This window comes from Gossypium raimondii, chromosome 8, assembly GCF_025698545.1.
Source record: "Gossypium raimondii isolate GPD5lz chromosome 8, ASM2569854v1, whole genome shotgun sequence".
Lineage (NCBI taxonomy): Eukaryota > Viridiplantae > Streptophyta > Magnoliopsida > Malvales > Malvaceae > Gossypium > Gossypium raimondii.
This window is the reverse complement of record NC_068572.1, coordinates 62,160,940-62,231,438: the sequence shown is the minus strand read 5'-3', so window position 1 is coordinate 62,231,438 and position 70,499 is coordinate 62,160,940. Positions and strand designations below refer to the sequence as shown.

Sequence of the window (70,499 nt, the reverse complement as noted above, 5' to 3'; positions counted from 1 at the left end):
CTGTTTTACTTAATTTTCAATTTTACTTTTAAAAGTTATGTGGTGATGTCTTACTTTTCTTTAAAATTGTCATTTTAAATTATGTCACATAAGATTTGACTTGTCATTTAACGATTAAATAATAACTTTAACAATGGAAGGACTTGATTGATATAACATCAATAATTTAGGGATGTTATTAGAATACATTGAAGCTTAGGAACTAATTTAAAATGAGGATTATAGTTTGAGGATGTTTAGTGTAATTAACTCATTATAATCTATATTGATCGATTTAATGAATTAATCGACCAATGTTAAGTGATTCGATTAGATCAAATAAAATTTAAATTAATTAGTAAGTCAATAGTTATTACTAGATTAAATCAATTTTGGTGAAAGTATCATCGATGCCCTGTATTAAGAATTAAATTACATATTGCTCATTTTACTCAAAAATGAGCAAATTAGTCCTTATACATTAGACCAAAGAGAAAATGGTCTTTTATGTTAAGATTTTCATTAATTGCTACTATTAAAAACTGATGTGGTTAACGAAATAACTAGATAGTCACATACAATGACTTGTTTTTAACAATAAAAATTGATAAAATTGTTAATAGAATGACCAATTTGCTCCTTAATCTAATGTACAATGACTAATTTACCTATTTTTTGAGTAGAGGAGCCGAAATACAATCTAAACCTTATTATAAGGGCTTTCATGATACTTTTACCATCGATTTTTGATTTTTTAACAGAAGGAAAGAAAGGGATAACCGATTTGGATGCTTAATTTGGGCCAGCAAATCAAATCCAGCAATGAACAAGACCAAGGCCGAATGGAAAATGGATACTTCTCTTGGGTTTTGAATAAATTTATTTGTTTATTTTTTTTCATTCTTCGTACTTGTTTTCAGCCCAGATTTTCATTCTGAATACCAGAATTCAGTTTAGATTTTCTATTTTAATAATAATAATAAATCATCGTCGACTACCGAATTCAGTTTTTTAGCGAATGATCATCTCAATTTTTTCATCAATGAGCAAACCAGAAAACGGGAAAACAAAGGAAAACAGTTTTTTAGCGAATGTTCGACATTTTTCATTATATTAGAAGCCTTTGAACTTAGCTGCTGAATAAATAATCTATAAGATCTGCGTCATCCTACTGATTCGATCTTATATTTTCTTCCACAATTGTGTGTTTTTTTTTTTTTAAAGTTAGATCCGATATGGATTTCATGAAGGCATTCGATCAAACTGTTCGCGAAATGTAAGCTCTAAAACTCATCTGTTTCCAAAATTTTTGAATCAGAATTTGGTTGATTACTGTTTTATCTTCAATGATCACTTGATTTATTCATTTAATTTTCAGAAAGAGAGAGGTGAATCTGAAAGTATTGAAGGTTCCAGAGATCGAACAGAAGGTGAGACTGAATTGCAATTTGAATTTTTTTTTTCTTGAATTCTTATTTACTAGTTATTAGATTCGTTGAATTTGGTGTACAAGGTAGAGTTCTCTATAGATTTTGCAGAATTTGAGTGTGAACCAGAAATGTTCGTAAGGAAATTACAATGTGTTTAGTTATAGAAACATATTCATCTACGAATATAAAGTTTATGAGATGATCGAAAGCTCGTGTTGAAGCTGCATATTGCTTGCTAGCATACGTGATTTTGAACGTGCTGAGAGATATCATACATAAATCTTTACTTGATATTTTGGATCTTCCAATTCAGTTGCGATCAACTTAGTGTTGCAAAATGAATCTGCCAACTTTGCTTTAATTATGGAAATGGTTATTGTACGATGTCGCAGGAGATCCAAAATTATTTGTGATTTTACTTCTGCTGTTGCTTGCGATAGTTATGATAAAAATGTGTTGCAGTATGTGTTTCTTGTAATAAGGTAGGCTATACATTTCAACTTCATGTAAAGTTTCGAAAGATAACTATGAGTTGTGGAGTGGTAGTTGTTCAACTCATCTTTTAATCATTAAGATTAATCTGGTTACATAATTTTCATGGAAAATGTATATGTAGGTATTGGATGCAACAGATAATGAACCATGGGGTCCTCATGGCGCTGCATTGGCGGAAATAGCGCAGGCCACAAAGAAATTGTAGTTATCAACTTTTGCACATATTTCCCTTTCATTCTGTTTTGTCTCTTGCTGTATTGCTAATTGAATAGGCTATCATATCTTGCAGCTCTGATTGTCAAATGGTTATGAATGTTCTTTGGTCAAGACTTGGTGAGACTGGAAAAGATTGGCGTTACGTCTACAAGGTATGCATATCGTTACGCGGTATAATTATAAATTTGATATGTATTTCCAAAGCTTATGCACCTTTTTTTTTCATGCATTCAACAACTAATACTACTATCAGGCATTGTCTGTTATTGAGTATTTGATTTCTAATGGATCTGAGCGTGCAGTCGATGACATAATAGGACGTACTTTCCGGATCGCTGTAAGGCCTGAACCCTTATATTTTCTTAGTCTTGTCATTGCATGCTTTTATGGGAGTAAAGTTGAATATTCCCTACTTGTTTTGCATTTCAGTCCCTCATGAGTTTTGAGTATGTTGAGCCAAGTGGGAAAGATATGGGAATCAATGTCCGGAAGAAAGCAGAAACTATAGTGGGTCTCTTGCATAATAAAGAAAGAATACAAGAAGCTAGAAATAAAGCTGCTGCCAACCGTGACAAGTAAGTTTATTTTCAGGAAGTGAAATGGCTATAACACTGAAACATCCCCTAAACTGTTTCTCTGTTTTTAAATAAACCCTTATTTGTTTTATATTAAGGGTTTGTTTAGGTGTAAATTAAAGGTTTGTTGCTTATTTGGGTAAAATCAAAAGGATAAAGGCTTATTCAGGGGCTTATCTAGATAAAACTGTAAAGTGCAATATTATATGAAATTGTATGCTTACTTATAGGTTTTTATTGATTAAACTGTGCATCTATTATTGTTTCTAGGTACATTGGCTTGTCATCTACTGGTGTAACCTTTAAGTCTAGCGCATCCTCATTTAGTGGTGGAGGCTACCAAGGTGGGGGGGATAGGTGCGGAGGCTCAAGTGGTAGAAGAGAAAGTGACAGCTATAAGCCGAGGGATAGATATGGAGAACAAAAGTTTGATAAAGATACCTACGTGAAGCCACGCCGAGGGAGTACTGCAAGTGAGAGCCAAGCAAATTCCACAAACGAGTCTAGACGTCATGGCAGGTTTATGTTTTACATTGTTGATTGTTAACTCCAGGGTTATTATACACTGCATGCCATGTTTGGTTCTAGGAATCATATCACCATTGTGAACCCATTTATTCTATATGGTGATTCGTGTTTCACCATGCATAACAACTTGATTATGGAAGTTCAAGCTCTATTACTATTAACATGTTTCAAGATCTATTACTATAACATGTTTCAACACACTCACACACACACACACACACTTGGTAATGTTGTTTTGCAGCAAGGATCCAAAAAATACCTACGTGAAGCCACGCCGAGGGAGTACTACAAGTGAGAGCCAAGCAAATTCCACAAAGGAGCCTAGACGTCATGGCAGGTTTATGTTTTACATTGTTGATTGTCAAATCCAGGGTTGTCATACACTGCATGCCATGTTTGGTTCTAGGAATCATATCACCATTGTGGATCCATTTATTCTATATGGTGATTCGTGTTTCACCATGCATAATAACTTGATTATGGAAGTTCAAGCTCTATTACTATAACATGTTTAAACACACTCACACACACACACATTTGGTAATATTGTTTTTCAGCAAGGATCCAAAAAATAAATTATCTGCGAAGTTGAGTGATGATGATAAATACAGTCAAAGCACAAGTGCCCCTACAAATAATTTTGAAGCCGACGATGATGATTTTGATGATTTCGATCCCAGGGGAACTTCTAGGTCTAGTAAGGATATTTTTGTTTGTTTGTTTAGTATATATCTTTGGAGGTTTTTGATAGGCTGTGTTTTACCAATGCATTGTTGATTATTCCTTTGGCAGATCCAGCGACAGGAGATTCTAATCAAGTGGATCTATTTGGGCAAAGTTTAATGGATGACCTCTTCAATGGACCAGCATCTGCTCCTATGGAACACTCTGTTACGAGTACTGAATCAACAGAAGTTGATCTATTTGCTGATGCAACTTTTGTCTTAGCACCAAACAAAGCAGTAATTGAAGCAAGTCCTCAAGCACAGGTCGGACCCATGTTTCATCTTAATGCACATATATATAAACATATGGATATGTGTATGTGTACTGGAAAAAAACACCATTGCTTTTATTTCAGCATGTAGAATGATGACCTACAATCTGATTTTCTCGTATGTGCAGAAACAGGTTGATCTATTTGCTTCCCAGCCTGCCATCGTTCCTGCTGTCTCTCCAACTGTCGACCTCTTTGCCGCCACTGATCCAGTTGTCCAACCAGACATCATGGTACCAAAACCCGACCCAACAAATGCTAGCATTATCGATCCATTCGCTACTGTTCCACTGAGCAATTTTCATAGTTCATCTGACATTTTTGGTTCATTCACTCATCATTCCAATTCACCTTGGAAAGAACCAACACAAACTCCGATTAACGACGTAAACCTCAACAACAACATGAACACAAAACCCTCACAAGACATTAAACCACCTCAAAAGAAGGATGCTACTTTTCAGGTGAAGTCCGGAATTTGGGCCGATTCATTGAGCCGTGGAATAATCGATCTTAATATATCTGCTCGTAAGTATCCCCTCATTATATAAACCCCTTCTGTACATATAAGTGGTAAAAGTATCATGAAGCTCTAATTAGGAATTGGATTACATTTTATTCCTCTATTAAAAAAAAAAGATAAATTAGTCTTTACAGTTTAGATCAAAAAGCAAATTGATCATGCTAAAGATTTCATCACATTTTACTCTTAAAAATTGATCCCTATATATCAGCATGAGGCACGCCACGTGTTACTATTTGGATACTCCATTAGTTACATCAGTTTTTAACAATACTAATGGATAAAATTTTAACATAAAGATTAATTTACTCTTTGATTTAATGTATATAAACTAATTTGCCCATTTTTTTAGTAAGAGGGTAAAATGTAATCTAAAACCCAATATAAGGACTTCCATGGTACTGAAAACTAGTTTCATTTGGCCACCTCTACTCAAAAAATTGACCAATTAGTTACTGTATGCTAGATTAAAAAGAAAATTAGTCATTTAGTTAAAAATTTCATTTATTTCTATTATTAAAAACTGATCTATATATGTCAACATGAGGTACACGTGGCATGCTATATTTCACTGTTTGGTTATTTTACCCATCATGCCGGTTTTTAAAAGTAAAAATGGATGAAATTTTCAACAGAAAAGACCAATTTATTTTTTGAACTAATGTATAGATAATAATTTACTTATTTTTTTTAGTGAAAAACGAAAAATGCAACATTACACCTACTTTTTTTTTTTTACCACATATTAGCATCTTTTAACTATTCGGCTATCATATCAGAACCTTGCACAGTCAAGAAGGTTTCACTGGCAGACGTTGGCATACTTGGCGAATTAAGCGACGTAGATAAACGAGACAAAGGACCTCCAACTTCATTACATATGGGGAGAGCAATGGGCACCGGCTCTGGGTTCGGCAAAACCGGCTTCACATCAGCAACTGCCGAAGACGATATATTCAGTAGGTTTAAGAAGTAAATTCCTTTTTACTCTCACCTTTTTATTATCCTACCTATTGATAAATTAGTTTCAATCATAAATTCAGATTTATATTTAACAATCATAAAATGGACATACATTCTTGATACCCAAAAAATGAAAGTCCTGAATTATTAACAAAGATCTCAAATTTTGGGCTGTGATTGTATTGAAGTTTTTGGTGAATTTTAGTCCATTTATTATAATTTGATTCTTTACTTTTGGAAATGTATACTTTCAATCTCAAGATTTTTTCCTTGAATTCTATTAAATTATGATTTAACTTTTTAAAACATGTGATGATGCCACATATATATTATAAAATTTTAAAAGTCTACTTAATTATATAAGAGAATGTCAATGTGTATATGTGTTAAGTTATTACATGTTTTAAAAATCACCTTAAATCATTTGTCAAAATTAACTGGTCCAACCATTAATTTTGATTCAACAATAGTTAAATGAAAAAAGGAATAAATCCCAAAACTATACACGAACTATGATTTAATGTGAAATTGTATATATGGATTTTGATTTTGTATAATTTTATACATGAAATTTTAATTTGATTCAATTCTTATAAATTATTAACACAATTATTGATATAACATTATTTTATGTTTATATATTGTATACATAAATAATTATATTTACCCAATTAATAATAAATTGATGTATTTATTTATTTAAATATATATGATTGAATCAAAATTAAAGTTTCAAATATACATTTCAACCACAATTAGAGTTTCACGGTATGATTGCATCAAATTAAAGTTCATGAATACAATTGCATATTAAATTAAAGTTAATGTATAATATTAAGATTTATCTCATAAAAAAATTTTAAAAAAATTCTTAAACAAGTTCATACAGTTTTTTTGGAACGTATTTATCTAGTTTAAGGGTTTCTTTTTCCGGTTCTCTCCTTTGTTTTGATTCCATGACATTGGTCCCATCAGTTTTTGGTTGAACCAATTAATCTGATTTGGCTTTCACAATATTGCAAAATACGTTGAAAATGTATTATACAAGGACTTTAAATAGAATTTGACCTCTTTTTTAATGTAACAACAAACAATTTTATCCTATCATAATTAAAAAAGAACAACGCTGCCAAGCAAAACCTTTCCACCACATTGGATTTTATTCTAATATAAACGATAAAAAAATATTTAGAGGACTCTAAGGACAATTATAATTCTGACCAGGTCCTCCAAAGTAAAAAATTGGTAATTTTCCATATCCTTCTTGATAATTTAAAGCAGTGTAGCAATACTGTTCATCAGCCCAAGTGCCTACCCACTGTGGATACTTGAGTTGCATTGAGAAATCAACAATGGCAATATTCAGTATGGAACATGCATTCCCTTTTAGACCAGTAGCAAATTTGCCACTTCCCATACCAGTCTTTGTGTGTGGCTTTTTCTTCACATTTGAGCTATAAACTTGTCCACCCCATTCAACCATTGTTGAACTATGATTCAAGTAAAACATTAGGGTTGATGCTGGCCAATACCCAACTGGTATATCTTTCCCAATTTTTAGCCACCAATTGGCTGTGTTCGGATCCTGCAAATAAAACCACTCAGATTAGTTGTTCTCGTTAAAGTGATGGGCATAGATTTTTAATCACTAGATTGATATCACGATTACTTGTTGTGATGATATGTGTTTTTTTTTCTGTCCTAACTATGAACAATTACAAAATAGCCACTAAATTATTTAATTTTACTCATCCAACTATCTTGAATTTTTATGTATTTCCGTTTTTACAACCAACCATTGCTGGGTGACCTCTACCATGGTTTACCCTTTTCTTTTTTACTTTTATTCACTCATAAACTCATGTATATATGATTCTTTTACTATTATTTATTCATACAATCAAGACTATGTGAAAATTCAATAACTATATTCAACCAATAATAAGTTTATAGTTAAATACTTAAAGTTGTTTCTAGAAAAAAAAAACCACATCATAAGTTTAATAACCACAACTAATAATATCGTCAATTTAATCTCGATTTATTAGAGGGACTAAAATCATAAATAAACAAAAGAAAGAAAAGCTGAGAATAAGGGTTTTAATGTTACCATATAAATGCCAACTCTGAGATAATATTGTTTTCCAAACTCAGTAGAGACAGGCCCAATGGATCCACCAAGTACATGTTGGGAACTTGTTTGAACAAAGCCACTGCAAGTCATGTCAAAGCAACCTGTTGTCTTGTATGAATCTTTCTGTAAATAAAAAACACAAATTATTTTAATGATTGAATTAATTGCAAATTTTTACTCTTTAAAAACTTTTTTATGTACTTACAGTCCAATGTACAAATAATCTGGTCCTTTTGTCACCATATAATTGTGGGTTTACCTGATAAAAATATTGAAAAGTTATTAAAGAAACCGAAAGGGAAAAAAATGTCGGGTCGGCTTGCTTTCAGATTGAATCAATCTGAATCAGGGTTGATAAGGGCAGATACAAGGGACAGACAGGGCCTTAACCCCCACAAAATTAAAATAAATTCAATCCTAACCTCTTCTAAATTAATATAGAAATAATTACACTTTACCCCTTAAATTATAATTCAATTTTGTCACCTCTTAAAATATCGGCTAATATGAATTTTAGAATTTATGAGTCATTTTAGTCCAAGACAATTTCAGTTGAGATCATCTCAGATTTAGGTTAATGTCGGATCATTATGAATTCAGATATTTTAAGTGAACCATTTCGGATTCAAATTAGATAAATTTAAGTTGTTAACTTTTTATTATCAAATAGAGTTAGGTTTAAATTAAAACTTGCCGTCCATCCCGATTCTATGCTTTCAAAATTATCGCCAGGGCCAGCTTTAAGCCATATTTGAGCTGTAGTGTATTCATCTTGAGCTTCAACATTCGGATTCCAAATATTGAAGATTCCTTTAGCTCCTATGTAATTGTATCCAAGTGTAACAAGAGTTGCTGCCTGTTCAAAAAAATAAATAAAAAACCATCAATTCAATTAGATCCGTCAATTTTTACTTAAATCTGTCAACAAAATTCAGTCAATTCGAATACAAATTAATTAGAGATGAGTCTTAAATCCGAATAACTAGAACGAGAAACAACAAAAAAAACCCAAAGTTAGACCTTAAATTAATTCCAAATATGCTTACGGATCGATTAACAATAATAGGTAGTGCAACAGCGGTGGTATTAATAGATGGAAGTTGGCCATCTCTATGTTCAATTGTTGTGCTTGAATTCAAGACAGCTTCATGAGGTTTTCTTCCGAACTGTTGGACAGATTTCGCTCTCAATAAATCCTCTCTTCGAATCCTTCGAATGGGGACGGTTCCTTCCGGACAACTTCCACTTCTTTGCCACGTTTGAAACACTGCTAGCTCTGCAGGCTCGTTTTTGGAGCTCAATTTCTCGTCTTTCAAATCGAAACTGGGTTTCATCTACAATGTTGAATAGCATTACATCTACAGCAACAACAATAAAAAAAGAAGTAATGATAGAAAGTTTTACCTGGACAACATGATTCTTTAACGCAGGGTGATCAAAAGCAGGCTGTTTGTAGATATCGACGCAATCGATGATATCCCCATCTTCACTCTGCCATAGTCATTTTCAATGCTCAAAAGAAACACCCATCGACCTTGTGCGTAATTACCTCGGTTTTAGTAAATACTTTTACCTGTATGGTCTTCACTGCAGGCTTGTTAAGCTGCTTTAATTTCTCTTCAACATCTTTAAAATTCGCATTTCCATTGACTCTATTACACAAATATGACAAAACCAGAGTCAAGAAAACCCTAAAAATAAAATTTGCCATTTCTTTTACTCCCTAAAAGAATGAAGAACGAATGAACCAAATATAACATGAAAAAAGAAGCCGTTACAATCTTAAAGATTTATGACCATATATGATGCTTTGGAAACTAAAGATTATTTCCTTTATTACTTATTATTTTTATAAAAAAATAATTCCCAAAAATATAAAATACCAACACTGTCTAACAATCCCTTTATTATCATTAAAAATCATATACGTTTCTATGCTCTTTAGCTTTAACCAGTTACATTTTTCGTATTAAAATGTCTTTCTTTTTTCAAAAGATTAAGGGTGAGCTTGGATGGGCGGTGCGTTTATCTTCGGTTAGTGTAAAAACAGAGGCGGCGGTAAAATTAGATACTGTAACAATACTTTAGCGTGAGACAAAAAGTAAGCTAAACGCACCGTACCGCACCCAATCGCCCATCCAAACCCACCCTAAATCGTGATTTTCTCATTGAATTTTAATTATTACATAATTTTATTTAATTTTTTTATTAATATTGAATTTATTTATTTCGTTTTTTAGAATAAACTTTAATTAATTGGTTATTTTAGCTATCTTATCCTTCACTAATTACTAATTAAATTTGAATATTTATTTTTATTTATTTCTTTATTAGAATTGAAATCCTTATCAAAATAAACTTTCCTTAACCGATTTTTTTCATTAAAAACAAATATTAATTACTTTTCATCATTCATCAGTTTCCTTTTATTTTAAAAATTTAAATCAAATACCCTTAATGAAGTTATTATGGTAATATATCTGTCGTTTTTATATATACAATAAATCCTATTACACACGTATACATATGCCATATGCGAAATTAAAACAAAAATATTTTAACTTGTGGGTAAAAGAAAATTGAAATAGGTAAATACATCATAATGAAATCATCGTTTTCTATAGCACATCAAAAGAGATCAAGTTAGTAAAAATAAAATTCGATATTAGAATTCTATTTTTAAAATCAACTATTGAATTGACTTGTAACACCAGTGTAATCAATGATATTATTTATATACACAAATTTAGTGAGAGAAAACATGATATATTAAAAGTTAATTTTTTAAAGTTTACTCAAGAATTATTATTATTAGCGTAGTGGTAAAGAATTTGTTTATAAATATATTAAACATGAGTTCAATTATTAGACATGTTAATTTTAGTTATTTTATTTAACAATTATATAAAAGTATGGAAAACAAAATGCCATCAAAATAATAATAATAGTCATTTAATAAAAATGTATATTAGTCATTTTCTAATCTAGTTGGTAGACGATTAACCCGTGGCGCCAATCCAATCATGAGTTTTATTAATAGTATAGATTCTAAGTATTTCCTTGGAACAAATGCATATATTTATCGTAAAAATACCATGGAAACCCTTGTACTAAGAGTACAATGTAAAGTACCTCCAACTTCATTTTATATGGGGAGAGCAATGAGCAACGAGACAAAGGCCAATATTTTCCTTGAATTCTATCAATTTATTTGGTGTGACTTAATTTTTAAAAAAATATGTGATGGTGCTAAATATGTTGAAAATGCATTATACAAGGACTTTAAATAGAATTTGACCTTTTTTTTAATGTAAAAACAAACACTTTTATTCTATCGAACAACGATGCCAAGGAAACCTTTCCACCACATTGGATTTTATTCTAATATAAACGATAAAAAAAATATATTTAGAGGACTCTAAGGACAATTATAATTCTGACCAGGTCCTCCAAAGTAAAAAATTGGTAATGTTCCATACCCTTCTTGGTAATTCAAAGCAGTGTAGCAATACTGTTCATCAGCCCAAGTGCCTACCCACTGTGGATACTTGAGTTGCATTGAGAAATCAACAATGGCAATATTATCCATGTAACATGCATTCCCTCTTAGACCAGAAGCAAATTGGCCACTTCCCATGCCGGTCTTTGTGTGTGGCTTTTTCTTCACATTTGAGCTATAAACTTGTCCACCCCATTCAACCAGTGTTGAACTATGATTCAAGTAAAATAGTAGTGTTGATGCTGGCCAATACCCAACTGGTATATCTTTCCCAATTTTTAGCCACCAATTGGCTGTGTTTGGATCCTGCAAATCAAACCACTCCATTACACGTTAAAATTGATGATGTGGATTCTTTTTACTGATATTCGATCATACATGCAACATTAAATAAAATTTCAATCAACTAGGCTAAACTGATAATAAATATTTTACATCTCATCGCATTGTTACTTTAACAACAACAATGACAAATTTTGTCATCAATTTAGACCCATGAATAATGTTGTAATAGGAAATGGTCCAAATTATATAAATTGAAAATTTAATCCCTTTACTTCTCGTTTATTTTATAATGTTATTGTAGGTCCAATTTGATAAAACTATTAGTTGTTGCTATTAAAATGATTTTTACTATTATTCAATCATTAAAGAACATCTGAAAATCCTATAAAAAGGGTTCAATCAATATTAAATTCACACAAAACCGACACCATAATTTTAACAATTAATGATGTGATGTCATCAATTTAATCTCGATTTTCTAGAGGGACTAAAGTCACAATTAAAGCAAAGAAGTAGCTGAGGAAAAAGGGTTAATGTTACCATATAAATGCCAACAGTGAGATCATATTGTTGACCAAACTCAGTAGAGACAGGCTCAATGGATCCACCAAGTAAATATTGGGAACTTGTTTGAACAAAGCCACTGCAAGTCATGTCAAAGCAACCTGTTGTCTTGTATGAATCTTTCTGTAAATAAAAAACACAACTTTTTTAATGATTTAACTAATTGCACATTTTTGCTCTTTAAAATCTTTTTTATGTACTTACAGTCCAATGTGCAAATAATCTGGTCCTTTTGTCACCATATAATTGTGGGTTTACCTGAGAACAATATTGAAAAGTTATTAAAGAAACTGAAAGGAAAAAAAAAAGTCGGGTCGGGTTGCTTTCAGATTGAATCAATCTGAATCAGGGCTAATTTGGATTTTAATTGGAATCATTTTAGATTTAAGTCAATTTGAAGTTCGGACCTTTTGGATTTGATATTTTAAGTCAAGTTATTTTGAGTTCGAATTATTATAATTATTGACTTTTTATTATCAAATCGAGTTAAATCAAATTTTTGGGGTTGAGTCGACTTACTGTCCATCCAGATTCTATGCTTTCAAAATTATCACCAGGGCCAGCTTTAAGCCAGATTTGAGCTGTAGTGTATTCATCTTGAGCTTCAACATTTGGAGTCCAGACATTGATATCCGCTTTAGCTCCTATGTAATTGTATCCAACTGTAACAAGAGTTGCTGCCTGTTTCAGAAAGAAAAAAAAAATCCCACCCATTCGATTAGATCCGTCAATTTTAATTGATACTCGTCAACAAACTAAGTCAACTCAAACACAAAATCGATTTAACTATGAAAAGTCAATAAGCTAAACTTACATTGTTCGGAACCCAAGACAATCTAAACTCGAAAAGAGTGAAACTCAAAAATATTCAAATAATTAATTTGAAATGAGTCTCAAACCCGAATTAAAATGACACGAAATATGCTTACGGATCGATTAACAATAACAGGCATTGCGAGTGCGGTGGTATTAATTGATGGAAGTTGGCCATCTTTATGTTCAACTGTTGTATTTGATTTCAAGACAACTTCATGAGGTTTTCTTCCGAATTGTTGGACGGATTTCGCTCTCAGTAAATCCCCTCTTCGAATCCTTCGAATTGGAACGGTTCCTTCCGGACAACTTCCGCTTTTTTGCCATGTTTGAAAGATTGCTAGCTTTGTGGACTCGTTTTTCGAGCTCAATCTCTCCTCTTTCAAATCAAAACTAGGTTTCATCTGTAATGTTTGAATAGCATCCATGTCCGCAATCATGATCAAAGAAGAAAGTAATAATAGAAAATTTTACCTGGATAATGTGATTTTTTAACGCATGGTGATCGAAAGCAGGCTGTTTGTAGATATCGACGCAATCGATAATATCTCCATCTTCACTCTGCCATAACCATTTTCAACGCTCAAAATAAACACTCATTTCAATCTTGTTCGTATTCATATAATTATATCGTGTCTAATATTTTCTCGGTTTTAGTAAATATTTTTACCTGTATGGTCTTCACTGCAGGCTTGTTAAGCTGCTTTAATTTCTCGTCAATTTCTTTAAAATTAGCTTTTCCATTGACTCTATTACACAAATATGACAAAACCAGAGTCAATAAAACCCTAAAAATAAAATTTGCCATTTTCTAAAACAAATTATTAAAAATGAAGAACGATTGAAACAAATATAACATGAAAAATATTACTGTTACAATCTTAAAGATTTATGCCAAAATCTGTGATGTTTTGGAAACTAAAGATTATTTCCTTTATTACTTGTTATTACTATATGTATGTAAAACTAAAGATATATGACTAGTCGTCTTCCACATGGTTTTTAATTATAGCCACATCATCATGAGATACACGTAACTGGTTGCTTCGTCAGTCACGTACGTTACCGCTTAACAGTAGAAAATGATAGAATTTTTAATAAAAAGATTAATTTGACTCCTAATACATGGCCTTTGTAGTACAATAAACCCTTTCAATAACAGTCACTCGCTAAAACAACCAAGTTTCTAGCAGAACTGATTTTTTATGTTTTATTTGAACTCTCTATATCATATTCTCACTTATAACAGCAACAACCATAGTTATGAAGTATGTTCTTTATTAAATTAATTTTCTATAACAACCGATTGTATAAAATTTGAAATAAAATTATAGTTGTTTCATATAAGAAAACCTATTAATTATAATTTATTAAATAAAACTTATTTTAATCAGTATATTATTTCAATAAAATGTTCAAACTTCACGTGAAAAATTTTATTAATCAATTTTATTAAATGAAAATAATCTTCAACGAGTGGAATTAAATAAATCAATTCAATAAACTATTAAGTTTTTTGTTCTACTATGAATTATTTGAAATGACATAAACTTATAACATGATTACTTGAATTTAACAACTCATGATAAATTAATTTATTTATTTTGATAACTCATGCTAATTAATTAAATTTTAGATTTATGAACTCCATAATTAATTATGTGAAAGATGCAAAATAAAAGATGCATAAAAGTAATAACACATGCGCTCGCTATATATATTTTAATTTTATTGATTTGATTTTGACTTAACATAATTTTTACTTTCTTTATTTAATAAAAATTCATTATATTAATTCGATAGTAGATTTACAACAATTATTTCTCAATAACAAGATGGTATTATAGGTGTACAACAACTGCCTCTCTATAATAAGTTAAATCTTGGTAGACAATAGAGCTTTTATAAAGAGAGTTAATTATACTTTCACCTACGCAAACCATGATTTTATTGTATTATAATATAAATCATGGACACAAGCCAAAACAAAAACAAAAACTATATATTTAGAGGACTCTATGGACAATTATAATTCTGACCAGGTCCCCCAAAGTAAAAAGTTGGTGAACTTTCGGATCCATCTTGGTGATTTAAAGCAGTGTAGCAATAATTCTCTTCAGCCAAAGTGGTCACCGCAGGTGGGTACTGAAGTTGCGTTGAGAAATCTACAATGCCAATATTCTCCATGTAACATGCATTCCCTTTTAGACTAGAAGCAAATTTGCCACTCCCCATGGCGGTCTTGGTGTGTGGCGATTTCCGCACATTTGGGCTATAAACTTGTCCACCCCATTCAACCATTGTTGCACTATTCTTCAAGACATTTAGTGTTGATGCTGGCCAATATCCAATTGTTATACCATTCCCAAATATTAGCCACCAATTGTTTGTGTTTTCATCCTACAAACCAAACAATTCAAAATAAAATCGACGTACAACAAAGAAAATACATTGGTTTATTGGTTAAGGTTGGGGCCTTGAGTCAATGAGACTTGGTAAAAGTACTATAGAGGCTTTTATACTAAGAAGAAGAAGGTAAATATCAATCCTTGTATGTTATATAAAAAAACAAACTAGTTCTTTCATTAAAAGTTTCATCCATTTTTATTGTTAAAACCTAGTCCCTATATGTTAGCATAAGGTACATGTGACATACCATATGTAATTGTTTAGTTGTTTCGTCAAACATTCTAGTTTTTAACCGTAGAAATGGATGAATTTTTTAACAAAAATGGTTAGTTTGCTCTTTGATCTAACGTACATGGACTAATTTACCCCTTTTTTTGAGTAAAGAGAGCAAAATGCAATCTCTCTCTATTTTTTTTTAACTTCTATAATATCATGGTAGGTCCAAATTGTGTTCTCAATTTAGACCTAAGAATAATATCCGAAAAGTATAAAGACTTTGAACATATTTTAACCTAAATTTATATATCAGCATAATGTTAAGGCATCATCAATTTAATAGCAACTAATTGTCAATTTAGACCTAGGAATAATTTGATAAAAGTAAAGGACCAAATTATATCAAAATAAAAATTTATCCCTTTAGTTTTTCAACTTCTATAATGTTATAGTAGATTCGAACTGATAACTTGATTTTCTTTCATTGTTATTTTGGTCATATAGTCAAGACTATATGAAAATTCATTCGTTCAACTATATTCAATTAAAAATAAATTTACATCATTACTCTAATAACGACAATTTAATCTCAATTTACTAGAGGGGCTAAAATTAAAACTAGACCAAAGAAAAAGCTGAGAGAAAAAAGAGAGGTTAATCTTACCATATAAATGCCAATGGTGATATAGTACTGTTGACCTAACTCCATGGATATAGGCGAAATGGCTGCACCAAGGGCAATTTTAGAGCTTGTTTGAATGAAGCCACTGCATTGGAGGTCAAAACAACCTGTTGTCTTGTAAGAATCTTTCTGCAAGTATGTTGGATAATGTGTGATCATCAATGTGTACATTAACCATATAATTCCTTCCAACAAGATAAAACACATCATTTTTAATGATTTAATTAATTGCAAACTCTTATGATTAGCCCGATGGTCAAAGGATATTCATCCATAATACTTGCATGATATGTGTCAACACTAACTCTATAATTATACAACACAGAGAAAAAATTAATTGTAAAAACTTTCATGTACTTACAGTCCAATGTGCAAATAATCTGGTCTTTTTGTCACCATATAATTGTGGGTTTACCTGAGAAAAAATATTGAAAAGTTAATAAGAAAAACAAAAAAAACAACAAACAAAAAAAAAAGAACAGTGTTGAGTGAGGTTGCTTTTCAATTCAATCGATCCGAATTAGGTTTAGTTCAATTCAATTTCAGTTTGGGTTAATTTCGAGTTCAAGTATTTTGAATTTGATTTTTCAAGTCAAATCATTATCAGTTTAGATAATTTCTATATTAATCATTTCGAAATTAGATTGTTTTGTATTCGGATTAAACTAATTTAGCTTGTCAAACATTTAATTATCGAGTTTAGATTAAAACTTACTGTCCATCCGGATTCTATGCTTTCAAAATTATCATTAGGGCCAGCTTTAAGCCAGACTTGAGCAGTAGTGAAATCTTCAGATTCAACATTTGGATTCCAAACATTGATATCCGCTTTAGCTCCTGTGTAATTGGCTCCAACTGTAGCAAGAATTGCTGCCTGTTTAAAAAACAAAAAACCCCACCAATTCAATTACATCAATCAATTTTGACTTGAATTTGTGAACAAAATGCGGTCAACTCAAACACAACATCAATTTAAATGGATTTAAAACCAAGGAAAGTCAAGGAATCAAAGTTAAATTATTCGGAATCTAAAATAATTCATTCAAATAATTAATCAAAAATGTGCCTCAAACCCTAAACAACAAAGTTACCCGAACTAAAATACTCAAAAATATGCTTACGGATCGGTTAACAATAGCAGGAAGTGCGAGTGCGTTGCTATTAATAGATGGAAATCGGCCAATTGTTGTGTTTGATTTCAAGACAACTTCTTGAGGTTTTCTTCCAAACTGTTGGACAGATTGCGCTCTCAGTAAATCCTCTCTTCGAATCCTTCGAATTGGGACAGTTCCTTTCGGGCAGCTTCCGCTTTTTTGCCATGTCTGAAACACAGTTAGCTTCGACGACCCATTTTTCGAATTGAATTCCATTTCTTTGAAATTGAAATTGGGTTTCATCTGCAATGTTCAATAGCATCCATTACATCAGCAGTCGCAATGATAAAGAAAAAAAAAAAAAAAGTAATGATAGAAAAAAGAATTACCTGAATAACGTGATTCCTTAATGCAGGGTGATCGAAAGCAGGTTGTCTATAGATATCGACACAATCGATAATATCCCCATCATCACTCTGCCATATTCATTTTCAACACTCATATAATTATATCGTGTCTAATATTATTTCAGGTTTTAGTAAATACTTTTACCTGTATGGTCTTCACAGCAGGCTTGTTAAGCTGCTTTAATTTCCCATCAACATCTGCGTGAATTTCTTTGACAGGAGCTTTTCCAGTTACTCTGTTACTCAAATATGATAAAACCAGAATCAAGAAAACCCCGAAAATAAAATTTGCCATTGTTTTAAGCAAATCTGTTCTTTGGGGTCTTGAAAATTGCTGTAATATAAGAAGTAGAATGCTTCAAGTTTTAAATTCTAATAAATGGCAAAGTGCTTTTTAAGAATGTTTTTAATTCAGATTCCTTGTTGGGCATATGTAATTAATAAAATCCCTTACAAGGATAAAAAAAAAATTTTGTATTTACCTTAAATTTGGAGATGTAATGAATAAAATCCTATCTGCCAAATCCAAATTATATATTTTTAAATCACCAACAACACCTTTGAACTGAGTTTGAATTTTGAAATCAATATTATTAGAACGACTTTATCTAATTATCACCTTTGACCTAAACATATTTTAACCGTAAAATGTATGAGTACACCCGTGGTTATAAAAAAATCTAAAACTCAATGTAGGTATATTAATTAGATGAAAATTTCAAATAATATTAAAGGATGACATATCAATAATGCGAGTGGAAGATAAATTATATATATTTATAGATTAAAACTAGTTTGTATTTGATTGCAATAACAGGTCGTTTTTATATGTTTAATTTTATAATATTAGTTTTGCTTAAAATTTTAATCAATTTCTTCAAAAATAATTAATAAATTAAAATTAATGTAATTACAAAATATTTTTAAAAATATTTAATATAAAAATTCATCATGGTTTGAGTATTAATATTAATATACTATAATTTAAATAATATTATTAATAATTTTTATAGGTTATTTATTTTATATATATATTGTTAAATTAATTCGTTTTAATACTAAAATTATTAATATTCTATTTTTTTATAATTTTATATTTATCTTTGCTCTAATTTAATCAATGAATATAATCCTATTATATTTGCAAAGTATAAATTTAATTTGATAAATGTTATTAGTACGTGTATTTTCTTAAACTATATTTTAAGCTTAACAATGTAAGATTTATTAATTTTAATATTATAACATTAAAAGTTAATTCAATTTAAGTAAAATCTTAAAATGAAGAGATAATTTATTTAAAATTAATCTCATATTTAACATATAAAAATAAAAAATTTAAACAAAAACATGGAATAATTTAAAATTTTAAAAGGCAACGAGAAAATAGAAATTTACCCAAATTGTAAATTAGTGTGAGGGTGTCGGTGTCAAAAAACTATAATGAGAATATATATGACTATTTATTTCCTTTTAGTAACCTCATATATATGATATGTTTCAGTCGATATGTTCTTTGTCCGTTCTAGTCTCATACTTTTATTATTATTTAAATTTAAAAATATAAGTCTAATTACTAATACTTATTAAAATTCTTCTATTAAATTCGTTACTAATAAAAACAAATCACTACTAACACACCACAATGATCCAAACTTAGACAATTTCTAAAAAAAAGTGAACACCTGAGCCTTAGGGTTGGCTCTAGGGACAATTAAAATTTTGACCAGGTCCCCCAAAGTAAAAAACCGGTAAAGTTCCATATCCTTCTTGGTAATTCAAAGCAGTGTAGCAATACTGTTCATCAGCCCAAGTGCCTACCCACCGTGGATACTTGAGTTGCATTGAGAAATCAACAATGGCAATATTATCCATGTAACATGCATTCCCTCTTAGACCAGAAGCAAATTGGCCACTTCCCATGCCGGTCTTTGTGTGTGGCTTTTTCTTCACATTTGAGCTATAAACTTGTCCACCCCATTCAACCAGCGTTGAACTATGATTCAAGTAAAATAGTAGTGTTGATGCTGGCCAATACCCAACTGGTATATCTTTCCCAATTTTTAGCCACCAATTGTTCGTGTTTGGATCCTGCAAGTCAAACATCTCAATCGATTAGATGTTGTTGTTAAAGCGATAATGATTTTACATGTCAGTCAAATCTTAAGATGGTTTATGTATATATAAACAATTAGCCAACGAAGTTTTGGCTTAGAAATCTTGAGTTCTTCAGACTTGAGTTTGAGTTTCTCTATGCTTAATTTATGTCATATTTGGTTTTTTCCGGTAATTATATTTTATAATAGTATTACTCTTTTAGAAAATTTATTTTTATTCTGGTTTTAGTTCTTGTTCTATGTTCAGATTTAACCATTTTGTTTCAATTTAACACTTTCTTTTCTCAGCCAAAGTAAAATTGACCCTAAACCCTAAATTAAATAGATAACAGAATTCAATTAGTAGGCCTAAATTGATAATGTAGTAAGTTGTTGTCCTTAAAGTGATAAAATAATAAATTTAGGGTTAGTCTATGCTCAAAGTCCTTATACTCTTTATACAATTGGAATTTGGTCCCTATATTTATTTCAAGGAATTTAGGTATCTATTTTTTCGGATTTAGGATTAGTCTATGCTCAATTTAATAGCAACAATTAATTGTGTTATCAATTTAGACCTAGAAATAATATTATAAAAGTAAAGGAATCAAATTATACCAAATTTGAAAATTAGCCCCTCTAACTTTTTCTACTTTTATAATGTTATAGTAGGTCCAAATTGATAAGACCATTAGGTTATAATTGTTCAAGTGATAAGATGAAATTTTTTTTACTGTTATTGGATCATACAATCAAGACTATATGAAAATTCAGTCAACTAAATTCAACTAATAATAAATCCACATTATAACTCTAATAACGACAATTTAATGTCGATTTACTAGAGGGACTAAAATGAGAATTCGACCAAAGAAAAAGCTGAGAAAAAAGAAAGGGGTTAAGGTTACCATAAATATGCCAACATTGATATAATACTGTTGACCAAACTCAGTGGAGACAGGCTCAAGGGCTCCACCAAAGGCAACTTTGGAGCTTGTTTGAACGAAGCCACTGCAATGGAGGTCAAAGCAACCTGTTGTCTTGTATGAATCTTTCTGCAAATAAAACATACACAATTTTTAATGATTGAATTAAATTCAGATAAGAATAAAAAAAGGTTAAATTGCTTTTTTGGGCCTAAACTTGGTAACTATTCTCGCATTGGGCTTAAACTTTATTTTTTTTGTCTAAGATCGATCCTGAACTTGACAATTATTCTTATATTGGGCCTAAATTTTTTCTTGTAAAAGTTAGTCCTTGAACTTGACAATTTTTCTCACATTGGGGTCTAAACTTTTTTTTCCAAGTTAGTCTTTAATATTTCCTTTAAAACCCTAAAGTGCAGACCTCAATGTGAAAATAATTGCTAAGTTCAGGCTCTAGTATGGGAACAATTACCAAGTTCATGAACTAACTTGGACAAAAAAAAATGTTCAAGCTCCAATGTAGGGACAATTACCTAGTTTAAGCCCTAATGTAGGAACAATTATCAAGTTCGAGGACTAACTTAAACTAAAAAAAATTCAAAGCCTCAATGGGGGAGTTGTTGCCAAGTTCAGGCCATAAACGGTAATTTAACCCCCAAAAAAACTTTCATGTACTTACAGTCCAATGTGCAAAAAATCTAGTCTTTTTGTCACCATATAATTGTGGGTTTACCTGAGAAAATATATAAAAGTTATTAAGAAAAACAAAAGGAACAAAAAGGAAGTGTCGAGTGAGGTTGCTTTTGGATTGCATCGATGGTTATTTAGGTTTTAAAGTTGTAAAGTTTTTATGTCATTTTGGTTTAGGTAAATTTTAATTTGGGTATTTTTTTTAATTGGCCAATTTCGAATTTAAACATTTTGGGTTTGATTTACTAGTCGGATCATTATTTGTTGGAATCATTTGCATACACATCACTTTGAGTTCAGATTAGACAAGTTTAAGTTGAGTTTTTATTATCAAATCAAGTTAGATTAGGGGCGAAGTCAAAAAATTATTTTAGAAAGTCGGAATTAAGTTGTATATTTTTATGAAAGTTAAAATACGATTTCACAATTTATAATTTTTAAAAGACTAAATCAAAATTTTATCATTTCTTTGAGAGATAAAAATATAATTTTACTTTTTACATAATTAAAATTTTGCAAAACTTAAAAGGCCAATATTAAAATTTCACATTTTAAAGGGGTCGACTACCCTACCAATCAACCCCTGGGTTAGATCGAATTTTCAAGTTTGCATAAGAACTTACCATCCATCCGGATTCCAAGCTTTCAAAATTATCACCAGGGCCAGCTTTAAGCCAAATTTGAGCAGTAGTGAACTCATCTTCAGATTCAACATTTGGAGTCCAAACATTGATATCCGCTTTAGCTCCTATGTAATTGTATCCAACTGTAACAAGAGTTGCTGCCTGTTTCAAAAGAAAAAACAAACACACCCCCTCAATTTTAACTCGAATTTGTCAATAAAATTTGGTCAATCCAAACACAAACTCAAAATGAGCGAAACCCAACTGATTTGAGCAAATAAATGATCTGAACTTGAAACAACAAGAATCCAAAGTCGACCCAGTCGAGAAAATCCCTAATTAAACCTGAAATATATGCTTACGGATCGATTAACAATTGTGAATTTAGTGTTGTTAAAAAATGGAGATTGGCCATCTTTATGTTCTATTGTTGTGTTTGATTTCAAGACAACTTCTTGAGGTTTTCTTCCAAACTGTTGGACAGAGTTTGCTCTTAGTAAATCCTCTCTTCGAATCCTTCGAATCGAGACAGTTCCTTCCGGACAGCTTCCGCTTTTTTGCCATGTTTGAAACACAGTTAGTTTCGACGACTCATTTTTCGAGTTGATTTTCACTTCTTTTAAATCGAAACTGGGTTTCATCTACAATGTTCAATAGCATCAATTACATCCGCAATCGCAGTGATTAAAAAAAAAACAGTAATGATATAAAGAAATGTACCTGGATAACGTGATTCCTTAATGCAGGGTGATCAAAAGCAGGTTGTTTATAGATTTCGACGCAGTCAATGATATCCCCATCTTCACTCTATCATAGCCATTTTCAACACTCAGAAGTAAGCACCAATTTCGATTTTGCTGTGTTTGTGTAATCATATCGTGTCTAATTTTTTCAGGTTTTAGTAAATACTTTTACCTGTATGATCTTCACTGCAGGCTTGTTAAGCTGCTTTAATTTCTCTTCAACATCTTTAAATTTAGCTTTTCCATTTACTCTGTTACTCAAACATAATAAAATCACAGCCAAGAAAACCCTAAAAATAAATTTTGCCATTTTCTTTAAACTCCCTAAAAAATTGTATAAAAACTGAAGACAAAGTGCTTTTAACCTTTCTTCAAAAATAAAATTTTGATTATTATTTTTTGTTCTTGAGAACTGCTGTAATAGGAGAAATTAAAAGCGTCAAGATTTAAATTCTAATAAAACAAAGTGCTTTTAATGATGTTTTTATTTCAGATTCTTTGTTGGGCATATGTAATTAATAAAACCCAATCTGAAAAAATCTCTTGGAAGGATAAAAGAAGAAGAAAAATGTATTTATTTTTAGAGAAGATTTTGTTGGGAAGAGTTGTCACAATTTTAAAAATAAATAGTAAAATGAACATGAAATTTAAAAAATTGTGTTTGAAGTTGTTAATAACTATTTAAAACTCGTCGATTAAGTTTTAGTTTGATTGGCATTAATATTGTTACCAATTGAGGAGGACGTGGTTTGAGTGCATTGTATTATCTTCCTATTTAAGAGTTGGGGAGATGTTATAAGTTACCCTAACCATTATATAAAAAATAGCAGATATGATAAGAACATATACTAAGATTAATATTCAGAAAAAAATAAGTATTTAAAACTCAATGACGACATATTAATATTATTAAAATTTATCGTACATTTGGAATTTAATTCTTCTACTTTTCTTTTTAGAAATTTAGTCTCTCATTTTCAAGTTTAAAATGCAAGTCTAATTGTTGATATTATTAAAATTCTTTCGTTAGATTTTTTATAGATAAATTCTTTTGTTAAATTTAAGTATATTACATCAATTCTTTTGGTTATAGTAACCAACTAGTTTTCTTTTAAAATTCAAAATATTCAAAATATCACACTAATAAAGCGGAAAAATTTTAACAATGTTAATAATTGAACTTAAAATTTTAATTTTAAAATTAATGACTAAACTCATAAAAATAAGTGACTTAAATTTAAAAATACAAAAAAAAAAGCTTGGATCATATTTTAACCAATTGAATATTAGGTTTAGGAGGTTATAAAAGAGATGTGCATGTCTATATAATCATATGGTAATTTATTTAAGATTTGGTTATTGTAATTTCATTATTTAAATCAATGTTGGATTGCCCATCATATCAACGTTAATAGGTTTTTTTTTTGTGAATTATAAGAGGAGGGTAAAATTTTAAGAGTAACATGATGACTTGAACTTAAGTCACACCTGGGGCGGTAAACATCTTGACCAGCAGACCAACACACAGGGTTCAAGTCAATAAGGGGTTTTAAGTTAACATTAATGGTTTTTTTGGCATGATGTCAAATTTAGCTTTTAACGTTTACATATTTTGTCAATTTAACTTTGTTTTGGTTAAATTTAGCCATCAACATTTTAAAAAGAATCAAATTTGACCATAAACTTTTTTAAGAAAAGTCGAATTGATGTATTTTTAACGAAAATATTGAATAAAATGTTAAATTTTTAAACATGGCAACTTGCATGACAATTCACATGTATTTCATGCTCTCTCTCTCTCTCTCTCTCTCTTTTTTTGAATTCTTTGAACTTTTTATATATTTTTTTAATTCTGATTTTTGTATTTTAGACTATTTTTATAAAATTTAAATTATTTGTTGACGTAGCGTATGAGACAAATAGTGTCATGTAAATATGAAATGTGCATGGACTGCCACGAGGTTGTCACACCAACATCGTTAAAAATTAATGTTTTTGTTAGAATTTTTGTTTAGAAAAAGCAACTTGGCTCTTCTTAAATGAGGGCTAATTTTTGTTAAAATAAGGACCAAAATGGTAAAAAGCGTAAACATTAAAGGTTAAATTTATTAGTATGCATTTTTTATGAAAATATATTTTTTAAACAATTGTAAATTTTAAAGGGAGAAGTAGTTTTTATAGGGAGTTTCAAAGAATTTTATAGCGAGTAATTATTTAGAAAAATATTTTATATAAACAAGGGATAAATATTAAATTTATACATGAAATTTGGTTTAATGTGTAATTTGATATATGAATTTTGATTTGATGTAATTATATACATGAAACTTGAATTGTGGTTTATATGTATATATAAAACTTTGATTTTGATTCAATTATACACATTTAAAGAAATGAATACATACATTTATTTTCATTTTTATTAATATAATTGTTTGTGTATGAAATATATTAACGTAAAATAGTGTGGATTCGATAATGTTGTTAGTGATTTGTAAAATTGAATCAAATCAAAATTCCATGCATAAAATTACACAAAATCAAAGTTAATGTATGATATTGCACATTGAATCGAAGTTCATGTATAGCTTTGATATTTATCCTTTAAACAATCAGGCAATAAGAAGCACAATACACTTTAAATGAGATTCTAGGTTTAAAATTGTGGATAAGAAAAACAACATCAAAGTTCCAATCTAATTTGACTCTAGATTAATCATGACTCAAATATATGACTACCGAATGCTGAAAACTATTAATTCGTAACATCAAAACTCAAATACGAAATAGATTATACAATCCAAGTTCTGGAAGCAAAGAAACAACACATTCAATTTCCTCACTATCCCTAAACCACAATCATCATCAAGTTCATAAAAAAGAAAAGAAAAGAAAAGAAGAAGAAGAAGAAGAGATAATTTGAAGCCATTGACGAAGACACTCTCTTTTCAAGGACACATTTCATTCCTTCCAGGGCCACCAAAATAAAACTCAGGATCTACAACATAATCCGAAACATATTGAGATTGATAACACCAATATTCATCTGCATAAGTGCCCACCCATTCCGGGAATTTCAAGTTGAGCGATATGTCGAGAATCCTCATTCTTTTCATATACCCTGAATTCCCGTCGATATAATCCGGGAAATTACCGTTGCCCATTTGTGTTTCCGTGTGGGGAACTTGCTCCAACTTTGAGCTGTAAACATCGCCGCCCCACTCGGCACATTCCGCACCGTAGGTCAGTGTTGTGAACAGCTTCGGTGGCCAATACCCTATGTTGGTTCTTTCACCGTATTGTACCCATAGATTGTTTGTGTTTGGATCCTGAATATGAAACAAAAAGGGAATTGAAATGTAAATGATGATCACAAATTTCAATCGTTGCTTTGTGTCAAATGTTTTGGTATGTTGGATTGGTTTTGGATGGGATAAATTTGGATATGGCTGATTCGGTTTTTTAATATTTTTTATCGTTTTCGGTTTCGTGTAGTTTCGTGTTCGGGTTATTTTTGTTTTAGGTCATTTTGAGTTCAGGTTTTTTAGGTTTGTTAGTCGATTTTTTGGATTCAGTCACTCCAAGTTCAAGTAAGCTTCATATTTGAGTAGAGGTGAGATCAGTTTGGTTCGCGATTTTTAAATACTAGCTTTGGACTTTTAAACTTATTTTGATAAAACGGAATATGTTTTAAACTTTTGGATATTATTTGATAATATTTCTAAAAGCAAGTAATGTTTTAAATATAAAAAATAAGTCTTATATATTATTTTTGAAAATAAATTTCCATATAAAAGTTTTAACTTGTTTTTATTTTAAAATACATAATATTTATTTTACATCATAAAATTATAAATTACATAAAATAGAATTCAACTCAGTTTGGATAATCATAGTTTTTTTTTTTAACTCTTATTCCATAAATCATTCAAACACCATGATTCGAATTGATCAAATTAGTTTTGGGAAGTTCTTTTTCACCCCTAGATTTAAGTCATTTTGGGTTTTTCGGGTTTGTCATCTTGTTTCGGGTCATTCCAAGCTCAAAACATTTCGAGTTCTAATTATTTTTGGTTTAAGTCCATTTTAATCTGTAGTCGAAAATATTAAGCTGTTAACTATTTACAATCAAATCAGATTAAAACATATTGGGATTTTAATAATGTTTTGGTAATTGAAAGTTTAGAGCTTTGATATTTTGCTGACCTTAAATATAAAGAGAGTTATCTGATATGGGAGACCTCGGAAGACGGAGATAGGGTAAATGGCTGCACCAAGAGCAATTTCATGGCTTGTCTGAACAAATCCGGGGCATGTTAGATCAAAACACCCTGTTTTCTTTGATGCATCAACCTATACATGCACACAAATGTTTGGTTATTTTGATATCTTAAACTTGGATTTCGGTACATTTCTAACATCATTATGCCTCTAATTTTTTTGAAAGTTTTAATTGAGTCCCTCAATATTTTAAAATTCCCGTTAAGCTTTTTGAAAGTTTTACTCAAAGCCCCTTAAATTTTTCAAAAATTCTCATTAAACCCTTCAAATTTCTTGAAAGTTAAACCTTTAGGTTTTAAAAAAAATTTGATTAAAACCCTAAACTTAATGCCAAAATTCAGCACTGACAATGAAGCTTCGAGACACTAGTAAAGGTGTTAAAGTGAACTTACTGTCCAATAAGCAAATAATCGAGTTTGTCTATCTCCATACACACCAGGATTCACCTAAAAAAGCTTGAAAACTTCAAAAGAATATTAACAGCTATAAGCTTATCTAACAAGTGCAATGGCAAGACACATTGCATTCTTAATAAAAGAATGTGGATTTAAATTTTAGAGACGATACTATTAAAGGGAATAGATACAAACTTCGAACATAAATCACAAAAAGAACATGAAAGATATCAAAAAAATAAAAAAAGAGCTTAGAGGTATTAAAAAAGAGTTTGATATACTAACCGCCCAACCAACTTCAACGCTCTCAAAATCATACCAAGGACCACTTCGGAGGCTGATTCTAGAGGTGGAATATTCATCGTCGGATTCAACATGAGGGTTCCATACTTTGATATCTGCTTTCACTCCCGCATAGTTATACCCTTCCGTCAACAATATTGCCTTCTAAAACAATTCAAAACTTCCTATCAGACTTGTTGGAGAATCGAATTATTTGTCTAAATTTAAAGATTCACACGATATTTTCATGGGTTTTAGCTAAAATATTAAATCTGAAAGATAGATTTGGAAAAAAAGTTGGATTTTTTTGTATTTTATGTATTATGTAATTTATATTATAAGAATATTAAATATGCTATATTATAATGTAAATATTAAAAGAATTATATGTTTGACTTAAATAGATTTAAGTAGAAGTATTCCTAGGTTGAGTAGAGTTGGGGTTTTTGGTTGGGTCTATGCATGGTATAATTATACATAGTTGCCCAAGCTTGACTCAACATGAAATATAAGCCTCAAATTTTGCCTACTCTCCAATATTTATTAAATTTCTAACTATAAACAACGTAATAGTTAATTACTTTTATGATATATTTTGTTTTTCATATAATTAAAATTAATATAGTATAAACTTGAAATCGAGTCAAGTGAAGTTGAGTTTGGACACTAAATATTGGAAACTAAATCTAGTCCATATTTTAAATTTTTTGTTTTGTTTTTTTTTCAAGCCCGTCTTTTAACTCTAATATTTTTATTCAACCCCTTCTAAATTTTAAGCAAGTCTTCGAATTTGGGTGAGTAAACCAACCCTTAAATAGGTCTAGGTTTTAAGTTAGTCACTTACATTTTATGAATGATCTTGGACAAAATTTGAAACTCATAACTCGATTCAAACTTAATCTACTATATATGATATTGATACCGTCCACGAGCTCTACTCAAAAAGCAAGTTTAGTGCGAATTAGGAATTATAGATTTGCCATGTTTAATCGCTTGAACAAATAAGAAACTAGCATCGAAAGTGATGGGGGATACCGAATGGTTCCTTTGATGTACGGTCAATGGACTCTTCTTCCTTGAGTTAGATAATAACTCATCATCATTATGGGTTCTTCGAACTACTGGGATTGTTCCTTTGGGACAGCTTCCACTTTTCTGCCATACTTGAGATGTTACACTCCTCAAAGGTTGTTCACTTGTCTGAATTTCCTCCATGTTTGGATTATAACTGGGTGCCAACTACATTAAACAAAATCAAATGAAAATAAAGCTTTTATTTTTTAAAAAAAATGAAAATGTATACCTGGATGATGTGATTCTTCAAAGAAGGATGATCCAATGAAGGTTGCTTGTAAATGTCAATGCAATCTATAATGTCACCATCTTCACTCTGCAAACAAATACATATATCGTTATTCGTTAATTTTGTATTTCCAAATACAAGTGATAATGTTTTAGAGATCACTAAAAGGGATAAATTTAGGGGTTGGTAGCAGTCTTGACTCCCAAAAAATCATAAAATTATAAGTTAACCCTCCAAAACAATTATGATCCTAATTTTACCCCTAAAATGCGAATGTCACTAACATTGTGAAACTAAATTCTGTAGCTTTCGTTTTGTCAAACTCGAAACCACCTATCTTGATATGTTCGAAATATAAAAGCAATAAACCCTAGTAAGGGATTTACAAATGTTGGGATTTAAACCCCAAACACAGCGAAGGGAGGGTGGCAGGAAGGGGCCTTGATGCCCCCCAAAATGAAAAATCCTTGCTTTAGTCCCCCTAATGTTTATAAAACCTTAAATTAGTGTTTGGTAAAATTATAATTTGGCCTTCAAAAAGTGCTAGAATTTTGATTTAGTCCTTTTGAAATCCATAAAAATATAAGTCAATATATATAAGGGTGGAATTACATTTTAACTCTCGTAAAAATATATAACTTAATCTCAACCCTTTTTAAAAAAATTTTGACTTCGCCCCTAACTCCAGATTTGTTTAATGCTATCCTTAAGAGGTGACAATATATGAAATATATGAGCTAAGTCGAAAATTTCAAAGAGTAAAACAAAGGATAAAAAAACATTATACCTGAATTGATTTCACTGCATGCCTTGTAGGGTTGTTTGGTACATTTTTTCCATCTAAAATCTTAGGTTTTCTTGTATCCAACCCTAAATCAGCCTCTCCAAGCACATAACAAAGTGTTAACCCCAAGAAAATGATCACTCCTTTAAAACCTGTTCTTCTCATTTTGATATTGTTTCTCAAATTGATCATCAATGGCATGTATAATTGCATATAGTATTGTATATAGGTGTTTTTTATGTGATCACACAAGCATTTTTCTAATGATTTTAATCATGAAAAATACAATCTTTTCTCAAGTAATTATTATTTGCCATTATATAGATGTTATAGATGATCAAATCACACATAAAATTTGCATGCTTCACCTTCTAATCATTCATTTCCCATTTACAATTTCAAAATTTTGAATCATGCTAGGAAAATAAGATGGAGAATGGTTTTTCTTTTCTAAAATATTATTACTTTAAACCATCAAAAGAAATTGTAAGTAATTTTGGAGATATATATTTTTAGTCTTATAGTACACCAAATATTTTATTTAACTAAAAGTAAGAGTTTTTTCAAAGAATGTATAAATTACTCATATAATTCTTAATATATTACTTTTGTTTGTATATTTGATTTTTTTTTTAAATTTTCATAATAAATTTGGTGTTTAGTTAACTCGTGGCATCAACTCAACAGAGCATTTAAATATAGTACATATAGACAAGGGCAGTGGTAAGCTTTTCAAAAAATTGAATCCGATTTTGTTATGAACAGTCTCATTATAAGTTCTGATCATATCTTTTCTTTTTGACACAATAACTAGAGCTACCCATAGCCCCTTCTTAACCTATAAATAAGAGGATAATGCGCTTCAAATGCACTCGAATTATAAATATTTTGTAGTTGAATTGATGAATTAAAAAAATAATAACATTTTGATATAGATGGACTTGGAATTTTGTGAATATAGGCCTAGAATAATAAATGGCTTAATGGACGTCTTTATAATCTTTACTTTTTGGGTCCATTATGGGCTTATCCATGGATCCCGGCCATGCTGGATCTGAATATATAGGTAAATTCCATGAAAGGTCCCTGTACTTTGTATTTGTTGCGATTTCAGTTCTCCCTATTATAATTGACCATTTCTAAATTTTCTAATTTTTGAAATGTGGTATTCTCAATCATGAAGCTAATTTTTTTTTCGCAAGTTGCATAATATAGACTATTGAAATGCTGAAATTGTATTTTTACTATTGTAAAAATTTACAAGTTAATTCCGCCTTCCAAAAAACATTTTCTTACTTCGCCCCTAGTCATATCATCGCATGTTTTAACATTTATGCTATGTCAAATTAATTTTACTTTTATACATAAGAGTTTTTATTAATATTCAAAATTATATTAATTAATTTATTATTGTTAACTATTAAAATAAAATATTAAAAATATTTTTTATTAAATTTGTCTTCAAACTATTTAAAAACAAAATTGAATAGTAAAATTCAATTAAAAAATCAAACTTTAGTTTCAGAATTCAATCAAGCAAAAGTGAATTGGTAAAATTCGATATAGAATTAAAATAGAGTGGTAAATTTACCTTTAGTTCAAAAGTATAAGGGCAAATATCAATAAAACTAAAAAATGGTGGCAAATTTCAAATTGTAGCTAAACTATAATGGCAAATCTGCACATTAATCCAATAAAATCCTTAGCTTATAAGAAAAAGAAAAGGGTTAATGTACCATTCGGTACCTGAAAGTGGCTTCAAGGTTTAATTTGGTTCCTAATTTTTTTGTCTTAATTTGTACTTAAGTTTGGCTTTAAGATTCAATTTGGTATCCAAACCAAACAATATCATGTGGCCAATGAATGTTTGACATATATGCTCTCGTGAAAAAAAAAAGGTTCTTAATTAGGAAAAAGAAAAACTTAAATACCAAATTGAATTTTGAAGCCAAATTTAAGTACCAAATTAAATAAAAAAATACGTCAAGTATCAAATTAAAAAAGTTTAAGTACCAAATTGAGAAAAAATCTCAGATGCTAAATTGCACATTGAAGTTAAAATTAGATACCAAATAGTATATTAACCCAAAGAAAAATACTAATATGGACGCGGGTGAATAAAACACAGTGATGGGGCGCTAAATGAAAATTTTACACACGTATAAACAATTGACGAAATTAAGGAAACCCCTCGAAAATGCCAACTGTACCACGCTGGAAATCCGGGCAGCTGCCCGAACTTTCCCTCTCTATATATCGACCCCACTTATCTCACAACTCTCACTACCCGCAAAATTTTCTTTTGATTTAAAGCTTAAAAAGAAAATTTTCAAGTTTTTCAGTAACCAATCAACAATGGCTTCCTCAATGAATTTTCTGATGCTTCTTTCCCTAGTTGTTTTTGCTCTAATGGCTTCCGCCATGGCTGCCGAGGCTCCAGCTCCAAGTCCTACGTCGGGATCCGGCTCGTTCTCTCCTTCATTCGTCTCTGTTTTCGCCGTCGTGGCTCTGCTCTTCGGCTCCGCTCTCCGGTTCTGAAGGTGATGCACCTTGTTATGGCTTCTACGGTTGCTGTAGAGAGGCTCCTGGATTTATATATATATTCGGCTTTGAATTTCAATAATAATAGTAGATCTAAGGGATGATTCTATATATAATATGAGAGAGATGTAATTATGTGCATCAAAGATTATTTGATTGTTGATGTTTGGACTTCAATTATTTTGTTAGTATTATGAGTGGTATTTTCACTTTTTATATATATTCTCCGTTTTGTTTCATAGTTTCTTACGTAGTTTTGAATATTTTCTTGCGTTTTCGCTGCAGCCAAACAATTAAAGCAGTTACATTCTCTACAATTATGTTACATTGCACGCTACTGATTATTCTACTTCCCTCTGAAATTTGTTCAGATTTTAAAGTCAACTTTACCCTTCCATTGCTTCACGTTTCTCGCAATAATGCTAGTTAGTGCTTGCTCACCACTATTCTTTCAAAACATTCTTTTCTTTTCTTTTTCTTTCTAAATTTTAAAGCATCTTTAAATACTTTACCAAAAATTCAATTTCGGTTCTAACTTCTAAACCTGGAAATTTGCTTCGTGGTTACGCACTTCGTGGATTCGAGACGAAAAGTTGATGCTGTTTGATAACCATTTTTAATGGTTTATATTTTCTTGAACTTTTTTTTTTGTACCTTTTTAAGTTCATGCTTTTTATTATTATAAAGAATCGTTTAAATTTAAAAAAATCCCACACGATTTTGATTCGTCTTTTATTCTTATATTCTCCACTGAGAAAAAAGGAGAATGAAAAGGCTTTTCTTTTGGTCTGTTCAGTTTTTCTCTAATAAAATTATGCTCATTTTATTCAAATCTAATCATTGTATGAAGTTATTTGGAGATAATAAACTATATATATCAACTTATAATTAAGGTATGTTGAGCGAAAATAATCTCACATTTGATGACATTCGTATCGGTTTATATTTCATTATTTCTTTTTTTAAGCCATCGAAAGAGCTTAAAGCTTATAGCATAAACTCATAAACCCGAGAAACCATCAAACTACCAACAAAACAAAGCCACAAATTCTAGTTCTAGCATTCCGGGCGGATACTTTACCGGAAATCTGACGAAACATATTGGCCGGAAACTTTACCGGAATAGAATGTATACCCTGAGGTTCCGTTTTACTACTGGTATGAGATGTACCAGCCGATACCATTGGTACTTCTTTGGTTTGAACGCCAACTATTAGTACATTAATCAAGGCCCACACATCATGTAATTAACTGTCAATGATATGACTGTGTTTGTGATTTGCTCATGTCAACGGTTGGTGAATCCTACCAACTATAATTTCTTTCTCTATAAAGTCATTGTCATTGAAATAAACATAACCAATATTAATGGTGAAAACTTTAACATACCAAAAAAATTACTGTGAAAGGTAAAAGTATTATAAAAATTTTTATATTGGGAGTTAGATTATATTTTGTTCATTTTATTAAAAAATGGGCAAATCGGTCCATATATATTAAATTAAAAAGTTAACTTTTAAAAACTAGTCACTATATCTCGTGGCATATTTTTAATAAAAATTATAAATTTATACTTTAGTCTAATATACAGAAATTAAAATTAATTTACTTATTTTTTGAATTAAGAATGAGAAAGTACAATCTTACCCTTATCCCTCGGCCGTACATTTACCCGAAATCTGTAAATGGAAATTTTATACGCAATTAACCAAATTAAGGAAGCCCCTTGGATTTTGCCCCCAAAAAAGAAGCCCCTTGAAATGTGCCAACTCTAACCACGCTGGAAATCCAGGCAGCTGCCCGAACTTTCCCTCTATATATACCGACCCCACCTGTCTCACGCCTCTCACTGCCCTCAAAAAATTTCAAATATTTTTCTTCCTTTAGATTGATCGCTTAAAGAGAGAATTTCAAATTTTCATCAAAAAATGGCTTCCTCCATGAATGTTTTGATGCTTGTTTTCGTCTCTGTTTTTGCTCTAATGGCTTCTGCCATGGCTGCTGAAGCTCCAGCTCCAAGTCCTACCTCAGGAACCGGCTCTATCACTCCCTCATTCGTCTCTGTTTTCGCCGCCGCCGTGGCTCTGCTCTTCGGCTCCACTCTCGTGCTCTGAGTATGATGCATCTTGTTACGGCGTTTCCATGAGTTTACGGCTATGGATGCTCTAGAAAGTGTTTCGGATTTTCATTTTTATATATAATTCATTTTAAGTCGGCTTTGAATTTTAGTTCTAGTAGCGGATCTATATATATGAGTGAGTTATGCTGTTTTGCTCATCAAAGATTATTATATGGTTGATGTTTTGATTTTGATTATGTTGAATATTATTACGAGTAATAACGTTCTTATTAGTATAATTAGAGATATTTTCGCTTTTTATACATCTTATATGGAAGTGACGTAGTTATGCTGTTAATTTGTCGCCGGTGATTACTTCTCCAGCTATGGATGCTGTAGAGAGTGCATCGGTTTCTCATTTATATATGTATACTCTTTTCAAATTTGCTTTGAATTTTAGTTCTAGTAGCAGATCTATATATATGAAGTGAGGTAGTTATGCTATTTGCACATCCAAGATTATCGATATGGTTGATGTTTTGGATTTCAATTATATTCAGTATTATTATGGAGTAATAATGTTCTTATTAGTATAATGAGAGATATTTTCTCTTCATATACAACTCTGTTAGGACCTTTACTATATTTTCTTGCGTTTTCTCTGCAGCCAAACAATAAAAAACAGCTACATTCTCTACAACTATGTTACTTTCATCTGAAATTTTGATCTGTTTGTGAAGCCGAATTTACCCTTTCAGTGTTTTTGTGTTGTTCTCGCAATAATGCTAGTTAGTGTGTCCACTACCTTGTTTTTTGTGTGTGTGTGCCGCTATCACTGATCATTCAAAACCTTTTTCTTTTTCTTTTTTTAATTTTAAAGCGATTTAAAAACTTTACCAAAAATATATATATAATTTTGGTTCTAAGTTCTAACTTCTAAATCTGGAGAACTGCTTTGTGGGTACGCACTTCCGAGTTCCGATAATTCTTTTTTCGGTTCGAGACGAAAAGATAATTGTTCTCTGACAATTGCTTGTGGTTTTATATATAATCTAATCTGGTATAGAATGTTTTATATTTTTAGGGTAAATTGTTCAAATGGTCACCTAATTATGCTTGTGTTTTTGTTTTGGCCACTCAACTTTACAAATTTTCAATTTAGGCACTAGTATTTAAATTTGTTCTAAATTGATAATGGAAAGTCTTTTCTTAACTGGTATAATAACATATTTAGTCCTCAATTCTTAGTTATTATATCAATTTGGTCCTAATTTTGAACAATTCAATAAATTTATCCCTTCATATTTATAAATTCTATCAATTTGATCCTTAAACTTTCTAACCAAAACTTTTAGCTCTTAAAACAGAGACATTCAACATCTATTAATTGTCTTTATTTATAGTTGAAATTATCCAATTCGTACATAACCCTTTTTGTTTATGTTTTTAAGAAATTAAAGTTAGAAATTAATTAAAATAATAGAAAATACAATTTTAAATATATAATATATAATAAAATTATATAAAAATTTAATATTTGTAAAAATAATTTTTGTTTTTAATCCATTGGTAAATAATTTAACTCTAAATTATGTTATTAGTGATACGTATTATTTATTATGGATTTAAAATTAAAATAAATAAGAAATAGAATACATGATAATCTCTTAATCGATTTATAAAATTAAAAACACTATCAATTAATTCTTTTACATTTTTCTTATGAAAATTTAAATGTTCATAATGTTTTATTATATAATTATTGTTTGAACAATTGGATTTTTCAAAGCTATATTTTTAACTCTGGATTTTATTTCCAAATTCAAAGGCCAACTTCTAGGATTATTTCTATGTACCTTGAAGGAAATATCATAACGTTAACAACAAGAGTAAATCTAAAGTATTTTTTTAAGGTTTTTCCATTTTCTTTAGACAAAATTTTATCAATTAAAGGGTTATAAAATATTATATTTAGAAGAAAACTAATGAAAAGAAAAGAAAAGAAAATAAAGTTTCAATATAAACCCATTGGTGTCGGAATTAACTCGAAAAATGACTTGTTAATCGAGAGAGGTTTTTTATAATAATGAGTAAATTATATAGTTGGTCACTTAATAATGACCATTTGTATAGCTTACCATAGATTTTATCCTATCAACTAATCATATAATAATGAGTAAATTATATAGTTGGTCACTTAATTTTTATAAGTTTTATTTTAGGCATTGAAATAAGAATTTTGCAATAAGGGTATTGTTCTTATAGATCTTTTTATTTTAGTCATTTGTTATTTGTTTGGGGTTAGCGATGTTATTGTACACATATTTTAGTCACTTAGCTTTAATAAATTTTCATTTTGGTCACTCTTATTTTCTTCTTCGTTTTTTCTTATATTTGATTTTAATTAAAAATTATGTTTCAAAACAACTATTATATGATATTTATTAATTATTATTTATTTAATTGATAAGTTTATTTTTTTAGAAATATTTATAAAAAACTTTCCACCTTTACCGAATTATGATTAAAATTAATAAAAGCTTAATTATTTAAAATAAGTCAGTTGTGAAAAAAATATCTATATATACTTTTTTTTTTTTTTTTTGTTTTAAAGGCTTGCAAAAAGTCGTTGAGCTAAAATATTATTAAGTTTTTGAAACCTCCATTTACCAAATATTATAATTAGAGAGTTTTATTACCTAATTTCTATTTGTGCCTAAATCAATTAAAAAATTTAGAACTCTATTTATTAAACACCCTATCTCTCAACAATTTATAGTTCAATTCTGATAACCCTAAAAAAATTCTAAAGTCAGTATTGTGTACAAGTTCTCTCAAAGACTTATTATAATTTAACTTTGGATAATTCCAATTATTAATCAGATTGTGGCATGTAATCTTTAATTCTTATTTATAGTTAATTTGAATAGATATTTAGTGCTTATAATTATTATTATTATTTTTGCTTAAAGCTTATAATTTTACTTAAAATATTCAATAATAAGATCATAATATGAAATATAAGTTAACTTATGCTTGCAAAAAAAAAAATCAAGCTTGGGTGCTGAAAAATTCCAAAAAATTGGGAATATATATATATATATATATAAAGTATAAAATGAGAAGCAGTGCCGTAGCATTTGAGCTTCATAGGAAGCTATGGAGGTTTAGGCCTCTCCATCACATTAAAAAGCCTACCTTTGAACGTCTTAATAAAAACACTAATAAAGCTCTTAACTTTCTTAAACAATACGTGTTACTCATTGGGACCGTAGACCGTAGTTGTATTGATTTGACTTTTTGATTTTTTTTCATAATAAGAATTTCTCCATTTTCTTCTCAACTAACCCCGCAGAATTCCACCTAAAACCCAGTTTCCATTGATTTTTCTTTTTTATCATTTTCTTTTGCTCTTTTCTATCCCAAAGAGAAATAGTTCTTCAGATCAATAAACCATGGAAGCAGCAGCAGCATCTTTATCTGGATCCAATATCTTCCATCGTAATTACAGATTTTCAAGGTTAGCCCTTTGTTTCTTTCTGGGTTTTGATCAAAGATTTATATATGAAGTTTTTGTTTCCCAATTTTTTTTTTGCTTTATTTTCCAGGTCGATTAATCGGCGCAGATATATTGCTTCTGGGTCACGCTATTTCTCAAATTCTGATTTGAATACTCAAAATCATAGCGTTTTCAAAGGACCCAATCTCAGTAATGTACAAATTCAAAAGAGAAATTTGAGGCTACAAATGAATTGCGCTCTGGGTGTTTGTACTTTCCCTGAAAATGTTATGGAATCTCATCACTCACATATTGTGGAAGAGAAACTTGGGGTCTTGCTTTTGAACCTTGGAGGTCCCGAGACACTTAATGATGTTCAACCCTTTTTGTATAACTTGTTTGCTGATCCTGTATGTTAGGTCTCCTTTGATCCTTTTAATAAACATTTCGGGGTTTTAATTTTAAGTTTCAATGGTGTGATTAATGTTTGTTTTATGTAGGATATTATACGGTTGCCTCGGCTATTGAGGTTTCTTCAACGACCATTGGCAAAGTTAATATCTGTTCTTAGAGCTCCTAAGAGCAAAGAAGGGTATGCTGCTATCGGTGGCGGTTCACCTTTGCGTAAAATAACCGATGAACAGGCAAGAATAGAAATCCTTCATTGTAGAAAAATTGGCATGTTACTTGATTCTAGGATAGTGTTGTATGAAAGTGAATTTGTTATGAACTGAATGACGTTTTTGGTTCGTGCTTAAAGGTAAAGCTTTTGTTGTTTGCATTTATTATTGTATTTCATAGCTTGAAGAATTTCTTAGATGTGGATGCTCTTAGCTTGATGTTGTTTTTTCCCTGAAGTGGACCGTGTTATGATTTGTGCTTTATGGTAAAAGCTTATGTTGTTTGCATTTCATTAGTTTACTTATAGCTACATGAATTTGTTTTGGTTGGATGCTCTTAGCTTGATGTTTTTTCCCCCCGAAGTGGACCATGTTATGATTTGTGCTTTACGGTAAAGCTTTCATTGTTTGCATTTCATTAGTGTATTTATAGCTTCAAAAATTTGTTTCAGTTGGATTCTTTTTGTTTGAAGTTTCTGTTATTTGTATGGATATATTCTTCCTTCCAAACTGAACTGTTTATGATTCGTGCTTTATGGTATTGTGGATGCCTTTAGCTTGAAGCTTTTGTTTTATGTATATCTATTGCGAAGTGAACAATGTTACCGGTTCGTGCTTTATGGTAAAGCTTTTGTTTTATTTTTTTGTTGTTTGTGTTTCATTAGTGTATTTATAGTATCGTGAATTTGTTTCAGTTGGATGCTCTTAGTTTGAAGTTTGTATTTCTTGTATGGATATTTTTTTACTAAGGCTCTCGTGCTTTACAGTAAAGCTTTTGTTGTTTGCATTTGGTAAGTGTATTTATATAGCTTGAAGAATTTGTTGCAGGTGGATGCTCTTAGCTTTGATGCTTTTGTTTTTCGTATGGATATTTGTTCTGAAGTGAACTGTGTTATGATTTGTGCTTTATGGTAAAGCTTTCATTGTTTGCATTTGATTATCATATTTTATAGCTTCAAGAATTTGGGTGCAGGCGGATGCTCTTAGAATGGCTTTGGAGGCAAAGAACATACGTGCTAATGTATATGTTGGAATGCGATATTGGTTCCCCTTCACCGAGGAAGCAATTGAACAGGTTTGGCATTTTGTTGGTCAACCAAAATTGCGTAGTTTTTAAGTTTCATAATCATTGGTAATGCTATGAACTTTTGTGATATTATATCGAAAAGGAAAATTTTATGTTGCTCCGAGTTTTTATTTTTCTTGAAGTAGCTGTGTCAATGCATATATGTGGACATGAGTATGGGATATGACACTCCGAGGATCCTCCAAAACAAATTCGTATCAGAAACTCTCACTTGAGTTTGAGTAATATACGAACACATTGACATGTCTTGGTGCAAGTTCTTGGTATCATATGAAAATGCCGTCGAAATTCATATAAATTGAAATTATACCTCTCGTTTTAACACTTAATGGTCTATCTCCAAAGTGCATCGAGTCTAAATTGCTTAGCTTTTCTTTTAACGGAACAGATTAAGCGGGACAGAATAACAAAGCTCGTTGTGCTGCCTCTATATCCTCAGTTCTCCATCTCCACAACCGGTTCCAGCATCCGTGTTCTCCAACGTATATTCAAGTAGGTTTTCGATAATTTGTGTTGCACCTTTCTGCTTAAAACATCCTTTACTTTATCTCCTTCGTAAATGGCTCTGAAATGCGGGTTTATGTTTCAGGGAAGATGCATATTTATCAAGACTACCTGTATCCGTCATTCTTTCATGGTATCAACGACAAGGTTATATTAACTCTATGGCTGACTTGATCGAGAAAGAGTTGGGTAAATTTGCAAAGCCTGAAGAGGTTTGTTGCACAAATTTGTTAATTGTAATTTGATATCCTCAAATTATGGTCCTCTGAACAACTTTATCATGACGGTTTCTAATATTCCTTCAAACTTTAGGTCATGATATTCTTTAGTGCCCACGGGGTACCTGTCAGCTATGTCGAGGAAGCTGGAGATCCATACAAAGATCAAATGGAGGAGTGTATCTACTTAATCATGCAAGAGCTGAAAGCTAGAGGGATTGGAAACGATCATACCCTCGCTTACCAGGTTTGTTTTAGAACCGAGTTTCTGCTTTCACTTCGGAAAACTGAAATCGTTATACTCAACTTACTCTTCACGCTATCCTCCCAGAGTCGAGTCGGTCCTGTCCAATGGCTAAAGCCCTATACCGATGAAGTTCTTGTCGAGATTGGTCAAAAAGGAGTGAAGAGTCTTCTAGCCGTTCCTATAAGGTGCGTTAGTTCGAAGAGTTCGTTCGATAATATTTGCTTTAATACTGGTTTATGTATTAGTTATATTAACTTTAACTTCCCATCTCAAATTCCAGCTTTGTGAGTGAACACATAGAGACTCTCGAAGAGATCGACATGGAATATAAACATTTAGCCCTCGAGTCCGGAATCAAGAATTGGGGTCGTGTTCCTGCTCTAGGTTGCAACTCTTTATTCATCACTGACTTAGCCGATGCTGTAGTCGAAGCTCTACCATCAGCAAAAGCCCTGTCAGCCTCAACGGAAAATGACGAAGAAGCTGAATATGATCCCTTAAGATACCTTGTCAAAATGTTCTTCGGCTCGATATTGGCATTTCTCTTACTATTGACACCAAAGGTAGTGCTTGCATTTAGGAATAGCCTCTTTTAGACAGAAGATTAAAGGAAAAAAAAAAAGCTTACTATGTTCATCAAGATTATAGGGGTCTTTGATTTTGATAAAAATTACAGGAACTTGTTTGAATGCCACTATTTTGGCTTTGCATAAAGAAAAAAGAGATTTTTGAGGACTAAGTTTCAATTTTTTTGAGTTTAGGGTATTTTCAAGTTAGCCAATCGAATCATTTTGAGTTTGATACTCGAGTGTGGAGCCTTTTACGTCAACTTTTTGTGATCAAACTGGATAGAATCGGATTTTGTATTCGAATTAATCTAGTTTGAAATTACGTGTTTGGGTCAAATCGATAGGTTACAAGAAACAATTTTTCATTGAGGTCTTGTTCTTTCTATTAAAAAATGGATAAGTTAATCTTTTTACTATATATAAGAAGTACAAACTTATCCTTCTATTAAAAATTAGATCCATTTCCACCATTAACAATATAAATTGATGAAATCTTATAACAAAAAAGATCAAATTACTTTTTCATCTAAGGTAATAGATATTAGAGGCCAACAAATATGGATTAACAGTTGGTTGCTTTTACAGTTTCCTCAACTTCGTACAAATCCAAAAAACTTCAACTTGAATGGACCAAATTCAGGAAATACATAATCACTTGACTCAAAAATCCTAAACCTCAATTTTGAATGATCTAACCCTCCCATTCACAGCTTTGAGCAAAACAATCTAACCCACATGCAATACCCCAATGCCTTTCATCTGCAATTCAATGTATCCTCCTTAACACTGCATCAAATTCAGAACATATATACAAGTATCATCATTAAGTTCAAAAATTCTCAGCAATTAATGAAAAACAAGTAAAAGACGCACGACAAGAGGGGGGGAATCGATTGATTGCAATGGATCAGCAATGAAGATTTTTGATCAAACGCAAAGGGAAAAAGCATTATGATGAGGCAACTGATTAGATATGTAGGGAGAAGTCTAGGCTAGTGTTTAATACTAAAAACACAGCCCACGCCTTTTTATTTCAACCCATATCAACAGCCATTGCTAATAAGCTTTAGGCATATTTGAATTTTGTTGTGGGAGAGGTTGCGCGAGTCGCACTGCAATGACTTTAAAACAAGGACTAGGGCCCTCTCCCTTTGCTTTTAACTTCGACGCCATTATCAACTACCAGCATAAGCTTTTTCCCTTTTGCTCAGACCTTTTACTTTACACCCATCATATCCATATCAATCATTTTCTACTATATACAATAATACATGCTACGATGAGGGAAACCAAAAAAATAAGTACACTAAATCAGAAACCACCGTAAAAGGCGTTCTCGACACGAGGACGCTTGGCTTCACTGCAAGATCAGGCGGCCAACCACCGGAAGAGGGAAGTGTCTGGCCACCATATTTGCATTGGTGGCTGTCGCCATTTGTGAGAGAGTATGGAAAAGGAAACCCTAGATGGCATACAGAGAGCGATTTTATAAGCAGTGGGAAGAAAAGGGGGAGCAAGCAACAATACTTTAGTTTAATGGGTCTAAACTCGAAGGCCGCGAGTGTTGTTTGCCTTTAAGATTAAACCCAACTACAGGTGTTTATGGTACATCTTCGGATTATATTAATATATTTTTTATTTTAAAATTAAATCTAATTTAAATATAAATTTAAAAATTCTTTTAATCCCGATCATATTTACAAATAGTTAATTTAAACTCTTATTATTTTAAATGTATATTTATTTTATTTTATTTTAATATTTTTTATTTATTATAATTTTATATATAATTTTTTTAATATTTTTAATGTTTACATTGTAGAAGTATTATATATTACTGTAGATTTAATTTTTGTGTTATAAATTACATAATATAAAAAAATAACATAATATAAAATATTATAAATTTAAGAAAACAAGGTAGTTCAAGTCGTTGAACATATTTTAAATGGGTTTATTTATTTGTCTAAATCCATTTTTCGTACATAATATTTTTACTCAAATCCTACCAAATTTCAATCGGGCCTTGGAGCTTAGGCAAGTAGCTCAGCCCATAAATAGGTCTAGACCCAACAAATACTTGCCTACCCACATTTTCAAAATGTCACACTTTCCTTCTATATATGTGTGTTAAAATATGTCATATGTTTATATATTCTTAATAAAATTAAAATTTAGTCCCTATATTTTTATTTATAAGAATTTAGTCATGTTATCTTTTAGATTTTAAAATTCAGGTCTAATTGTTAGCATTATTTTTTTTTTGTTAAATTAGTTGGCGTGACATTTTGAAATTATAAAAAATCACCTGACAGTAGTGTAACTGACAAAATGACAATATAATGAACCTAAATTTAATAAAATAAATTTAATTTTATTAATAGTTGGACTTGAATTATGAAATCTAAAAAGTAGAGGGACAAATTTTATAGAAATATAAGTATAGGACTAAATTTTAAATTTGTGAAGAGTACAGGGACCCATGGCATATTTAAACCATGCATATGTGGGGTAAAAATACCTCATTTATCCCTCTCAATTTCGATATTGAGTAAATCGGTCTCTCTAAAAAAGTCAAAGCAAGTTTCATCCTTGTTAATTTCGAAAGTGAGCAACTAAGAACAATTAATCAAAACATTAATGTTTTACGTCAATTCTACATAGACCTATTCAAGGGTTAAGTAGCCCGCCCGGCCTGACTTGGGTCAAGCTTGGATATGGATTTTTGTACCTTGACTCAGCAAGAATTCAATTTAAATAATAATAAAAAATATTTACTATTTTAAATTTAATTATAAAAGATATAAAATATCAATTAAAAATATATTATTTTCTTATTTTTTTGAACAATAAAATGGACTTTTTGGGCTGACCGGGTCAGCCTAAAAGTGGGCCTGGACATTAAACTTTTTTTGGAATAGGGTCTCGACCCGACCCATGGACAATTCTAAATCTACATATACTATATCGATGTAATAACAAAATCATCTCTTAAAATTTGCACATTATGTCAATTTGGTATTGATTTAACAAATTTAACCCACAATATTTGCACATCTTGTCAACGCTTATATAAAATATATAAACATCGAGAGAGTTTTACTTGAATATTATTTCTAATTTGTACTAATCAAGTTACAGATCGGATTGTTAATATGGTACACGGTGGTTCAGAGGGTATCAATATGATAGTAGAGCTCCCCCAACTTGATCGAGGACCTTGCTAATGATAAATCTAAGGACTCGTTCGAATTAGCCCGTATAATTGAATTTCCTAAGTTTTGTTTTTCTCGACAAAGAAGAACTTAAACTTGTACCATAAAAATATTGTAATTATAATAAAAGAAACATGAATAATAATGAAATTAAAAAAAAAAAGGAAAGAGAAAAAAAGCTGATCTCCACTCATTTTTTTTCTTGAATCAAAATTAATGTGATAGCATCACGGAAAAGAAAAGTTACGGATTTTATCTCTTTAAAAGAAAATCCATGAAAGCTTTATTTATGCCATTGGCATGCATACATGAACAGTAGTAATTGGCTAAGATGGGGTTTGAGAAAATCAATGAAAGAGAAGCTTTATTTTAATGGGATTTGTTTGATAGTCACAGGTTTTTTGCTCACATTTTTGAAAAATATATTTGACTTTCATCTTTTCATGCCTCTTGATGTTGAATTTTGGGTTGACTTTCAAATCCACACCATGTTTTCACCAACTTAAACCATCACTCATAAATTGCACTATATATACATCCAATTCTCGTGAATTCCAAGTATATATGGAAATATATGGGAGGATTCCCTTACACTATTATGAAATTAGGTTTTTTTATGTATGATTAATATTTAACGGTTGAATTTATCGATATAATTGTATTTGTCATGTATATAAATTTTGAACCGATCAAATATTTCTATCATATCGATTGTGTATATATTAGTATTTATTGAATGGTTGACAATTTTTATGTAAAATAAATGTATCCAATTTAACATGCATGATCTCTATAAATATAATATGAAATATGACCGTTCGATTGTTATGAAAAACCTTTTTCTTCTCGAAACCTTACAAAAATAGTAACTTATTTTAGCACCCAAAAATTTATAATTTATTTCTCTTTTTTATCTCAACATTAATTAATATAAGTTAGAATCTTGATACAATGCCTAGAACCACTCGTAACTCTTTCCCAACCATTGAATAGGAGGGTAATGCATTTCAACGCACTCGAACCTATATCCTGCGCACCAACAATAATACTAATGCTAATCAAGTTAAGAGATTAAACTTATAAGGTCGTACTCTTTTTTTTTCAAATAAGCTTTGATTTTTTATATTTTTTATTCATGAAACATTCAATATTAATTAAAAAATACAATTCACCACTTCCCATCCCAAGCTAATTTTTTATTACTATAATATAACCCTTTATATATATACATACTAATTACGGATAAATATTTAATACAAAATCTAACCTATCCATAACTTGCAATTTCCAAAATAAAAATATGAAACGTTTAAATATTCAATCACTCAGAATAAAACCTAAAGATATATAATAATATTTTCAAACCTCGAACATCCAAATATCATAGAAATTAATATATTAGAAGTTAGATTATATTTTGTTTTCTTTACCTAAAAATAAATAAATAAATTCTTATACATTGGATCAAAAATAAAGAAGTTATTTCAATTAAAATCTCATTTATTTTATTGTTAAAAGTTATGTGACTAATAGAATACTCAAACAGTTACATGTGATATATCACATATACCTTATTTTGACATATAAAGACCAAACTTTAACATAGGAAAAGATAAAATTTAAAAGAAAAAGATGGATTTAGTAAAAAAATAAAAAGAAGTAAAATCAAACTTCTATTACATAGTTTTACCATCCCATCAATAAAAAACCCAACATCATCATCTTCTCAAAAACCACCCCTTAATAATAATATTCAATCATGTCCATGAACTGAACCGGCGGCTATTGCAATAACCCCAAGCTTTTGTAGGTTCAACTTCACCACCGTGTCCACAAACATCTTCGTATCTTCTCCACTATTCCCTTCCGGTATATCAACGATATAAGATTCCAAAACAACTGTATAAACCTTACCTTCCTCTTTAAACTCACTCACCGACGTCACCGACCGGTAGTTCCTCAACCTATGTTCACCACCGACGACCCTAAAACTCAATATATGCTTCTCATCATCCAACATCTCCAACCTCTCCGTACTCTTCGACGCCGGTAGACCCGAAACGACGGTGACTTCCCTAACGCTTCCTACACCGCCGTCGCCGCTGCTCATGTTGCAGCTTTTTATGAAGTGCTTGTATTTTTGAGGTGCTTCGAAGCTACGAATGAATGGCCATACGGCTCGGACCGGAGCGTCGATGCGTTGGGTTATGAGGGACGTGCATGTGTTGGGTATTGGCTCGAATTTGTGGTATGTTTGGATCAATGGCTTAAGCTCGGTGTATTCTTCTTTGGTTAGGCCATGAGGGGGTGGCTCCGCTGAGTCCATGCCTGTTGTTGACGATGAAGAAAAAAAAAAGGAGGCTTTTGAGTTCATATAGAAGGAAAAGAGACTAAATGACAAAGCTTACGAGAATGGGTTAAATGGCTTTTATATACATATATATATGGGTCAAATTATAATTTTGGTCCTTTTATTATGCTTAAATTAGAGTTTTAGTCCCTATAGTTTAACATCTCTACTTTTATAACATCATTAGTCACCTTATCAATTTTGATTAAATCGCTAATGTGGATTTTTTCTTAAGAACACTTCCTCCATGACTTTTCCTTGTTATTATATGTTCATGTATTCTTTATATATTTGTAATTCAATATCTTACTTTTATGAATTTACTAAATCGCTTTCTAGATTTTGAAAAATACAAGTGAATACCATCATTACAATTTTTTTGTTGAATTCAAGTCGATCAGAACATCATTTTTTTATTACATAGCTACCAAATAAATATACAACGAATTTAATAAAAGAATTTGAACAATATTATCAATTTGACCTAAATTTTAAATTTAAAAAGTAAAGACACTAAAATTTTAAAAATAAAAGTATAATTCTTAATTCTAAAAGCATACTAAAACTATAAGGACTTGAATTATATTTTAACATCTTTTTCCTTGTAGGAAGGAGTTACATAAGTATTTTATCTTAAATACTTAGACTAACGAATGATATTATAGCTAAAAGAATAAATCATGTCAAATTAAAATATAGGGACCAAATTTTAAATTTAAGCAGACCAAATCGATAAAAAATACTTTGACATATATATACATTGTTTTTATGGACATATATGCCCTTTGGGGGCTTTTGAACCAACAAGTGAGTAGTTTGTGTTTTTGTGATTTCATAATAATAATAATAATAATAATAATAATAATAATAATATGCTCACTTCTAAGTTATGTAAGAGATTTCATGGTTAGAAAATTAGAATGGCTATATTGGGAAAGGACTTTGTCTTCTAGCTTTACTTGAGATTCCATCATTTGTGTTGGGATTTTCCCTTTTGGCAAGATGACAATATATATAATTTTTTAACAAGTTGTATGCATAGTTTAATCTCAAATCTCATAACCCAATGGTGAAATCTTACCTGGGTTAATGTCATTTTATTATCTTAGTTACTCTTTATTGGTAAAAGATCCAATCTTTGTTTGACAGCATTGAAGTTTTGGGTTGATATGAAATCATGGCAAAATTACTTTTGTATCTGCCAACCACCATAACTCAATTTGTGTGCAATAACCCAATAAGTGATGTTGTCTTATCTTTAAACTAATAATGATTGTTACTTGTTAATTATCATCTAAATTAATTGGGTTTCTAAAACCAACAAAAATATCAATTATGTCTAATTCTTCTATCATTTTTAAAGCTGTAATTTAATCTCTAATGTTATAAGTAAGTCTGAAATGATAACATCAAAGCGATAACTTAAAATTGCCAATAAAGACTTTGTATGGTTAGTACTCAATTTCACTACTCTATTAACTTATATTTTTAAAGGATTAACCTAAAGTTTATCAATTTTTAAAAGTAAAACATATTTCTATAATTATAAAATTTAAAAGGTTAAAATATAATTTTACTATTTTATTTTATGGGGCCATAACCCCTTACCTCCTCCTGCACCGTACTGAGTCTTTAATGCCTGAGTTCGTGTATAGCAATGTGCAGGTTTTACTTAGGTTAATCAACTTTAATCTAGGTTGTTCCAATTCTTAGTAGTAAACTTTTAAAAATAAGTGGTAACTTGAAATTTACTTTAAAACAACAGTTGACAGTCGATTAACATCTAAAAGTAAACAGTGTCAAAGTAAGAAAATAAAATTATCCAAAATTAAAAGTAAGCATAGCATAGGGACTAAAAACAGAAATAAACCAAAAATAATTACTTACTCGTCAATCCCCATTAACCAAGAACAACAAAAGCAAAGCTCATTGCCCTAAAAAAGAAACACAAAACACAAGGTGAGACTGTTCTTGAAACATCTATATATATATATATATATTGTGTAATAATTCATGAAGTTTGTGATTTAGTAGTACCAGTTAAATGACAAGAACATGTAAGGGATGGGGTGGTGTTGTCTTCCACTGTTGAAAAGGCAAATTAAAAATTGGGAGATTCGTGGATATCATGTGACATCTCTAACAAACTTTACCCCCCACGTGCTCTTTAACTTCCCTTTGCAGTTTGCTGGATTCCCCCGCCCACCTCACCAACTGCCCCGCCCTAGAGGTGCCCATGTGTACGCACCGTTTGTTTTCGTTAAATTCGTTATTTCAATTTTCAAGCACTCAGACATTTCACAAAGTCAATACTCCTCAGCCTCCCCACAACAAATAAATAATAATTTGATATAATTTTTTAAAACATAATTTATTAATATAATTTTTAAATATTAATATATTAAATTTTCATATAATATAAATTACAATAAAAGTACCATGGAGGTCCCCATACTAAGAGTCCAAAATACATTTTGTCCCTCTACACAAAAAAAATATACAAATTAGTCCCTATACGTTAGATCAAAGTGCAAATAAATTTTTCTGTTAAAAATTTCATTCATTTGTACGGTTAAAAATTGAGTCTTGTACATCAACGTGAGGTACATATGGTACACAACTTGTCATTTTGTTATTTCGTCAGCCAAGTTAGTTTTTAACAATACAAATGGATGAATTTTTTAACAGAAAAGACCATTTTATTCTTTGATATAATATACAAAGATTAATTTACTCATTTTTTAAATTAAAAGAGGCAAAATGCAATCTGACTTATGGTACAAAGTCTTACATAGTAATTTTACTTATATATATGACATATTAGATAAAAATAAAAATAAATATTTAGCACATTACCAATGGAGCCTTTAAATTCGAGAAATAGATGAGAGAATTGATAAATATCTTGTAAAAAAATAAAACACTACCAATATATCTAGAATATCGGAGCACAAACCCCATCCATCCATAGGATTGATCGTAGTTCCATTTGAATGAAGGGTGAAATTATGTGTTTAGATTTGAATGCAATTATAAGGGTAAAATGAAAATAAAAAATAACCATTAACAAATATGGTATGCAACTTTCAACCAACAAAAAAGATTTTCAACTTCAATGAAAACAACACCTCTATCTTTCCAATAACGTTTTGAAACAATAAGTTCCCAATAGAAACCACCCCAGTAGAAGTATAGAGAATGAGAACAATCCAACCAAAAAGGGCCAGCCGACCGATACTAACCCGAGGCAAAGCACCACCGTGGAAGGGAGGAATGATCTTATTATCGACATGTTATTGACCCAATGACCCTTGATAATTACTAAAGCCACCACGGTTATCATGTTCCAATCCATCGATCCGTCGTAGCAAAGTCGGTTGAGACAATTGGCTACGAACGAGTGAGAGTTGCACGTGAAGAGGTTGTAGCTCTTGTGCTCAAAGTTACGTGCGCTCGACCGTAACGCATCATCCCATGTGATTGCAGTCCCGTACTCGGAATGTTGGTAACCTCGCTTGCACGTATGCCCGGACATGTTGGGAGGAAAGCAACACTATATTCAACAAGACAAAGCAGTTAATGCCGACTCACATATGAAAAGGGTTATAACTAGAGGTATTTATGGAGAAAAGCAACACTATATCCAACAAGACAAAGTAGTTAATGAGAAAAACCAACTCACATACAAAAAGGGTTATAACTAGAGGTATTTATGGGTCAAACCGGGTCAAAGATTGAATGTTGAAGCTTGAACCCGATCCATATTTTAAACGAGGCTTTTTTTATCCAAAGCCCATTTTTTAACCTAATGGTTTTGCCCAAAACAAATTTTGGACGAACCTTTAAACTTGGGCGAGTCGCCTGACCCATGAACAATCTAGTAACTATGCTCTCCTGTGCATGAAGGAATGTACCTTTTCTCTGTCGAGTTGAACATATCGAGCTGCAGCACCAAAAGCAAAACCATCAACAGTGACAAAATTCGACACCGAAAAGTCAAGAACCGCTCCATCCTCCCGGCAAATCCCTACGTGTCCTATGAAAGGTGCTAACCATGAAACAACAGGGAGTGGTGTCCAAACTAGACAACAGGGAAACTTGGAATTCTTCGAATCAATTCCATCCAACGGCCATAATTCATGCTCAACTTTAGAAGTAGAACTCGTAAGTTCAATATCGTAACCTTGTTTGCGATCCATTATTGGAACACAGGGGTCGGATCTATGTAGTTCTTGGTGGTGAACTATCACCATTTCATAAAGCAATCATGCAGTCACAAAAATGATAGATTTACATTCTACAAAAAAAAAAAAAAAGGAATCAAATACACCCGAGTCCGACACTAAAGTGACATAGAATCTAAGAATAAATACACAAGATCCCCAAAAAATGCTATAGCCTAAATAAAGATTCATTCAATTGGTAAATTTTAGACCCCTTTCGGTACCCAGTAATCACATTGGAGCCAAATAAATTCAAAATCGAGTCGAATCACGAAAGGGCAAAAAGGAGGCAAATATCAAACAGATAATCAACTTAACAGATCTTGTTTTTAAATCAAATTAAACACTAAAAGTTACAATTTTTATTAGGAAATTTGCAAAAACAAATCTTTTTTCTCTACCTAACAGTATTCAATTCAAACAAGCAAAACCCAGAAAAGATATCATCATACAACAAATAAAAACAAGATCTTTAAGTCCAAGTAATGCATATTCAATCAAAACAAGCAAAACCCATAAAAAAATATCACAACACATTAAATAAAAACAAGATCTTTAAGTCCATGTAATTCATATTCAACAAAGAGGGAAAAATGAAAATTTTGAACCAATGGTGAAAAGCTTTTAGTTTCACTAACCTGCCATAAAGTAAAGATCTTTAAAATGATGAAGGAAGAAGAAAAGTTTTTTTTCTTAAGTTGTTGTTGGTGATGTTCATGTTGAAGAAGCAAAGGCAAAAAGTGATTTATATATTGTGACAAAAAATAAATTTAAAATTGGGAATCAATAAAAAATGAATAATTTATATAATTGAAATACTACATTTGCTTGTTTTGGAATTGGAAGGTGCATGAACCTGAAACCATTTCTGGAATTTTCAATACCAGGTGGGACCCCTCACCTCTCCATCCTTTACTTTCAATGTGGGTTCTTTAATTTTGCATTTATTATTATTATTTTATGGTTTGACAGTTAAAACTTTGTTCTTAAAAACCCGCATACAGATTGTGCAAGCCCAATCCAAGGAGTCTCGAACATGTTGTAGCGTCACTGTGCTTACGCCAGTTGCTACGACTTACCAGTGTATTTAAGCCTCAATCATAGTTCAACGTATGGCATATTTAGATTAAAAGAGCCGTCATCTATAAGCTAGTGTATCAAGCACTTTTCGGCCAACACTCAATGGCCTCTGATCTCAGAGCTTAATGCCTTCATCCTTCCTACGGATCTCCACCAGTCCTTAGTCTTCACTGGATGAACGTACTGAACCACCAAAACTTCTTTTGTGTATTAACTATTGACATTTTTTAATGGGATAATCCAACAAGGCTGAGATGATGGTGGAGATGTATGGTTTATTTTGTTTAATACCAGGCAGAGGATCATTAGATAGGGTAGTCGAGGATGAAGGGATATCGAAATTGGAGTGACAGAAAGTGAGAGAAGAGGGAGAGAGGATCCATTTTCTGTAACAGCTTTGTCTCAACGTGCTATACCTAAAATTCTCATAGGTGAGTCGAAGATAAGTGGTCAAGTGGTTTATCACTATAAAGTGTCAATTGAATGTATTTTCAATCATCTCAAATAAGATTGATGGTTGGAGTCAAGTATAACGATTAATAATTAGGGCCCCTTTAATTGTTGAATCGTAGGATACTTTCGGAAGGTGATCCTGAGAGATTCTTTTGAAGGATTCCTTAAATTTATTCCTCAATCGCAGCGATTTAGTAGGATGTAACACCTTTACATAAAAAAAATCATGCTTTCAACAATAATATATAATTTTTTTTAAAAGAAAAAATCGTAATTTATATTTCACACATATATATATTTAAATATAAATAAAATAATATATGATTTGCTGTCGTTTTTATAACTTTTTCTTTTAAAGAAAATTATGTGAAATTCTTTTATGTGCCATTGAATCTGAAAACGGCAATGGCTGCGCTCGTCGGTCAAACTTTCTCGACGACATATCCTCTAAGATATATATATAGGTTAAATTCCGTTTTTAGTCCCTAATTTTTACAGAATTTAAGATTTAGTTCTTATACATTAAAAGTTAAGAAAAATTTAAAAAAATCTTTCATTTCTTTTCGGTTTTAAAAATCTCAGTCTAATCATTAACATCATTAGCAGCTCATGTCAAAATTTGTTAATCATATGCCACATCATATGCGGACAACTTCATCGACATCCTAAGTTAGCAAATTTTTAAAAAAAATGATGAAAACAATAATAATGAGAGGACTAAAAATTTTTAAATCGAAAAAAGTAGAAGGAATTAGTTTTTAAAATTTTAAGTTCAATGACTAAATTTCAATTTTTATCATAGTACAAGGACCTACAACATTTGGACCTTATTTATTAGTGTGTGTGTTTTTTACACAATTTTCACAGTTCGAGTTGAGGTTTGTCTCTCGATTTCGTGAAAAGTCCAAGTGCCTGAAGAAACCACTTGGGGCATAGGTTTATAAAGCGCGAGCATGCCTCTCCTCTAGTAACTTATAGCCTATAGTTTGGGTTCAAGCATCAAACCCTACCATAGGTAAATGATCACCGTTTCCTTTGGTAGGTGATGGTACACCACGCAGGGATCTTTTTGACGAGGCGCTCTTACTTTATGAACTTGGGTCTCATGCAGTCTCTTCAAGCACTCAAATTCTCCGTAGAGTTAAAGAGATAAAACTCCAACTAAACCTGAGGCAATATTGAACTATTAAGAATTCCACCGATTTTTAACAACTGATATTTCAAAGAAATTTTCAAAAAAATAAAAAAAAAACTGAGCACCCCTTAACAAAATTTATTACATCTTGCAATCATTACATGTCTGACATTATTAAACATTATTAAGCACATGAAACTTTACACTTTTTACATTTGGAGGGAAAAGAAAAAAAGTGTGCTTGTCCATACATGCCAAAAACATGTGTTTAATCGGATGAGAGTAGTCCACTGTCTCAAAATTCAAGCCGTCCTTATCCAAATTAATACCAACTGATTTTTTACATAAAATAGACATAAAACATATTTTAATTACACAAAAAAATAACATTTTATATATATATATTTGGATATATTATTTCCTAAAAATAGGTTGGATGAACCCATATATATGCATAGCAACCTGGGCTTCAAAGTCCATTGGGTTATTCGTTGGGTTTGACTCGAGGTCCAATCCAAGATGGGGGTTGGACAAATAAAAATGGAATATATCTATCGAGCCCATCTTATGGTGGACCAAAAAGTCCTCAATTTGGTGAATTTATCTTTTTTCAAATGCTCATACTGGACATATTTTCGGTCAAATTCTACTATTAGTCCTTGCATTATGTCAAAGTTATAAATTTGGTCTAATTTAATCGATGTTAGTTATTGTACTTTTCAAATTTTGAAATTTTAACCTTGAACCAAACGGTAGAAATTAAATTTGTTAGATCAAATTCTACTATTGATTTCATAAACCATGGATTTAGTCCCTATTTCCCAATTTTATCATTTTTAGTTCTCATGCTTTTGAATTTTTGAAGTTTCAATCCTATCTCAAACAATAGTTGTTAAATCCAAAATTTAACTCTTATGAAATTGGATAACAAATAAAAATTGGATAAATCCAAGTCCAATTTCATGAGAGTTAAATTTTGGATTACAAAATCCATTTTAAAACTTGGAATTTTCAAAATCCAAGATTGTTTAAAATAACTTGAGAACTTTTTTGTTCTCTCTTATTTCATACTTCCTTCAAAACCCAAACAATAGTTAATTAATCTTACTTATAATATGTCATCAACGAAACTCAAGGTTTTTAGAATTTGATCAATAGGCAAACAGATCAGACCACTGGTTCTCGATTCGATCAATCTAATCGGTTTGATTGAATAAATTATTAAAAATATTTAAAGTATATAAAATCGATTCAACCAATCCGATCGTCAGTTCGACCGATTCACGAGTCAACCAATCTGATTCCTTATTCCCAACTAGTAACCTGACCAATTCTTGATCCAATTAATCTGACAGGTCGGTCCAGTCCGGTTCTGAAAACAATACTGAAGCTTCATGCATTTAATTTAATATAGTATAAATATTTAAAATTTTCATTTATACCATAATTTCCACAATTTTAATTTTAAACCCTTGACTTTTAAGTCATACCTAAGTAAGTCCACTTATACCCAGTGCAATCGGCCTAACTAGCTAGTTTGGTCCAGTTTTCAAAATTGAATTGGTGCTCAAACTGATTAGGCTTTTGGTTTGTTGGTCCAATCGGTTTGAATAATTCAACAAGTTCAATTGGTTTGACTAGTACAATTGGTTCGACCAGTTCATTCAGTTCTATTAAAAAATATTAAAAATTCATAAAAATTAATAAAATTAAAATAAATGGTACTTCAACCGCCTAATCAACCAGTCCATTTTGATTCCCATGTCAATTGATCTAATGCCTTTCTCCAAACCAGTACCTTAGCTGATTCCCGGTCCAACCGACTAGTCTAGTTTGGTTCGAACAACAATGTTAAAAAAAATCATTCCAAATGATTAAATTTAAAAAAAAATGTTTTTAAGACTTAAAATTAGTTGAAATCCAAATCGAAATCTGATTTATCCAAACAATGAATTTGGATTAATTCAAAATCTTAAATTTCAAATATTTTAATTTCCAAACAAATAATATGGAAATAATAAATTTATAAATCATAAATTTCAAAGTTAAAATTTTGAAATCAAAATCAAAATTTCCGTTCCCAAACGCTACCTAAATGATTTATCAACTTAATAACTTAACATAAAGTGATTTTTAAATGATCTTATGGATGATTATGGTATTAATTTAACTATTTAATTCACATTATAAATTTATAAATGAAGCTAGAGCATGTATTATGATTGTTGTGAAAAAAATCTAGAAATGCAATATTACCGCTGAACCGAATCGCAATTATCGGTTTCAAAAGTTAAAAACCGAATACACCCCTACATACAAAACGTTTTTAACAATCCAATGGTTTAAATGAAAAGTTTTGAATAATGCAATGATCATTTTATAACTTTTTAAAGTTAAACAACCAGAACATAAACTCGCTAATAAATTAGTGATTTTGGGTATAGTTTACTCGAGTTATGCATATATTTCACGCTATAACAATGGTACGAATATTAATTTATTGTAGGTTGGGTTGTCATGTCTATCATCTACCTTTTTGGTGAGAAATGAAGATTGAGCAACTCTTTTTTCTTTTTGTTGTTTGTTGATTTTCTCTTTGTTCAATCTTCTTTTGTTGCCGAAAGTTGATGTTTCGTTGTGTTTGAAATGATTTGGTCCTTTCGTTTATAGCCACCAATTTTGGCTAATTAAACCTAACATGTCCACAACATTTAACAAGTTTTTGCCATAACCAGAATTGCCTTCATTGCTCAAACTTACCAATATTGCTTTCACACAATGCTTAATTACTTCATCTTCTACTTTGATATATTTAGCTTCTTCTTTTTCTTATACTCACATTAGCTAGTCTATAAAATTATTCTGCCAACAATCTTCAACTCTTAGTCAATCGCATACATTAAATCCTAAATTTAAGCATGGCGGAGGGACTCAAATTAAAATGTCCAATATATTTTACTATATACAAAAAAAATTAGGGTTATATCACAATTTGATCTTTGAACTATATATATATATTTTCATTCGGTACCCAAACTATCATTTTGCCTCAATTTACCAATGTCCAATGAGAATATGTCATATGTCATATTCCTTCTCACGGTAAATTGAGATGAAAAATAATAGTTTTAATGCATAAAAATTTAGATACCAAAGTGAGAAAATAAATATAGTTCAAAGTTTAAATCGCAACATTTTGCAATATTTGATTTGATAGAACTTATAATACATTTGTAAGCTGCTCAAGATACATTATATGAGAAAGGATGAAAATACATTTTACCAAAAGTGATGACTAGTCTATTGTTTACCATATTCTTTAGTTGCTTTTAAACTCAGTAAAAAGAACATTATATGAAGAAGACTCCCCTAATATCCCAACTTACATCAGAACTCTTTCTCAAGGTCTTTGGCCCTCAACTTTACAAATAAGTTTATTAGCCATGATCAATTTGTTAACTTAGGATGGGTTTGGATGGGCGATTGGGTGCGGTATAGTGTGTTTAGCTTATTTTCTGTCTCACCGCCACCGCTGTTTCTACACTAATCGCAATTAAACGCACCGCCCGTTCAAACCCACCCTTAATCATCCCCAACTGCCCACTTCGGAACGGTAATGAGATAGCACGAGACGGATTTCTTTCCTGGCCTCAATATGTAGGGGCATAGGCAAGAAAGTAGCTAGAGCCGCAGGGGACTTGGTCTTCAAAATGATAAATCTTTTAGTTGTTTGGAAATTTGTTAAATATAAATTAATATAATGATGAATTATTTTTAAAATTTATAATTCATTTTTATCTCTAAAGTAATTTTTTAATTTCGGTCTGATCGTATGTATATTTGAATTTAATAGTATTTAATAAATTTAATTGATTGCCCATGAGATAATACATCCTTGAAGCTCACCATCAAATGGACCGTTTCCTTGCATTGTGAGCCCTAACACTATTAGCCAATAATAGTGCTTCCAAACAAAGTTAATTGGGTACCAAATTAAGCACAAAATTATGTATTTCTTGCTTATATCATTGATTAAGTTTTGGAAATCCAACATTTACTTGGATTTGAGTTGGCATAACATAAACTCCAAATCCAAGGTGAAGCAATGGGATGGCTAGAATTCATGTAAAATATTAGGTCAAAGTTTGATTTTAATCCCTCAATTATACTCAAATTAAAATTTAATCCCTCTATTTAATTTACCACAATTTTGATTCCTTTTCTTTTATAATATCATCAGTTTATCTAAATAGTTAATACTGTTAACTATGTTGATTAAAATGACAACATTTTTTCTTAAAACACATTCATTTTGTTAGCACAATAAGTTAGAAAGACTATTTAGGGTTTAAAGTTAATTATTTGGATTTATTAACAATATTATAAAATTAAAAGTCCAAATTATAAAAGTAAAATTACTAAAATCACTAACATATGTTAAGTCGAAAAAAAGAACGTCAGGGGAACTTTGCCCTCATTTAGGAATTCGAGCACAATGTAACTACCAAATATCAAGCAAGGGCTAAAACCGTAATGATAAAGAGCTCAATGCTCCTTAAACAAAGTTTAGAGTTCAAGTCTTATGAATATAAAAAATAATGTTGAGAAAACATTATCCCCGTTTAGGAATTCGAGCCCAATGTAACTACCAGATATCGAGGGACTAAAACCATAATGACAAGGAGCTCAATAGAAATTCGAGCCCAATGTAACTACCAAATACCGAGGGACTAAAACCATAATGACAAGGTTAAAAGAACTTTTATCTTGGGTTAGAAATTCAATCCTAATGTCACTACTAAATATTGAGGACTAAAACCATAATAATAAAGAACTTAATGCCCTTTCAGCTAGGTTTAGACTTTAGCGTTCAAATCTTGCGTTCAGAAAAGAACAACGTTGGGAACTTTTTCCTCCTTTAAGAATTCTGAGTCTAATGTAACTATTGGATATCGAAGGACTAAAACCATAAATAAACCAAAATATTTATATGTAATTTTTTTAAAATTTTTGGATTAGTTTCCCAGGGTTGATTTCCAAAGCATTTTCATAAAGAGAGATGGAAAACCCCCATTACACAAAAGAAAAAAGAAAGGGCAAAAACAAAAGAACAATGACACAGTGCTTTATATCCTGGTTTTCTGAACTAACCCTACTTTAGGACACACTATCCCTACACTATAAGGGAACCTATCTCTCTCTGTACGGCCAAACTCCATTGATGGGTACTCAAAAAAGATCATCATCAAAAAACACATCAGCTCAGATCCAGTCCTCCAGTTCCAGTGGACCCCACCCTAAAATTATTGTCAGCCATTGATCATTTCCCAACTCCCCTTCATCACAACCGTCCATTTCCTCTTCCCTTGCTACGAAATCACCACTGTTGTTGTTGTTGTTGTTGATGGTGGTGGTGGTGTTATTATCATCGTCGAAACCCATCTCCGTTACCCCTATCTCTTTTTCGGGTAACTTCCCGGCGTGTACGACGAACTCGATACCGGCCATCACGGTGGAGGATGAGTCAGACATGGAAGCCCCACAGCTCTCGCTCTTGACGTCGCTGACGGAGAACGGCGGTGGAGACAAATAAAGCGGCGGAGAAGATGATGAAGATGAAGATGACGGCGACGGCAAAGTTACCATCGGCGGTGAAGTGTTGGGAGAAGAGCTTGTCGTTGTTGCTGTTATCTCTTTGTAAAGCTCTTGCATTATCTCTTCTAGTTTCCCTTCGTCGTTTGAAAACTCGCTTTCGTCGTCGGACTCTGTCAACAGGACGTTTAACTTACCGGCAGCTTCGCCTGAAAATCCATACTCCGGCGATCCTAGCATTAACATTAACTTTTCTTCTCTCTTTTTTTTTTTTTTGGTTTTGTTTGAGAGTTGAAGATGATATAGAGAGTAACGCGCGTTATAAAGAGGGAGGGAAGGGTGACACGTTGGCAAAAGGGAGTGGTGATGCCACGTAGGATGGTTGGTGTAAGAAAAGTGACGTGGCGTTCAAGGGGCAAAATGGGAGTGACGAAAATAAAGACAAAAGATTTGTCAAAGTAGTCAGTTTTTTGGAAGCAGTGGAAGAAAAAGGAAGATTTTATTTGAAATAAATAAATTATATAAAAAAACAATTATTTAGTACGGTAGAATTAAAAGATATACTATTTTTTTATTTAAATTGGAGGTATAAATAATAAAGGGTAAATTTCACCTAGGTCACTAAACTATTACATTGTGTTTACTTAACTTCAAAAAGTTACAAAATAGTTATTGAATTATTTGAAAGTTTTTATTTAATTCACTAGTCTGTTAAGTTTTTTTCTTAAAAGTCTGGCTAACAAGCTCAACGATTTGACTATCAGTACGGTAGATCAGTACCCAATAGTAGAATAACATACATTAAATCTTAGCCCATCTTATGATTAATGTTGGAGATCGAGGAAAAAAGCTGTTCAAATTCTGGCTCATAAATTCGAATGATATCCAAATTCGATTCATAAAAAAAATGGACTGTAGAAGAAAAGAGAAATGAGAGCTTTCAATTGTTGCAAACAGTGCGAATAGAGAAAGCCATACAATAGCAATTTTAACAGCCTAGTGATTTAAATGAAAACATTTGAATAGTTCAATGATCATTCTATAATTTTTTAAAGTTGAATAACTAAAATATAAATTTATTAATAGTTTAGTAACATATAGTGCAGTTTTACCCATAATAAAAATAATTTTATTTATTAATAATTTAAAAATGAAAAAACTAAACAAAACCGAAGAGTTTTGTCATTATTTAAAGGAATCAACTTCAGGCAAAAGGGCTGTTTGGTGTTGGGTAAAAGACAGAGATTGCCTCGAGGAACTCAAATGTTTAATTTTACGATATTACCCCTCTTATTTTAAGTAACTGACTAATGTTTTTGTCTTTAGCATAATTTCATAACTTGCTTTGCAAAAAATAATTTTTTAATTTGTTAATATTTTACTAACATTAAAAAATCAATTGAAATAACACTATTAAATATTATTAAATGGTTTATTTAAAAATTGGTATTTTAGCTATTTATATGTAAGAATTAGAAAATGTATACATTCACTAAAAATTTAATTTTCAACATTTACATATTGTGTATTTTTCTTTTAATTTTATTTTTTCCATAACTCTTTCACCTAAAAATTAAAAATAGATTGTTAGTTAAATTTAATTGAAAATATATAAAAAATAGAAACACCCATAATTTCAAGATAATAATTTTCATCTTTTCTCATTCTTTTAAAATTAACCCTCAATGTCATAATGAAAAGCAAAATTGCAAAAAACTAAGAAAAGATCAAATTACACAATGTATAAATGTTGGTGGTTAATTTTTGTTAGAACCATTACTAAATTGACATAATTTATAAATTTTGAGGGTTAAAACTGTTATTATGTCAGTTTTAAAAGTTATCACCGTAAGCTCGCTGGTGACCAAAAAGACAATTGAGCTGTTGGGTAACTATTTTGTAACTTTTCATAGTTAGATGATTAAAAAATAAATTTACTAATAACTAGGTGTCCATTTTATATTTTTCATAAATGGGTGACTATTAATTTAGCAATTTATATATAACAATTACAAAGTTTAATAGCTTAATAATTTATATAAATAACAAAATAGAAAAAAATCAACAACTTTTTTATTTTTCACAAACTACAAGATAAATTTCATATATAGAGAGAATAAAGGAAATTCATATAGAGGATTAAGAACACTCTATCATGAGCAAATCAAATGATTTTCAGTTACTTTTTAAATATTTATTTTGAAGATCAAAACTTTCAAATACAAAATATATTTCAATCAACTCTATAATAATCCCATTTGTATGCTTAGATTTTGGCTGTGATAATCGTTGTAAGCTTACAATAGAATTTATATCATGAATTTCCGTCAAAATAAAAAAGTAAAAATTATGTTAAAAAAATAAAGAAAGCGATAATCAAATCAATAAAATTAAATGCATGTATTATTACTTTTATGCATATTTTATTTTATATTCTTTCACGTGATTAATTATAAAATTCATAGATCTAACAAGTTCAATTAATTAACAAATTAATTAACTAAATTCAAGTAATCAATTTATAAGTTTACGATGTTTCAAATTCATAATAAAATCTTTAATCTGGGAACTTAATAGTTTATTGAAATCATATCTTTAATTCTACTCATTGAAGATTATTTTCATTTAATAAAATATGATTACTAGATTTCTCCACGTGAAATTTAGCCATTTTATTTATATAAGATTTTAATTAAGATCGTTTTCTTTTAATAAATGATAATTAATAGGTTTCTTATATGAAATAGCTATAATTTTATTTTAAAAATTAGACGATATATTATCATAGAGAATTGATTTAATAAAGAGCTTATTCCATAACTACGAATATTGTCGTTATAAGTGAAAATTTGAAAATTGTTATATAAAATTTAAATTAAATTAATAACAAATTTAGCTCTCGATTTTTTCACCTAAGTCCTGCAATGTTATTTACTCATATTATTTAATGATCCCATCTGTTTTCTGCTGCTGGGGGAAGGGGGATTGTTCATAAACAGGAAGCTGAAAGCTCTAATTTTCATGGCGAAAATGCAATTACAATCAACACCCCAATATTTTATTTGCGTTTCAATGAAACCCCATCATGATCCACTGAATTTTACAGAGCTTTTTGGTTTTCATCTTCAATGCCTCTCTAAAAATGACTACCTTTAGAAGAAATTTTTTTTTCTTCAATTAAAATTGCAGGCAGGGCCTTGTTGAAGCAAGCTCCTTGTAAGTTTTTGGTAGCTGGGATTTGCAGAAACCCTGCAAATTAACTTACCAATCAGACAGACATTTTTACATGAAAATGAGAAAGTGGTCCCAATATATATACTTCGTTTAGTGGTTTAATTCTTTTCCATTTCCATGATAATTGACAGGTTTCAGGAACCTAACCTCATTGTTAGAGCTTATCATAAGCATTGGCCCCAAGAATGAATTAAAAGCTTCTTCTTCTTCTTTTTTTCAATTTCGAAATCAAGCAAGTCAGTCTCTCTCAAATAAATCGAAATAATTTAATCTCTCACAACTATAAAAGTGAGTAATTAAGAGTAATTAATTACGGTATTAATAATTTTCGTCATTTGTACATAATTTTGATTGGTAATAACAAATTTAATTGTTGATGTTTACATATTTTGTTAATTTGGTCTTGATTCTAAAAAAGCAAACAAATTTAGCCTTAACTTTACATATTTAAAAAATTGCGGGCTAAATTTATTAATCATGACCAAATTAATAGAATATGTAATTTATGAGAACTAAATTTGTTATTATACCAATCAAGTATATATAAATTTGACAAAAAAAACATTAATGCCATGATTAATTGTCCTTAGTCGCTTACTTTCGAAATTGAGAATGATCAATTTGTTCAATATCGAAATTGAGAGAAACTGAAAATATCTTTATCCCCTGTGTATTTCAATTGAATGGGTTGAATTGATTTTGAATTTGATTAATTTGAACTGATGTCGTTTCAAATTTTGAAAACTCGAATTCAGATTCAAATCAAATTTTAAGTTTTCAAAGTAAGCTTCACTAACCACTAAAATTTTGAAAAGTTAACATTAATCTCTCCAAAATTTTTAGAAATTCTCACATGCAAACACTTACTTTGCTTAAAGGCTTTAATTAGCCTCAAGGTATTATTTTAGTTAAATTAAGTGATGGAAGCCTGGAATTAACTTAGAATTTGCAGAAAATGAATTGCCTAATTAATAGTAGAAAATTGGTAAGGGATGGCAGAAAATGATGAAGCATGTGAAAGACCAGTTCCAACGTCCCATAAATGGTTATAATCTCATATTGGGCGGGGGGGCATTTCTTTATGTGTTTAAAAATAAGGGTAAACCACTCCTAAAATTACTTAATTATTAATATATTTACGTTTTAATCACTCTAATTTTAAAAAATTTAAAATAATTATTAAATTGAATTGTTAAATTTTTTTAAGGTCCGACTAACAAACTCTACTTGATTCGACAATTGGTATGGTAGATTAATATTATTAACGCGTAAAAGAACATACATTAAATTGGGATTGATTTGACACTCAATGTCGAAATAAGAGAAGAAAGTTTTTGAATTTTAATTCATAGATTTGTGGCATTTAAAATTGTTTTATTAAAAAACTTAAATTATAGGAAAAATGAGAAAATAGAGTTTTCGATTAATATAGATAGTGCAAACAAAAAAGGCCATACAATAGTAATTTTAACAGTCTAATGACTTAAATGAAAACTTCGAATACTTTAATAACTATTTTGTATAAAATTAAGTAATTAAAGTATAAATTTACTAATAATTTAGTAACTTTAGTAGAATTTATCCTAAAATATTTTAAGATTTGGTGAGGTGGCACCATCTTCTTTGGGTGAACTGTACCTTTCCTTTCTCTTCAATTCCTTTCTTTGAAATTCACTCTCTCCTATACAAATTTCCACCCTTCACCCTTCCCTTTTTTCACTCACTCTTTCCTCTTCACAATGTCAGATAAAGTACCGTCGCAGCTGCCGCCAAAGGCGGCACCGATGAATCACCACCCTCCACAACAGCTCCAGCAAACGGCGGCGCCAAAAAAACCCACCTTTACAACCCCACGTCACGCCCAACTTACCGTCCGCGGCTGAACTACTGTTGCTGGACCATCCTCATAATACTCATACTCATTCTTTTAGCCGCCATAACCGGCACCGTCCTTTACGTACTTTACCGCCCTCACCGCCCTTCTTTCACCCTCGCTTCATTCCGCATCCACCGCCTGAACCTAACAACCAGCGCGGACTCTGCCTCTTCCCACCTCTCGACCCTTTTCAACTTAACCATTTCTTCCAAAAACCCGAACGCTTACCTCTCTTTCTCTTACGACCCTTTCACCGTCTCGTGCGTATCGAGTGACGGCGACGTGTTTTTAGGCAATGGAACGTTGCCGGCTTTCTTCAGTGGCAGCAAAAGCGAGACTACTTTCAGGGGAGTCGCGGTGGCGACGTCGAGCGACGTAGACGCCGAGACGATGAATGGGTTGAGACCGGAGCTGAAGAAGAAAAAGGGGTTCTTGTTGAAAGTTGAAATGGATACCCGAGTGATGGTGAAAATGGGTAGCTTGAAGAGCAAGAAAGTGGGGATTAGGGTTACTTGCGATGGAATTAAAGGGATTGTACCGAAAGGAAAGTCGCCGGCGGTGGCTAACGTTTTTGGAGCTAAGTGTGGGGTTGATCTAAGGATCAAAATATGGAGATGGACCTTTTAGAGTTTTATCTCAAAAACTTAGGACTTAAGCGCCTGAATCAGAATTGTTTAAGGATGGAATTAATAATAAATGGAAATTTGATCTTAGGAATTAAATTATATTTAGTCTCTCAAGTTAAAAAAATTATAAATTAGTCTCTTTTACGTTAGATTAAAAAGTAAATTTGTATATTTGTTAAAAAATTCATTAATTTTACTATTAAAACTTATTCATATACATCGAATGAAGTACATGTGGCGCATCAAGTGTAACCGGTTGATTATTTTATTAATCACGTTAGTTTTTAACTATAGAAATAGATGAAATATTTAATAAAAAATTCAATTTACTTTTTAATCTAATGCCTATAGATCAGTTTACTTATATTTTTAAGTAAAAGAAACAAAATACGATTTAACTATAAATACATCACCTTCTATTTGTAAAATAAGGGTTTTTCTCGACTTTGTTTTTCTAAATCTAATACTTTAAGATTTAATATATAATTTGGTATTTGTATTTCACACCATTTTTAATGTGGTATCAGTATTATTTTTAGTCAAATTTAATATTTGTATTTGAAAAAGTTATGTATTTTGGTACACAAAGGTAATGGTGTGAATTTTTTTTGTTTAATTGAGTTTTAGAGTTGATGGAAATATATAATTAACTTATAATATTAGCAATTAGCTTTCCTCAAATCAACTCTAAAACTTGAATTAAATCACATCCATCAAATTGTATTCGACAAATTAAATGTAAAATTAAATAAATTCACAATTAACACTAAATTTATTCTATTAATAAAAGCATGAATAATTCAAACTCAATTAAATTAGCAATTAACTTTCATCAAATCAACCCTAAATTTTGAATTAAACATTAAAAAGTTAACATTCGTTACCTTTGAGTACCAAAGTATACAACTTTTTGTCAAATATAAGTATTAAACTGAATAAAAAAATAACATAGGTACCAAATTAAATATATATATATTTTATATTCGGGCTGGGCCGGGCCAGGGCCAAAAAAAGTGGTGCCTGAGGCCTGGCTCGTTTTCTAAATGGCCTCGTTTTTTGCCCAAACCCATATTTCGAGCCTATATTTTTACCTGAACCCTCCCATATTTCGGGCGGGCTGCCGGGCCGGGTCGCCCGACCCATGAGCACCTCTAGGCTCAAGTGCGCTGAAGATTATTCTCCTATTTATGAATTGGGGAGGAGGTATGAGTAGTTTTAGGTATTGTATAAAAAAATAGATATAATTAATATTTATAATGATTTACTTTTTTACAAAATAATTTTTGAGTATTCAGCTTGTATATATTTATTAATATTTACGCTTTCACTTTTTCGTTTCACATGGTGATGTATTTATGAGCTGGATTTTGGGGTCGAGTGTCACCTATTTTATATCTGGCAAAACACAAACAATTTAGCTTTTAGACGTCCACTTAAATCAATGGGCTTTGGCTTTGTGTCCTCCATCTAAATCGTTTTCATGGCTCTTTATTATATCCGAAATTAAAAATATTCCAACTTGAAATCTATTTAGAATGTCCAAAAATTTTAAAATTTAAATTACACTATATAAAACTAAATCGACTCGTATAATCTCGAGTTAGGTAAAAATACTATCGAGGTCCTTATATTGAGAGTCAGATTGCATTTTGTCTTATCTATTCAAAAAATGAGTAAGATAGTTATTATACATTAGATCAAAGAGTGAACTAATCATTCTGTTAAAAATTTTATTCATTTTTACTGTTAAAAGTTGGTCCTTGTATATCAAAATGAGATACACGTGGGATGTAACGTGTCATTGTATGGTTATTTCTTCAGTGAAGCTAGTTTTAACGGTAGAAATGAATGAAAATAAAAAAAAAATTCTACTTTTTAATCTAACGTATAAGAACTAATTTATTTATTTTTAAGTAAAATAAACCAAATATAATCTACCTTTTAAATAAATTCTACATAAAGTTTTTTACCTTTCAAGTGGTTCCAATGTAGACAGCAAGTGATAGGGTAGTGTTTTGGTTTTAGGGTCCTCTCTACCACTTTTCACTCATAGGGTATTGCTTTTCATTTGCTGTTCAACAATCTCATCCCTTTTTTTGTCATGGCATGGTATAGTTTTAGGGAAAGAATTTTAATTCGAATTTTGGAAATAATATTATTGAAGGAGATAGTTATGAATTTGATAAAAGTAATATGGAGGCCTTGTATGTTTGATCAAATTTTATTTTTTTACTAAAAAAATAAGTAAATTAGTCATTATACGTTAGATATAATATCAAACTGGTCATTTCCGTTAAAAATTCCGTCTAGTTCTTTTGTTAAAAGTTGGCGTGACTAATAGAATAACTAGACAATTGCACATAACGTGCCATTGGCATACATGGACTAATTTTCAACAGTAAAAATGGATGAAATTTTTAACAAAAAGATTAGTTTTCTCTTTGATCTAGCATACAAAGACTAATTTACCCTTTTTTACATAGAGAAAACAAAATGCAACCCAACTCTTAATATAAAATATTTGTGTTGCTTTTATCCTATAAACATTAAAAGTAGTAGTATTTAAGAAACATAAAATTGACAAAAACAACACCTTAGTCACATCCAAACAAAAAAATGTAAGAGGGGACATGCTTGCCAACTCAAGCATTGGTCCACATTCTATGCTGGCAATGCCCCTTTCAAGGGTCCACTTTCCCAATCAATTTGTCTCTTTGATGTAAAATAAAATGGGAAAAAAAAAGCATAACATTACCAATGGTGGAAAACCAAAACCATGTTTGAATGAAACAACAAATTTACAGCCATTCAAGACAACAAACTTAATACTCAAATATATGGATGTCAACATTACAGACATAAAAATTTATGGCAATAATAATAATAATAAGCATATTCATAAAATAGTTGTCACCCATGTGTGTTGACAGCTTCCCACACCAAGTTCTTTGGAACAGCATTGGTAAGAACCCTAGCTTGTAATGCAGCTGATTTAAGCGTCTCAATTGTCATTGCATTAGCTTTCCAAAAAGAAGCACAATTGTAAGCCAAATTGTGTTTCTTACACAACTCCTTAACAAATGGTGAAATTGTCCGTAAATGGCACCTAGGCAACCTCGGGAACAAATGATGCTCAACTTGGAATTGCAACCCACCATAGAACCAATCCATCCAAGACGAACACAATATATTAAGCGTCCCGTCGGTTTGTTTCTCGAACCAATCATTCCCGTTCGGCGGGCCGACGTAAACACTCGACGAGAAATGGTTCAAACAGAACTGAACATGTTGGATACCGGTCACAGCAAAACTTACAACCACAAACATTACTCTTTCGTACCAATTAGGTAAGAAAGAGACGAGTAATGGATACCATGTCCAAAAAACAAGTATCCCAAAAATTTCTTGACCTTTGTTAGGGACTTTTCTTTTAGACAACAACAAGATGATAGATTGTGCAAATAGGTTGATCCTAGCAAAGCACATGACAGGGTAAAATGTGCAATGTTGGTAACTAACTAAAAGCCTTGTAAGAGAATCAAAGTTCAGTTTTCTACCATAAAATGCAGATGTGATTGAATTAAAGAACTTTGAAGATACCGTGAAGAAAGGCATGTGTTGAAGGTCTGGATCAAAATCTAAGCTGTTACAGGCAATATGGTGAGCATTATGTGTCCATTTCCACCATCCCATGCTGATCCCAGCAAGACAATTCCCTGTAAGAAGTTGAGCCAACCTGTTGAGGTTTTTATTAGACATGACAGTGTAATGTCCTGAATCATGTCCTATCCAACCACTCTGTATCCATAAAAACCCCATTAACCCACCACAACAGAGATGAACCCAAGTTTTGTCACAACACAAAACACCATAAACACAAGTGAAAAACAGCAATGCTATGATGGTAAGTAAAATACATGTCCCGTGTCCTTTCTTGTCGAAAAGACCCATCTTTGAGAACTCAACAGCTAGCTTTCTATAATCTTCGGATATATCAGAGACTAAGTAACCTTCAAGGTAATAACCAGTGAAGAACTTGTCGAGATATTGCCAAGCTATGCCGGGATGATAAGCTATGAAAGCATCGGTGGCGTCTTGACCGGCGAGGTTCAGTAATGGAAGTGGCCCACCAGGGTGGTGGTGACTCCATTGAGTTACATTATAGATCTTGCCTTGGATTGAGATCCAAAGATCATCTGGTTTTTTGTGGGTTTCAAGCTCTGTTTTGGAAATGTACCTCTTTGAATCCGCCATTGATGCTCCAATGAAATGAAAGCTAACAAAGAATATACAAAAAGATATAATCTTTTTAGTGAGAAATGGAGAAAAAAAAGGGGGTTTTCTTTTATGGGGTTTGAATGTGGTGGAGAATGGAAGGGAAGTGATATGAATTTATCATGATGTAGAGGAAAATGGGAGGCGGGGTTTATAGAGCTCACATGCAAAGCAAAAGCCAAAATAAAAAGAGAAGGATGAAATTGAATGAGGACAGATTTAGTCCCTCTACTTTTTTTAATTTAAAAATATAAGTCTTATCGTTAAACCCTATTAACATTCTTTTGTTAAATTCAAGTTCATTTCAATGGTTTTTTGTTTAATTTGAAACTCTCAGATTGACAAATTTAATGGAATAATTTTAAATGTTAATAATTAAACTTGAATTTTGAAATCTGAAAATACAGAGACTAAATTCATGAAAAATAAAGGAGAGGGACTAAATGCTAAATGTACAAAGAATACAGAGATTTGAAGCATATTTAACCTTTTAAATTTAACAAAATGTAGTGGTTGCTTTTTATATTTTTAAAATAAATTATCTAAAAGATAAAATGAAACTTATTTATATTTATTATAATACTTTTTATAGAAAAAAAATTAAATGTGTTTCTATTGAATTAAATGAAAGCAATTGTATAACAAAATACTTTTTTTAGTTAAATATGGGTGGTTTTCCTTTTAAATAAATTCTAAAAAAGGTATGTAAATAAATAGGTTTTAACTATTTGAGATTTTATTGCTCAAAACTTACCCCTTGTAATTAATATAAAATCTTGTTGACTTAGGGTAGGTTTGGATGGGCGATTGGGTTTGGGTGCGGTGCGGTGCGTTTAGCTTACTTTTTGTCTCACGTTACAGTATCTAATCTCACCGCCACCACTGTTTTTACACTAACCGCAGATAATCGCACTGCCCATCCAAACTCACCCTTAAAAGAGGAAAATTTAAATACATCTGTTTTATTATATGGTAGAAATAACGGTCCAATCACTTTAATCATCAAATAATTCAATGTTTGAATAGATCTAAACATAGAGAAATATTATAAATGAAAATTCTTTCAAGTTGCAAGTAATTTTAAGATTAAGATTGGAATTTTCTCATGTTTTTCCTTTTTGATAATATGAAATTCAGTCATAATTTTTTCATTTTGGTGACGGG

The 70,499-nt window shown here is 30.9% G+C and overlaps 9 protein-coding genes and 1 long non-coding RNA gene across 14 annotated transcripts; 3 read left to right on the top strand and 7 right to left on the bottom strand.

The window, feature by feature from the left end:
• The first annotated feature begins 809 nt into the window (after positions 1-809).
• Positions 810-5,893, top strand: LOC105792975 (clathrin interactor EPSIN 1). Of its 4 annotated transcripts, none has more exons than XM_012621857.2 (12): positions 810-1,255; positions 1,358-1,409; positions 2,026-2,105; positions 2,194-2,272; positions 2,374-2,457; positions 2,550-2,695; positions 2,966-3,214; positions 3,465-3,560; positions 3,781-3,920; positions 4,016-4,212; positions 4,355-4,748; positions 5,523-5,893. In XM_012621857.2, the coding sequence occupies exons 1-12, from the start codon at positions 1,215-1,217 to the stop codon at positions 5,717-5,719; spliced, it is 1,755 nt and encodes a 584-aa protein (XP_012477311.1). In that variant the 5' UTR covers positions 810-1,214; the 3' UTR covers positions 5,720-5,893. The 4 variants fall into 4 exon arrangements, with proteins under 4 accessions (XP_012477311.1, XP_012477312.1, XP_012477309.1 ...); XM_012621855.2 differs by having other exon boundaries at positions 815-1,255; positions 4,349-4,748; XM_012621858.2 differs by lacking the exon at positions 3,465-3,560 and having other exon boundaries at positions 814-1,255; positions 4,349-4,748.
• Positions 5,894-6,842: 949 nt separating this feature from the next.
• LOC105793493 (uncharacterized) lies at positions 6,843-13,559 on the bottom strand. The gene is made up of 6 exons (XM_052635284.1): positions 13,476-13,559; positions 13,118-13,405; positions 12,708-12,869; positions 12,393-12,446; positions 7,817-7,963; positions 6,843-7,291 (listed from the first exon to the last, which is right to left on the bottom strand). The coding sequence occupies exons 2-6, from the start codon at positions 13,403-13,405 to the stop codon at positions 6,905-6,907; spliced, it is 1,038 nt and encodes a 345-aa protein (XP_052491244.1). The 5' UTR covers positions 13,476-13,559; the 3' UTR covers positions 6,843-6,904.
• A 1,366-nt stretch (positions 13,560-14,925) lies between these two features.
• LOC105793492 (uncharacterized) lies at positions 14,926-18,104 on the bottom strand. Its single transcript, XM_052634510.1, has 7 exons — positions 17,955-18,104; positions 17,792-17,878; positions 17,430-17,705; positions 17,024-17,182; positions 16,670-16,723; positions 16,291-16,437; positions 14,926-15,401 (listed from the first exon to the last, which is right to left on the bottom strand). The coding sequence occupies exons 1-7, from the start codon at positions 18,102-18,104 to the stop codon at positions 15,018-15,020; spliced, it is 1,257 nt and encodes a 418-aa protein (XP_052490470.1). The 3' UTR covers positions 14,926-15,017.
• Positions 18,105-19,426: 1,322 nt separating this feature from the next.
• On the bottom strand, positions 19,427-33,657 carry LOC105792974 (uncharacterized). The gene is made up of 16 exons (XM_052634913.1): positions 33,502-33,657; positions 32,287-32,517; positions 29,149-29,235; positions 28,881-29,084; positions 27,849-28,010; positions 27,561-27,614; positions 27,094-27,240; positions 25,846-26,216; positions 25,685-25,735; positions 23,060-23,138; positions 22,865-22,951; positions 22,486-22,785; positions 22,145-22,306; positions 21,511-21,564; positions 20,814-20,960; positions 19,427-19,900 (listed from the first exon to the last, which is right to left on the bottom strand). Exons 1-16 carry the CDS (start codon positions 33,655-33,657, stop codon positions 19,514-19,516), a joined length of 2,679 nt encoding a protein of 892 aa, XP_052490873.1. The 3' UTR covers positions 19,427-19,513.
• A 4,062-nt stretch (positions 33,658-37,719) lies between these two features.
• LOC105792971 (ferrochelatase-2, chloroplastic) lies at positions 37,720-41,446 on the top strand. Its single transcript, XM_012621852.2, has 9 exons — positions 37,720-38,052; positions 38,141-38,441; positions 38,532-38,675; positions 39,625-39,726; positions 40,127-40,230; positions 40,328-40,454; positions 40,555-40,707; positions 40,792-40,892; positions 40,988-41,446. The coding sequence occupies exons 1-9, from the start codon at positions 37,988-37,990 to the stop codon at positions 41,301-41,303; spliced, it is 1,413 nt and encodes a 470-aa protein (XP_012477306.1). The 5' UTR covers positions 37,720-37,987; the 3' UTR covers positions 41,304-41,446.
• A 371-nt stretch (positions 41,447-41,817) lies between these two features.
• LOC105792973 (uncharacterized) lies at positions 41,818-42,856 on the bottom strand. Its single transcript, XR_008198678.1, has 2 exons — positions 42,599-42,856; positions 41,818-42,062 (listed from the first exon to the last, which is right to left on the bottom strand). It is a non-coding gene; the product is annotated as an uncharacterized LOC105792973 (long non-coding RNA).
• Positions 42,857-45,957: 3,101 nt separating this feature from the next.
• LOC105792970 (abscisic acid receptor PYL2) lies at positions 45,958-46,897 on the bottom strand. Its single transcript, XM_012621851.2, has one exon. The coding sequence runs from the start codon at positions 46,863-46,865 to the stop codon at positions 46,245-46,247; it is 621 nt and encodes a 206-aa protein (XP_012477305.1). The 5' UTR covers positions 46,866-46,897; the 3' UTR covers positions 45,958-46,244.
• Positions 46,898-49,880: 2,983 nt separating this feature from the next.
• LOC105792969 (protein REVERSION-TO-ETHYLENE SENSITIVITY1) lies at positions 49,881-51,859 on the bottom strand. 2 transcript variants are annotated; one of them, XM_012621850.2, is made up of 3 exons: positions 51,703-51,859; positions 50,756-51,138; positions 49,881-50,394 (listed from the first exon to the last, which is right to left on the bottom strand). In XM_012621850.2, exons 2-3 carry the CDS (start codon positions 51,092-51,094, stop codon positions 49,972-49,974), a joined length of 762 nt encoding a protein of 253 aa, XP_012477304.1. In that variant the 5' UTR covers positions 51,095-51,138; positions 51,703-51,859; the 3' UTR covers positions 49,881-49,971. The 2 variants fall into 2 exon arrangements, with proteins under 2 accessions (XP_012477304.1, XP_052490146.1); XM_052634186.1 differs by having other exon boundaries at positions 50,756-50,877; positions 51,703-51,825.
• Positions 51,860-63,550: 11,691 nt separating this feature from the next.
• On the top strand, positions 63,551-65,199 carry LOC105793491 (NDR1/HIN1-like protein 6). Its single transcript, XM_012622398.2, has 2 exons — positions 63,551-63,603; positions 64,311-65,199. The coding sequence occupies exons 1-2, from the start codon at positions 63,551-63,553 to the stop codon at positions 65,059-65,061; spliced, it is 804 nt and encodes a 267-aa protein (XP_012477852.1). The 3' UTR covers positions 65,062-65,199.
• A 2,619-nt stretch (positions 65,200-67,818) lies between these two features.
• LOC105792967 (delta(8)-fatty-acid desaturase 2) lies at positions 67,819-69,487 on the bottom strand. Its single transcript, XM_012621848.2, has one exon. It carries the CDS (start codon positions 69,312-69,314, stop codon positions 67,971-67,973), a length of 1,344 nt encoding a protein of 447 aa, XP_012477302.1. The 5' UTR covers positions 69,315-69,487; the 3' UTR covers positions 67,819-67,970.
• Between the last annotated feature and the right edge of the window lie 1,012 nt (positions 69,488-70,499).

Coding starts and splice junctions, on each gene's coding strand:
- LOC105792975 (XM_012621855.2), top strand. CDS start 1,215: ATGGATTTCATGAAGGCATTCGATCAAACTGTTCGCGAAAT. Junction 1,256..1,357: donor GATCAAACTGTTCGCGAAAT/GTAAGCTCTAAA, acceptor TTTAATTTTCAG/AAAGAGAGAGGTGAATCTGA. Junction 1,410..2,025: donor TTCCAGAGATCGAACAGAAG/GTGAGACTGAAT, acceptor ATGTATATGTAG/GTATTGGATGCAACAGATAA.
- LOC105792967 (XM_012621848.2), bottom strand. CDS start 69,314: ATGGCGGATTCAAAGAGGTACATTTCCAAAACAGAGCTTGAAACCCAC.
- LOC105792971 (XM_012621852.2), top strand. CDS start 37,988: ATGGAAGCAGCAGCAGCATCTTTATCTGGATCCAATATCTTCCATCGT. Junction 38,676..39,624: donor GTAAAATAACCGATGAACAG/GCAAGAATAGAA, acceptor ATTTGGGTGCAG/GCGGATGCTCTTAGAATGGC. Junction 40,231..40,327: donor GTTCTCCAACGTATATTCAA/GTAGGTTTTCGA, acceptor TTTATGTTTCAG/GGAAGATGCATATTTATCAA.
- LOC105793491 (XM_012622398.2), top strand. CDS start 63,551: ATGGCAGAAAATGATGAAGCATGTGAAAGACCAGTTCCAACGTCCCAT. Junction 63,604..64,310: donor GTTCCAACGTCCCATAAATG/GTTATAATCTCA, acceptor TGTCAGATAAAG/TACCGTCGCAGCTGCCGCCA.
- LOC105792970 (XM_012621851.2), bottom strand. CDS start 46,865: ATGAACTCAAAAGCCTCCTTTTTTTTTTCTTCATCGTCAACAACAGGC.
- LOC105792974 (XM_052634913.1), bottom strand. CDS start 33,657: ATGGTATCGGCTGGTACATCTCATACCAGTAGTAAAACGGAACCTCAG. Junction 27,615..27,848: donor GCGTTGAAGTTGGTTGGGCG/GTTAGTATATCA, acceptor AAGCTTTTTTAG/GTGAATCCTGGTGTGTATGG. Junction 22,952..23,059: donor CTGCAGTGAAGATCATACAG/GTAAAAGTATTT, acceptor TGGCTATGATAG/AGTGAAGATGGGGATATCAT.
- LOC105793492 (XM_052634510.1), bottom strand. CDS start 18,104: ATGGCAAATTTTATTTTCGGGGTTTTCTTGATTCTGGTTTTATCATAT. Junction 16,724..17,023: donor GCATAGAATCCGGATGGACA/GTAAGTTTTAAT, acceptor ATTTTTTCTCAG/GTAAACCCACAATTATATGG. Junction 16,438..16,669: donor GATTATTTGCACATTGGACT/GTAAGTACATGA, acceptor ACATACTTGCAG/AAAGATTCTTACAAGACAAC.
- LOC105793493 (XM_052635284.1), bottom strand. CDS start 13,405: ATGAAACCTAGTTTTGATTTGAAAGAGGAGAGATTGAGCTCGAAAAAC. Junction 12,870..13,117: donor CTGTTATTGTTAATCGATCC/GTAAGCATATTT, acceptor TTTCTGAAACAG/GCAGCAACTCTTGTTACAGT. Junction 7,964..12,392: donor GATTATTTGCACATTGGACT/GTAAGTACATAA, acceptor TTTTATTTACAG/AAAGATTCATACAAGACAAC.
- LOC105792969 (XM_012621850.2), bottom strand. CDS start 51,094: ATGGTGATAGTTCACCACCAAGAACTACATAGATCCGACCCCTGTGTT. Junction 50,395..50,755: donor TTCAACTCGACAGAGAAAAG/GTACATTCCTTC, acceptor TGTTGAATATAG/TGTTGCTTTCCTCCCAACAT.